This window comes from Festucalex cinctus, chromosome 2, assembly GCF_051991245.1.
Source record: "Festucalex cinctus isolate MCC-2025b chromosome 2, RoL_Fcin_1.0, whole genome shotgun sequence".
In the NCBI taxonomy this organism is placed as follows: domain Eukaryota; kingdom Metazoa; phylum Chordata; class Actinopteri; order Syngnathiformes; family Syngnathidae; genus Festucalex; species Festucalex cinctus.
Window position 1 is genome coordinate 11,002,778 of NC_135412.1, and position 72,089 is coordinate 11,074,866.

Here is a 72,089-nt window from a genome sequence, read left to right on the forward strand (position 1 = left end):
CCTCCATTTGATGAATCCTAATAGTTATGTTTTGCGACCATGCATCCAAAGAGGACATCAATCTCCCGTCACCATCTGCACTGCTGCAAACTCTCTGCATCTCAAAGAAGTTCTTGAGATGTGGGCACCAGCAGTAAATGTTGGGAGTGATAACGTGCGTGTGTATGTGTGTACTGTACGTGTTGGTGTGAGGGCGGCGGTTGCGTAAACACAAGGTGCTCGCAGCTGTCACACAGGTAAAACTCAGACCTGATCTGAGGCGTGATTGATCGTGCAGGTTCAGGCGGAGTTCAGCGGAGGTCTCCGGTATCGGCTGCGGCGTGAGTGAGTGACAGACACACACAAAATAGGCTGATGGAATATTATCAGGAAGCCATTTGTAATGTGGGCTGAGCCTGGATCTCTGAGGGGTGTTGTCTCTCTGGAATGAAGTCATCCATCACCTCGACTTCATGTTGGATGAAGTCATGAGCAGCTTTTGAGGAGAGGCAGAAACGTTCCAAATGTTCCCACACATGAAACTCAAACTGGGAGTAAAATCCTGCCAGTCTGTGCAATTTGTACAGAAGTAAGACTACATTTGATTTGTCTTCTAAATAAGAATAGTTTAAAGCCTTAGCTACAAATAATGGAGTCTTTTACAATGCTAGAATTTAGCTAAGTCATATTCTAGAATGAAGGATTAACTACTTGCTTGTTTTTTTTTTTGGTTACACTGATTAAAAAAAAAAGGAGCACTATTAACACATTCATTGCCAGACCAGCAAAAAATGCATCATTTGACGTCTTTTTCCGTCAATGGCAGTGAATGAGTTAAACATGGTAAAAATCAATGAAGCAATTATAAATTGTTGCTATAATGTACAGCAGGGGTGTCCAAACTTTTTCCTCTGAGGGCCACAGACAGAAAAATAGAAAGCTGCAAGGGCCACTTTGATTTTTTTTTAAAGTTATTTATTAACACATTCATTCCCAGACCAGCAAAAAAAAAAAAAAAAATGCATCATTTGACGTCTTTTTCCGTCAATGGCAGTGAATGAGTTAACAAGGAGTATAAGGAGAAAAAGATAAAGAAAACAAGATAACGAACTTCAGATGAATTTTGCCTCTTCTTTCGCTGCTGAAGAAGAAGAAGAAGAAGAAGAAGAAGAAGAAGAAGAAGACTATAAAGTGATGAAAGTGGTGAAAAAGAAATGTTTTGTGAGGACCGTCAAACATGATAATAAAATGATATGATAGTAGTGTGTAAAAAAAATACAAATAAAAAGAGAGAGCAAAAGTTAGGTTTAAAATCAGTTTTGAACAAACAGTTAAAGACATTTGAATGGCAGCAAGCTGCATGAGCTTCTGTTCCTTTAATAAACTGCCGCTTATCTGTTCTCACAAATGTCTCGCTGCCATCATCGTCGTCGTCGTCAGGTCCGGCCCGGTGGAAGGAGGGAAAGAGGGAGGGAGGGAGGAGTTTTCAATGTTCAGTTTCTCGCGTGGATCTCTGCGCGCTGACATCGCCTCTCTGCTCTGCCTGTCCCCCCCCCGGCACCCAACAGTCCACGCCAGCGGTGCCAAAACCCCTTTTTTTTTTGTTCTTCATTTTATTTTCTTGTGCCCCACCACGCGTTAAGAATCCGCGGAGTGGGAAGTGGACGCGCGCGCACACACGCGGGGACCAGCGACCAGATGGACACGAGGAGGGGGGCGCTCCGTCCCGCGTAGAAAACGGAAGAAGCCCTGATTTGTCTTTTTTTTTTTTATATATATATAAATATTATTGCTTGATTTTTTTTTTTTAATACTCTATTTTGTTTTGGTCTGCTTCGCGACACAAAGCGAACTGGATTCTCCCCGGCAGCCAGATTGCGAGACACGAGCGACGTAAAGAAAACAAAAACGAAAGAAAAGAAAGCACGCACTCCACGCGCGCGTGCACTCTCTATGCGCGCGCACGAGCGTGGCCCCCGCATTGTGGTTGCACCTGGACACGCGCGCGCGAACGGCCACCCCGCGGCACCATGCCACGCAGGAAGCAGCAGGCGCCTCGACGGGCTGCGGGTAAGAAGACGCCTCTTTCACGTTTGTCTTCCTCTTCGTTTTTATTTTTTTTTATTAGGACATTGTTAGACTTGTTTTGCCTTTGTTGCCATGGTCACCGCCTCACCTCCGCGCAATCACTCCTCCCACCAGCCTTGCCTTGCACACTCCCAACAAACTTTTTTTTTTTTTGGCTTGTTTTCATACGGGACCCTCATACATACACATACAATGCATTTAGTGAAGCAGTTTTTTTTAATGTACTGTTATAACTTCTTTTAGAAAGTAAGAAGTTAGAGTAAGGCAGTGAGAAAGGCATTTAATTAGGCACACCTGCCCAACATCCTGTGTAGCACTTTTCCCTCATTAGGCTCACAGATGAGCTGGAGTCTCGTCCAGGGTGCACCCAGACTCATGGCCACCAGCCAGCTTCAAGATGCCCACTCTAATAGCGTACGATCCAAATATTCTACCATTAAATGAAAATAATGCTTAATTTGGAGGGTTTATTTCAACAATGGCAGTGATTGTGCACTGCGTCGTACTCAAAGCAGCCTGTTCCTAATATTATGTCTTGAGATGAACATGTGATTACAATTCCTTGATTGACCAAATAGGTGAATTATGATATCTTAATTCACTTATTTTGGTGGCAGAAAATAATCCACAAACTATGCATGTCCGTATAGAATTATAAGATAACCTATATCTCAAATAATAGTAGGCACCATTTTCTTTTGGTTGCGTCCAACTAGACTTGATGAATGGCGATCGTTTTACGCAGTCGAAATCAAGATGAAATCTATCTATCTATCTATCTATCTATCTATCTATCTATCTATCTATCTATCTAATACCCTTTGAGTGATCAGCACATCCTGCATGCCTCTATGTGAAGTAGTCGTAAAAAAAAGAAAAAAAGAAAAAGAAGAAGTCATGCCTTTCTTGGCTGCGTGTTGTTGTGTGGAGCTGCTGTATCCTGCTTGTGAACTCTCCGTGAACTCGTCATCATCTTACGGCCACAGACACATTTTTTTGGGGGGGCTGTGGTGTATATATGTCTTAATAATCCTTTTAGCCTTTTGGGCCGTGTTCTCCAAAAGGTTACATAATCAGCGGCCTTCGCCCCCTGTCACCTAACCCTTTAGATAGTGTTTTCTGCGGATGCCTTTTTTTTTTTTTCTTTCCCTTTTCTCGCGTGTGAAGCTGTGTGAAGTTATCAGTCTTTATTATGGCTGCGGATGCTGCGAGCAGATGGCGATTGTTTCTCTGCCAATAATAGCGTCGCTTTTCTACGTGAGGAAGATACTGAGATCACACACATGCACACACACAGGCGCTCAATACCATATGAGGATTTACCAGACATTACTTATCCTAGAATATTTTTTTTTGACCCCCAAAAATAGGCCTATTGATGAAAATTAATTTCTCTATTGTTATTTTTCCCATTATATCACATTAAGAGTTCTTCAAAATGCATCTTAGATCAAATCTCTGAACTCGTATTGTCTGTTTTTTTGTTTTTTTACTCCCCGGTTATGGGTTCTGCAGTCATCAGGCAGTCTTACATGTCAAGCATTATAGCAGCAGCAGTGATCGGTGAAATGTCAATCATTTTTGTTGTTGAAGTGCCAGAGCAGATGGGAAAACTACATTGTCACTTCAGCTGTGTATTTAGTGAGATGATTATATTATGTAAGTTATATACGTTTGGGGGAATATGTCTGCGAATGTGTATCAAGAAGAAATTCGTTATTTGATTATCGTGTTTGCAATCTCCAGGAAAAGTTATTGTAGATTTTCTGTGTGAATAAAAGCAATTAGCACTTTTCATTTTTTATTAGGTGGGAAAAAAAACACAAATATTCATTTGATAATAGAGTTGTTGATATTATTATTTGTCCATTTAAACACACACACCTAGATTCATGAGACATCCTAATTTTGGATAGCAAAATATGTTCACCCTGCTCAACACGCAGAATATTTTCCCCACATTTCAACCTCTAAAGTGGCCCTTCCCTAAAAACCCCATGCTTTTATTATTTGGAAGTGGGCTGAGGGAACTTTTTAGACGGTGCCTAAGTGATCCCTTTACACGCTCCCTAAATGTGTCGGGCCTGTGCGAGCGTACAAATAAGCCCTCCAGAAGAGTTTCTTCATTGTTGAGGTAATTGTCTCCTGGCTGACAGGCACATTCATCAGTGGCTTAATGGTCAATCAAAAGTTGGCAGGCAGAGTGTTTTCATTCTTTCCTATCCACTACATTAGGAATACTTCATCAAAATGTCGGCCCGCTAATGGCTGTGAAGAGTTCATGACTGACTGATCCCTTGTCTGCGAGCACCCCCACCTCGCCAACCCCCCTCTGCTTGAAAATTAACAGCTTTGCGCTTGTGAGATGTGGGCCCGCAGATAAACAAATTGTGCATTAATATTTCATCTTCAAGACCTGCGACGGTGCCGTGAAGCGGTGGAATATTCCCGGCCCTCGTTGTCATTTTTCTCGTTTTTCCGCGCCCCTCCTCCTCGTCCTCCTCCAGTGTTCTTGAAGGCTCTTTGCAGCTGTAACTCATTTCACTTGATGACTTTACTGAGGTTACAGAGAGTGACGACAAATTGATTACCTGGCAGCGCAAGAATGGAGCGAGCGGAGACGGCAGCTGACAGTCATGTTATAATAATATGTTTAATGATGTGTGTAGCCGGAACAAGGAGAAAGGAGAATGGAAATAAGCGCACACAAGATGCAAAGGAATATATTTTTAAGTGTGTTCATTGTTGATGTAGGGCCCTTTAAAATGCAATGTCCCTCTTGTTGGAGTTTTTTTTTTTTTTTTTAATCACAAAGCAGTCAGGATGCTCCTCTGGGAATTGTAGCATTTATTAATAGGTGCATATGGAAATGTCACATCAACTACACCCACCGCACACTACATTAGGCACACCTGCACAGTCTAATGAGATCCAGTATATGGGTAGTTATCAAAAATCCAAACACTGGGATAGCGCTCAGTCGAAAGCAAACCTCCCCCAAAGCTAAACAATCTTAAAGTCAAATTTTTTGTATTCATAGATACACAATTTATTTGTCTCGACAGTGTCATAAGGATTAAAATTTTGAGAAAAAGCAACTGTTAGTTATTATTTATTTTATATTTTGGTGGTGACGCCAAGTCCCAAAACAACTGTGACGTGTGTGCCTGGATATCTAGCACCCCATAAACAACAACAACAATTTCTGTGGCAGGATTTTTGAAAAATACCACTCTACACTAGTGTACATTAAAAATATATAGAATTACATCCAAAATAAATAACTAAAAGCGTATGTGTAATTTGGTAATTCCATAGGCATTGTGTTACTCATTCTGGAGTGCGCACCTTGACCAGCAGGCGGTAATATTATACACACAGACTACATACTAAATGTACAAGTAGAGAAGACCGTAGCAACTCAGCTGCAATGTTATTGGTTGTTTCTCATAAATGTTATTAATTCACTGGTTCTTAACCAAGGGGTTCAGTGAGTCGGTCTCAGGTGTTCAGCGGATGTCAAGACAGACCCAACTTGAATGATTCGTGATGGCACGCCCATAGTTTATACAGTAGTCTGCTCGTGAGGTGGGAGGAGCAAGATGGCCGCCTTGTGACTTCAACAGCTTGCACAGGCATGTATGGGCTATCGGCTATCCAGTCATATATACAGGTCAGTGATAGAGATGTGGAATACAAGAACGCCTGCTGAATTCAAGATGGAAGCCAGATTCAATGAAAAGGCAACTCTTTAAAAATATCTATCTATCTATCTATCTATCTATCTAGCTAGCTAGCTAGCTAGCAAGCAAACCATCAAGCTAGCTAGCTATCTTTCACTTGTAGGTTTTCCTGAAGAAATGAGCATGCTATGGGGTACATGCCACGGAAGAGGCAGGATTTCCCACCCCCGGGTTTTTACACATCAGCTTGTTACCGGTTCCGGTTTGCGACATGCGGGCCGCATCCTCATACTTGCGCTTCCGCCTTTGCGCCCCTCGGTTGCGCGTTCCCGTCGACGGGTACGAATGTGTAATGTGTCTGTCTCAGTTGTCCGAAGCATTTCAGGGAGCTGAGACGCCCTGTGCAATCCCGCCTATCAGTGGGAGCGCGCCGGTTGGGGGGCGCAGGGGTGGGGGAGTGATTGTTGGAACGCGGTCACCAGTGCCTGGAAACGGGCTGATGTGCGAATCCCGGAAGTCCTTGGCATCTACCCCATTAGACCTGCTACATATGCAAACTGTGATGACATATGGTCATGTGATTTGGTGAAATCAATTTAGCTCTCGAGATAGCAGGTGACTGATCCATTGTATATAGCTAAGTTTAAAATGGAAAAAGAAAAGTATTTATATAAAAGGAGGGAAATGTGTAAACAAGATGGTTGTAAACTGTTCAGGTCTTCTCTGAATAATAAAAATGGAATAATAGCATTTTGGAAAAGAGCTCTTCAAATGAAACAAACCTTCATCAGTGTGAGACGTTATCAGACACGTTGTGCTTTTATTCAGTTTAAAGGCACCATAATGGCGCAAGGTTCATGTTAGAGTGAAAGGAGCCATATGTTACTGTGCGACCCGTGGGAGGATCCCTCTCGCTGTTGTTGTTTTTAATTTTTACAATAGCGTTGTGCCTGTAACCCAATTTGCTGTTAACAAGATGAATTGGGGAGCAGACAAAGGCATTAAGTGTTGCCGCGCCAGCTCGTGACTGACAGCAGCTTGTGGGAATGGCCTTGCACAAATTCCTCCTAAGTGGTTTGCTCAGAAAACATCCGAGCATCAAGGCAGATGTTGTTGATCTATTTGAGGTGGGAAAAGCTAGTCCAGTTTGAAAGAGGGACTAAAAGGAAGCTTCAAGTTGCGCTTTTTTTATTGGGAAATTCTATGCCTTCACTTGAACTGTTACGCTGTCTTAGTACTTTATTTGTTCTGTGACATGCTCTTGTTTTATATCGTTGAGATAATTATTATATATACCGTATTTTCCGCACTATAAGGCGCACCTAAAAGCCGTCAATTTTTTCAAAAGCTGACCATGCGCCTTATAATCCAGTGCGCCTTATTTATGGATCAATATTGAGCCGCAACAGGTCTCGCTGTCAAGACGCTATTGGTGACCCTGCACGATCGGATCGGTGACGCGCATGCGCAGAAGATCCCGCCATCTTGGTTCGCTAGCTAATACTAATACTTTACCTCAGAGAAAATAATAAAAAAGCTATTTATTCATTTTGGGAGTGAATGCAGTTGTCAGAAAGCTGGTTTGTATTAATAAAGTTTGACTGACCTATCTGACTGTTTTGTTGACATTCCCTTTAGCGCAGCACCATCTAATGGTTTCATAACATAACCCGAGCCTTATATATGGAAAAAGTTTGAAAATATGTCATTCATTGAAGGTGCGCCTTATAATGCGGTGTACCTTATAGTGCGGAAAATACGGTATATATTTTTTAATATTAGGAACTGGGACATCTGTTATGTCTAAAAAGATGACAAAAGCCACTCATAGCACACACCTCCACCTAGGCCAAACAATCCTAATTTAGGGCACAATATTATTGCACTTCCTGATGCTTATCTGAATTTTTTTTAGATTAATTTCTACATTAATCAGTGACAAATGAAGCAGCATGAAGAAAATACCCACAGTGTTATAAAACGTCGAGAGAAAAGTATATGCCCCACAATATTCAGTGCATTCAAATTTGGCCCACTTTCCAATTTTCGAAAAGTTTGGCAGAAAGCAATTAATGTGTAATCCTGCTAATAAACAAATAGCGGTGAATTTATACATGACCTATTTCCACTTATAACTGAACCATACTGCACCACATTTTGGCACCCTCTGTTGGAATATCAAGCATCGTGATATGGTACCTAAAGCTCGTGTGTTTATTATTAAGTAAAGAACGCTCACTCCCAGAATAGTAGGGAAAGGCAGAAAACTAACTTTGAAGTAAAAGTAGAAAAGTTGTGTAACTTTATTTTGATGGTAATATGCTCAAACTTAAGTATTTTTGGAGGGCCAAACTTTGGCTTGAGGTCCAGGAAGTTGCAAAGTGATGCAATCATTAGCGGGCATTAAATCTCTCTGTGTTTCTCTGCGACGAGGTTGACGTCAACAAATGTTTTGATCAAATGCAGTCTCCCGAGCGCGGCGCACTTTGCTGCAGCGTTTGCAGTTTTGGGCTCTCCCCCCGTAGAGGTTTCCCATAATAACTTCCTCTTCATCAGCGACTTTTTACTGTAAAATGAGGAGAAATATCAAGTCAGGTGAGCTGGTGGCAGCTGCCGCTAGCGGTGCACACTCGCCATTCCGTGGATGGAGTTGTGTTTTTCTGCGTGAAGGCGAAGTGAGACTTGTGTGCATGAACACATTTACAATATGTGTGAGTGGACAGACACGTTAACACACAATTTTATTTACTTCCTGTGGTGGACTATAAACTCTACTCACGCTTCTCTGCTAAATTAGAGGAGAGTCACAGGCGCTAAGATGAACAAACATGGATAATAGTAGTTTTGCTTTCATTTATTTACTTTCGTTACTATGTTTTACTTGCTTGAAATCTTAAGTAATTCATGAAGTTTTGAGAATTGTTTCTCTTAGACGAATACGAGAGACACCTGTAAAGCTGAGTCAATTTTGATCGTGTTGTTTAAAAATGTATTCATGGACCAAAGAAAGATATTAGAACATTCTTTGAAATAGTCTTTCTATTTGCTGATTTTAAAATGATCCCAAGATTTTATATAAGTACATTTCTATTAAAAGCTAGAAAATATTAGCAATAGAAAAATGTGACATACATACTGTATAGACATACATTACATTACATTTTATAAAGTGCATTTTGTGTGTGAATGGAAAGACAGATGGTTTTATTATATGTGTATGTGAATGGACATATATTCATATTATGTGTTTATATACTGTATATAAATGGTATGAAAATGGCCAGACAGATATTGAAATTATGCTTATACTGTATATTTTAGAGTCTTACATTAGACAAATGTTAATTTTTGTGCCTATGCAAGTCTAGTGCAGTGTCATTTAACTGCGCATATGGGCGGGGTTTACTTTATTTTGATATTTTCACAGTTGCTTGCAATTAGAAACATGTTTGCGCCGTTGTGGGCTTGATTATATCTGTCTTGCTCCAACCAATGGAAGAGGCTCCTCTCATTTAAATGTGGCATATGAGCAGCGCAGTCCCTGATCTGCCAGAAGTAAAAACTCATTTGATAGTGTCCATGCAGGAGATGGAAGCGTGCAAATTACGCTCATTTGCTCCCAAAAACGTATAAATACTTCTTTTTTTTTTTTTTTTTTTTTTTTTATGTTTTGTGTCCCAAAGACTTATTTATGTTTTTTTGTTTTGGTTTTATGCCATGACATTGAGTGGTTGCCTCTTGTTGAGTATTCGAAATAGACTTTATTACTGTACAGACATTAAAGGGATACTTCACTTATTTACCCCATTATAGCAATAAAAAGATAATATTTTGTCTATTATTAAGTTGATGCTTTCATTATTTTTCACGTACAATTTGTACCTTTAAAAACACATTTTGCAACTTACCGTCAACTGAAATGACATCACAAGCGCTGAGGTAACAAATCACAGCTCACCTGTTACTAGGTTTGTTCATGTGACATTCACAAGCTGAACTGTGATTGGTTACCTCAGCCCCTGTGATGTCATTTTCAGTCGACACCAAGTTGCAAAATGTGTTTTTAAAGGTACTAATTGTACATGAAAAATAATGAAATATCAAATTTATTGGCTAAATTTTAATGATTTACTGCCAAAACTGACTAAATAAGTAAAGTAAGGTTGTGACACCTTTTCTTGAGCCTGTGAGCAACAGCACTACGCTCTCTGAAAGACTTTGAATCTCAAAATATTTACTGCAGGAAAATATTGTATTACATTGCAATACGTTTTTTTTTTTTTTTCTTCCATTGAAGTAACTTTTTCATTGCAAGTCTTACCTGATTGGCCAGAAGAAATCACATGGTTCTTCGACCTCATAAGTAAGCATTTTGTATTCATTTCATCTTTGGTGTAAGTTTCGTGCCCTGGAAAGAATAATGTGTGAATTGATGACCTGAAGCATGAGACAAACACTTAAAAATGTCCAACTTTCTTCTCCCTCCGCTACAGCGTTAGCACTCATTCACCTCGTCGTCCCCCTTGAGACCTGCACCAGTTTTTCAGGCAAACGACATCATTTGATTCATGTAGATGTGATGCAGAAAACAGTCAATTTCTTATTGTGGCGTGGAGTTTCTCACCCACAAGTCTGACAATAACTAGAATAATGAGATATGAGTTTAGTGCCACCCGGCTAAATCTCATTGTGTCCATACGACGTCCCATGTAAAAATAAAAACAAAAAAAGGAGTCTTTGTCCTCATGAGGAGGATACAGTAGTAGTGGTGGTCCTGCTATCGATTACACAGCGCCGGTGGGGTTGTGTGTTTTATGTTCTTTGCGCTGAAATGCACACTTCCTCGTGCGCCGTGTGTTACTTTTACGACGAACATTCCCGCCACAGCTTTCGTCTTTGTAATTTATGCCCGCGGCCCCACGTCATCTCCATCTTCTCAGAGATTTAGGTGTTCGTCTTGTACTTGTTGACCTACATGTGTAGTGTCGAGAGGTGGGGAGCTGGAGGGGGGGGCACATGTCTGCCATATGGAGGCCTTAAAAACAAATCACAAACGGATTAGGTTCACCTGAGTAGCAGTGTAACACTGAATGAGACCAAATGATGTCCTATTAAATAACATTAGTAATAATAAATTTAAAAAAAATATATGTTGTTTGCCCCCCCCCCCCAAAAAAAATTTAAGTGGAAATACGAGCTTTTCATTGCACATGCACTATATACATGGATTGAATTGTGCACATGGTACAAAAATACCTGACATGCATGAAAGCAAAAAGAGAAACCATTCATCTTAAGTTATCTGATTTGCTTCGTATCAAACTCCTAATGAGCCGCAATTAAGATGAATTATGTAAATTAACCCTCTGCTGCTCGTGACTGCAGGAGCGATGACAACATTGCTGCTAATGCTAATGGAGTGATCTGTGATAATTGCAAAGGAAAATAATCACATCTTCAGGGTGGGTCGGTTGTGGGGGCATTTGAATTCAGGCAATGTAGAAAATGCCGGCTTATTGTAGTGACCACAGTTCATTCAAGCCCACCAATGAGTTTGGTGCCTAAACAGCTGCACTTGAAAAAAAAAAGTGGTGTGGTACTACAGTATTTTGGAGGGAAAAAAATGCAATGATCACTATCACAATATAGGAAAAGACTCATGCTGAGACTTACTGGCTTATAAAAACTGTTCAACTCTGAGCCTTTTAATTCTGACCACTTTTTGTCTTTTGTTTAATTTCAGCAGTGACTGCTAACAGGAATTGTTGGCTCCGTTTTCTTCTTGGAATGAAGATTTCATTGCACAAAAAGTCATTGAAATAATTTTTTACTGCCCTCAGCTATTATAAAACTGGACCTAAAATTAAAAAACGGATTGCTAATTGATCCATCAAAAAATGTCTTATGTAAACAACATCACAGCACTTTTATTTACTGTAATGCTAAATAAAAATAGCTAATAACTTTATTAGCGACTGTTTTATGATGTAACAAGGAACCACATTTGGTTACTTGAGTGGTTGTTAAAAATTTATTTTTAAGGCACAGAAACCCCTTCATTTGAAACATATTTAAACATCTAATAATAATAAATATAGATTACAGTATTATTATTATTGTATGTCAAGAAAAAAATATCATGTTTTGATTGTTACTTGACTGCTTGTTCAGAACTGACTATGAAATCATAATTTAACTTATCCAATTAATTAAAAAAAACAAAAAAAACAGAAAAAAACAATATACTAATACAGAAATGTATTTATGAAATTTAAGAACAGATAATGAAATGTAATTGTAAGTGATGGTAAAATCTATATATATATATATATATATATATATATATATATATATATATATATATATTTATTTATTTATTTATTTTTTTATCAAATTTCGGTTTAAATGTTTGCTCAAAAAGTTCGAGTATGATAGCATTGAACCAGCTAAAGCTGCATTTAGATTTAAATTTGTTTATACAATGTAATGGTATTCCATCCATCCGGTTTTTATACTGCTTGCTGAACCATAACATCTGATTATTGTGAACAATATTTATAACAAATCAGAAATGCTAGCATAGTTGAGATGTGAAATTTAGAATTCTCTTGTATTTTAAAATACTTTATGAGGATTAGCAATGTCATCATGCTCCATTATCGAGCATTCTGTTCAAGTACATTTAACGATCGTTGTTGTCATTAATCACCTACAACCAATTAGCCTAAAACATAAAGCTTGCTGTATTCATTTTGTACTTGGGCTTCGGGTTCCAAAGGATGCCCAGCTGACGTCTCCTCGGTAACGATGAGCACGTGAGCGGAAGACGTGTTGCCGGACACGTTCCTGCTTCCTTATGAAGTGCTGAACTTTGCACCTTTGGTAACTTCGTTTAGCGGCGGGCTGATGGCGCACCGACAGCTTTATGTGCCCCGTGTTTTATGAGTCGTCACGCGGCGCAATTACACACGACTTAATTTGATGAATCAAGTCGATGCTCGGCCGCCGTCGTTGACCTTGCTGGACCGCCATCTTCCATCTCCCAGTGTGGGTCAAACCGAGGTCTCGTGCATCTCTGATGAGATTTGGTAACGAGCCATTGTTGGCTTCTTTTAAACGCAGTTGGGGGGGGCAGTACGTCAATCATGAAGCAAAAATAATTAATCTTGCAGTGATGTCTAAAATTATTGTTATGTATCTCTGTTCGTACTCATAAAACATTAGGATATAATATGTGAAAAGTATAATAATAATAATAATAATAATAATAATAATAATAATAATAATTAGGGATGTTCGATACCACTTTTTTTCATACCGATACCGATGCTCAGACCCTCAGTACTCACCGATACCAACTGCCGATACCAGTAATACAAATAAAACAAATAAAAAAAATCACTAAAAGATATTTTTAAACAAATATATTTCCTTTAATTTTGACAAAAAAAAAACAAAAAAAACTGCACAGTCACTCTTCAATAGTCTTAACGCTCAAAATAAAACACAAAAATGTTCTTTTAGTTTAAGATTCACAATTTAGAAGTATTTCCAAACCGGTGAAGTTCTGGTGAAAAACTGCTGCAAGCTAGCGCCAGTTACAGGCAAGGAGGACTCACTTAACGTCTTCCCTCTCTGCCATCGGTCACTTGTACTCGTCTGCGTCACGAGTACTTGAAAAAAGGCTGGTATCGGCCCGATACCGATACCTGGTATCGGTACTCGCCCATCCCTAATAATAATAATAATAATACATGAAGCTACAATGAATGGGCCTCTCATCCCCTTCTTTATGGCAAATCCTGAAAATTTGGATGAAACTGACACCAGGCGAAATGGCGCAGGCAGTAGGCACGTACCCATTGTGTTCAGCATCTGTAAAACACACACATTAGTACCTGGATATATCACACACTTAAAAAATGTGCACGTGGAGGCTACCCAAAATGCCATTTATTTGTTTGAAGAAAAATAAATACGATTCCAAGATGGGTAATGACAATAATAAGTGCACTCTAAATTCATTGCACGCTGCGACTAATAATTACAGTAATTCATACTTAATTCTACATTTTGACAGAACAACATGAACCTGTAACTCGATCCAATGGTAGACAAACGATTGCTACCAAAATACTAATTTTCTTGTGTCGTATTGCATCCGAGTCACGGCACCAATTGAAAAGTTATGAGTGAACTTTCACCGGTCCTTTTATCGTTCATGTTGGCAATATATTACTAACAATAACTATCAGAAAACTGCCTATTCTGAGTTGAATTATTTTTTTATATGCCAGAAAGATCAAGTACACAGCTTTGGAGCCTTTTCTGCTAGATGCGGAAGAAGGTCTAAACTGTCCAAAATGGTTCCTAATCTTACACTGTCATGGGGCAAGTCTGCCTAGCCCATGTGTAACTTGATGGTCTTAACTGGTTTCAACTTGTAAATGTGCAAGGGTGCAGATGGATATGATGATGCAAAGCCAGGAAAAAAATCACAGCTACTTTTATTTGTTCTGGTAACCACATCTTGAAAAGGAAGGAAAAAAATACTTAAGTTATGCCACTTTTAGCAGGTCAAAGTGCATTTTAATCCAATCAGCACATGAGCTAATTTTCCTTTAGTGATTTGAACGTTAAACGTCTTAACAATAAGCGTTCCTTTCCATTACTCAGCCAAAGAAAACGGTAGTGTTAAAAATACTTTTGAACATACATTTGTGTTTATTTTGTCTATTTAGTCAGATGTAGGATATTTTATACCACACACAAATGACCTTAATCAGGAAGAAATGTGTGTCTCAAGGTATAACAAAATTGCATAAGCATGTATTTTAAATTGCAATACAATACACGTTAGAATTGCCTATATAATACTTTTTTTTTTCAGTATATAATGGTTAGTTTATTTTGTCTTAAACTCCATTTGAACTTATTCAATTTAATTTGAACTCCCAATATACCTTTCTGCCACTTTATGAGAACATTATTAATGCGGGCTAATTTCTACTTGGGATGCTGGGCAACGACGCTGGTTGCATGTCCTCTTGCGACACCTCTTCTGTCATGAAATAAACACTGATGAATCATTTTAGTGTATCCTTACAAACCGTAACGTAACCATCTTACGCAAAAGAAGAGGAGTCCAGGCTGGTCCACTGTTAGTAGCTTCACATCTTCTGATTACAAAACAGCATAGCACCCAAATGAAGCCATTATTTGAGGCTAAAATGACGACATATTGTCGCGTTAAGCTGACTGTGCCTGAAGGTCTTTTGTGTTTGGAGGTGGCCCGCCCGCCTGCGTCTTCACAATGTGCTGAGCGAGTCAGTTGAAACGACTTAATTGATACTCATTAAACAGCGGTGACAGCTTCAGTGTCCGTGATGGATGTGGAATAATTGTGTTGTGCTCACAACTTGATTAAGAGAAGCAACAACAGTGGCTGACGAGTGTGTCGGGCCGCCGCACCCGCGGGACGTCCTGCGATATAGTAAAACCTCGGGAGTCGAACTTTTGATTTCACGTGACTGGAATTTCCCCGGAAAGGCCCTGTCCTCATGTTGTTAAAAAATACCATACCATAAAAATACCATATTTTACATTTTACACTTATATGTACAGCTGATAAAGGATTTCTGATGGTAACAGTTTAACCCTGAACAATTACATTTACATTATTTTAGTAAATCTGTGAGGTCAACTGGCATCCTGGAACAAATTGTCCATAGATTTTTGGTTTTTGTGTTTGTTTATATGTGCCCTGCAATTGGCTGGAAACCAGATCCGGCTCTCATAAAACCGTACGAGAACAAGTATTATAAAAATGGATGGATGGAATTCCACCTTTGAACAAATTGTGAAAATACCGATACAATACGATATGCGATACAAGGCTCACGATAATAATGATTATCTCACAATATGACCATACCACGATTATCAATATATTCGTCAGGTAATAAGTCCACGATAATCTATGATAAAACAAATCAAGACATAAACGGATGTTTTTTCAGTGGGAGAATAGTTTCTTTTTGTATCATTCTTCGCCTGAAGACTTCCGTAAATTTCTCGCCACTCTTATGAGGTGCTCCCCCTAGCGGTCCGCCAAGTAATTGCTCAGTAACTAATGAACAATGGAGTAGTGTTGTTCCGATACCGTTTTTTGGCTCCCGATACCGATACCGATACCCAGCTTTGCAGTATTGGCCGATACCGATACCATACCGATACCTAAGTTTTTTTTCTCCTCAACATGAAAAAGCTGTCCTGCCATTGGTTCAGAGCATTCAAGGGCCAATAGGATATCTTAGATCGGCATGCAGTGAACATGTCACATATCAGTGAATGTCGTGCACGAGCACAACACAAAATGCTGCATCCAAAATCCTATATTAGGTTTGGAATTAATGGTATCGGCATGTTACTTGTGAACGGTCACCGATACCAATACCACTGTTTTAATGCAGTATTGGCGCCTCTGCCGATACCAGTATCGGTATCGGAACAACACTACAATGGAGCCATTAAACTACAAACATCGATACTTGGCGTATATCGAGATATCGTCACACTCCCAGTAATCTGTACAAATTCATGTACAAATCCCTTGTCAGCCACTGTACAGTGCTGAGCAATACTCGTTTCATAACTTTTTAAAAACTTTTACCATCTTCGTATATTTGCGCATACAATAAAGTTGTCTGGTGTCAGCCTGATGACGAATGTGCTTCCAGTGTGATTTGAGTTTGATATTGGAAGCGTTTGGAATTGACTGTCTCGCTAATGAGTGCATGACGAATGGTATCATTTCGAGGAGAAAATGAATGCCGGGGAAACTTAAAAAATATTATCGCGCTATCTTCGGAATGATGATAACCCATGAAGCGCTGCTAATTTCATAAAATAGTGCATCAAATATCTCCCTGATGTTTTTCTGTGGGCTAACCCGTGAGCAAAAAAAACAACACGTTTGTCACTTTGACATTCTAAGGCACTTCCAGCTGATTAAAGCCACACCCCTCCAGGACATTAAAGCTTGGAGGATATACAACTTTATCCTCACATGATTTATATTAGACAGGGAGGTCTTTGTACAGGAAGCGGCCTGCTCGTCTGGCGGAGAGCAAAGGCCGGCGGTGGGAACTGTGCGGACACGTCACGCGTACGCTTCCCGTGGGCGGCCGCTGATGTCATCGCTACTATTCACCACGGTTAGAGATTGAGCAATAGCAGAGGCCTTTTCCAGCTGGCAGCAGCCGTCTACAAGCAGCGTGGGCAGATTGGAGTCAGCTTTGACGCAGCTTTTTTTTTTTCCTTTTTAGCTTTTATTTTCAAGGTCACACATCTAGTATTAACATGGCACTCAGTCGAGAGCAGACCTGTGCCAAGGCCAGTCGAGCCTAATTTGGATCAGAACAGTAGATACACACCGTCTGTTGTCTGAATATTTTCATTCGAAAAAAAATCTTGAAATTTTAATGGAGTTCTCATTCTATGAGCAAGAACCTATTGCATTTTGGTGCCATTCGTTATGGAATATAATGTACAATAGATACTATTTATTTTCCTTTTTATTTGCTGCACAACAGTAAATTAAACGCAGCCCTGTTGAAATATTTTAAATAAATAAAATGTTTATACTCGTTATAAAGCATATTGTGTTTATTTTTTTCAAATGAATTGTTTTGGTCTCAGTTTAAAAAACACTGTACAGGGTTATGAACTAGGGGCCCATCAATTAATTGGCCAATAGATTTTTTTTATTCTAATTATTATTTTGTAATTGGCAAAAATCTATGGAGGACCAAAACTGCCAAAATTAAAAATAAATAAATGACTAAAAGTGAAAATAAAAATGGATATAAAAAAATATGCAGAAAATTATAGTCCAAATTTTTTTTATATATATATATATAAATGCATTTGTGTTTAATTTTTTAATTAGTTTTTTTATGTACGTCTTTATTTTCACTTTTAGTCATTTATTCATTTCTTTATTTATTTAGTCATTTATTTATTTTTAATTTTGGCAGTTTTGGTCCTCCGTTTGTTTTTTTTTATACAAATTTTTTAACACAATAACCCATTACAGCATTATTGCCCCCCCCCCCCAAAAAAAGGCAAAAAATAAAAATAAATCATGAGATTTTTGCCCCCCCCCCCCCCACCCCCTCTTTTGTAACAAATACTAAAGGTTGTATTGTAAAACAGTAAAATGTTCTGCCTGCAACTCAAAAGAAGTTACTTTACAGTTGAACCTACATTCTCATGGTTCAACACCACAACACCAGTGGGTTCGCATATTCGCAGATTTTTTTTCAGTTTATTTGAATTTTTAAAATATTATTTTATTAATCAGCCAGATTAATTAGTTATTGGAATTTTACTCTGCCAAATATCGGAATCAGCCTCAAATAATCCATATTGGTTTCACCAGGCACAATTATGAACTACTGAGGGATGCCTAGTGGGGTCTTTACAGTGTATGTACACACGTGATGTTGGCAATGACCCATCTGAGAAGTTGCGGTACTGTCCAGTCATTTCCTTGAGAGACCTCATCAGTCCCTCAAATGTCTCCCTCTCTTGCCCGAGGACATCCATATTCATTTCCTTCTCTGATTTGGCTGAAATGATGAAAAGCCGTCTTGGCTTCCGCCCCCTCCCCTTCTTCTTTCCTGCCAAAGGTCGCCTGCATTTCAATTGGTGGTAAAACCTCAAGAGGGCCTGCGAAAACACGTGCTGTGTCAGCTGCCGCCGTAAGGAAATAGACGGTTACTTTTTAGATCGTCGCTCCGTTGATAAACACTGTTATTGTCGTCAAGTTGGCCCATTGTCTTTCGCCACATGACTGCTTCCGTTGGCTGTCTCCGCACAGACATCTACTACCACCTCCCCTCCATAAAATAAATATGGTATTCAGTGTCAAGTCACAAAGGCGGGGTGATATCACAGAGAGAGATAACTGCACTGTGATTAAACTGGTGGGTGGCTGTTTACTCGTTCGGCCCGGACGGGAAGTGAATGCTCATCAAAATAACATACGGCCGTAACTCAGCTCTCTAATTATCGGTAGTGTTTGATGAGGAACCTCAGGTAGCCTATTTGCGCTGCCCTGCTACGCACCACAGCAGTCAGGCCCGGCCCCGTTGTCACGGCAACACCAAACACGAGTACACAAAGGGGAAGGCCCCACCGCAGGAGTGGATCATCTCCACCTTAGGCTGGATAAAGAGCTGGAATGCAACGTGAGGTGTGTGTGCGGTGGAGTGTTTGCAAGCATCCAGCTGTGATTGACGATTCACTTACTATTCCATTGTTAAAAATTGTGAGCACTAAGCCGAATCAAATAACTGGTCCGCATCACTTTTTAAATGGCAAATAGTCCAAAGTGCCAGCTCACCCTCGACCCGAATGACAACACACAGACCAGGAAGCACTTTTTGGCACCATTCTGCAGTTGCTTTGTACCAAAAGGGCGGAGCTAGAAACACCAAGTGCTCTGATTGGTACTGTTCTGTAAGTGTGCTAAACTGAACACAGCCAACGGGTGGCTTTCGAGGTGTCTGGTGCAGATTTACGTCCCTCGGAACCTTACAATATGTGTCTATTGTTGGCCTGTGAATCTGGGCCACGTGATAACAGCATTATCCTTTTGTGCAGTAAGCCGGTGGAGCCTGGAGCTTTCCATGGTTGGGAGCCTAAAAAAAGTGCAAAAATGTGTGTGAACTAGTTTGTTTTTGTAAGGAGGGGGACACACATACTAATTTTTAACATTTTAACCAACTTATAAAATGTGAGCGACCAAAATGGTGCATTCCTATGATTCTTACAGTTTGTAGTGTACCTGAGATGGCGAAAACAAACATCTTATCATCTTATCTTTAGGAGAGATCCACTATCGTAGACTTTTGTTGGATGAGAGGAAACATGCTTATATATATGACTGATTATCGGTTTGTTTCATAATAGGATTATAATAGTGTTGGATTTTTCATTATAGTTCATTTTAATTCATTTTCTTTTCTCTTTTTTTTTTAGATTCAGTTTTCATTGGTTTTTAGACAGGACTTAATTTTAATTTAATTTTCATTGGTTTTATTTATTTATTTATTTATTTATTTAATATATGGAGTATTTGTGGAGTGCAATGTGAAAAAAGGTTACCAAGTATTGTACTACAATACAAACTACTTTCTTCTTTTGCACAGCTGTACAGTAATAATCAAATAAATACATTTAAAATAATAATAATAATAATAATAATAATAGTTTTATAAACATAAGTTGTGGTTTCAGTTAGGTTTAACTATCATTAAAAGGGCTCTCATTTTTATTTATTTATTTTGCTAACTATAACAACCTTGGTGAGTACCAGCTTAAGCTTTCCCAAGCATGTCGCTGTATCATGACATGTTTCCAGTTAAAACATGACATAGTGCTAATAATGTGTGAGGAAAAAAAAGTACAGTACATGTGTCTTGGTGTTTTAAAGTGGAAAATACATATTTTTAATAGGGTGAGTAAAACTTTGAGCACTGCTCCGGAACACGATTCATATAATTGTAAACAGCTGCAGTTGATATCAAGCATCAGACTGCTGAAGGAACAGGCCAGAAGTGAAAAACAATCTAGGTACGGTCCTACCCCAGAAAACACGCAATTCTGCTCATTAAATTAGCAAATAATTCATTTTAATTTGTAATTGGAGAATGCCTGGTGAGATTCATGATGGTTATCTACTACCATTCATTTCTATTTTACACAAACTGTAGCAGCATTGAGCACAGAGCAAACTGGAGGTGGGGAGGAGGAGTTCTGGGCGGGCCACGATTGGCTCTGGGTCTGGCCGTTATTGACCTACTCTGATTGAAGCTCCGTGGATGACACAGTCACTGGGATGAGTGAAGTGTTACGTATGGGTGAGACGTGGGGTGGCCAGGCAGCCTAATTTAGGCAGGACAGTCCTAATTTTTGTCACAACTGGTGACAATTGGCCAAGAGTGGCTTCAATTAAAAATCTCGTATATCATTAGTTCAGTACATGTAAACAAATCTCCACGTGTGGCCATGTGACGACGTCATATCCTCGCCATCTTCCTTGACAGCAGCAAAAAGGCAGCGCTAGCAAAAATTCCAAAAGGCCGGACATCTTTTAATATTGAATGGACGAAAGAGCACAATTTCCTGGCCAAAAGCAGCCGAGACTCCTGTCATGGTTTCTGCACGCTTTGCCGGTGTGATGTGGACGTGAGCAGTCAGGGCAAAGCAGTCATAGAACGTCAGGCGGGGACGGAAAAGCCTAAAAGCAAGAGGCGAGAAGCAGGTGTGTCATCATTGATGACATTTTTTCCTTGTTTTCAAAATAAGTTGTGCTTTGTGGCACATTGCACTTCTTGCTTTATAAGTTTAAGTTTGAGAGGTCATTCAAAAATGTGAAGTCTTGAGTGTTGAACACTAATTGAATTGATAATAAACTAATGGGGCAATAATATACGTTAACTTTGATAAGAGATGTTCCGAATACAAACACAACAACAGCACCGTGGACCACCATTGATATTTTGGTCAGAAAGACAGAAACGTTGGCATACCTACGTTGAAACTGATATTTAGGCTCCAAAACACTGTTCGGAAGCAGAGTATAAATAAACAGCCCCAACTATAGGGTTTGTGTCCGTTTCCAATTAAAAACGGAGAGTTTGGCTTTGCTAGGCTAGCATGCTAACTTGAAAACTAGCTAATCCTTGAGGTGAGACATTAATGGTGTCTTCTCATACCATTTGAGCATAATTTTAATCCTAGTCTTGTTCTGCTCCTTTAAAATATACACACTCGTGTATGAGTGACGAGCTAAGAGCTATGTTATTGTTTTATGCAAGTTAGATTTTGTTTATGCAGTAGCATATTAGCAAGGGGCTTTTATCTTGGGCAATGTGTGTGTGTGTGTGGGGGGGGCGACAAAAGTGTTGAGCTACAGAGACACATGGTTCTCTTACTGTATGTCTATTGTCTATTTATTAGTGATTAAAGCGGTCTTCAAAAGCATTAACAGACTCAAGTGTATTACAAACAATCTGGATGAAACAGTAGATGCGAGTAAGGACAGCTCACAGCAAACTGCACTGAAAGTGTCTGTGGTAACGGCTAGTGCCAGGAATACCGCCTATATATTTTTGGTCATTTGATGCACATTTTCCAACAAAGCAATCACTGATAGTGAGGTCCAGTCAGTCACTTTTAGATTTCCGGAGTCAGACCCGGGAAGCTGAGAGGGCTACAAACAACAGCGATGTGCTTAGAGGCTGGAAATGAGGAGGAGATGAACTACACTGCTCCAGTCCACAGTATATCATCAAGCGCGTGTGTGTGTGTAAGCCACACATAAATATCCACCGCAGCAGCACACCACCCTCCGCCCCCCTCCAAAAGGGGCCCCTCTGATAGTTGATGGCGAAAGGATGTCGCTGTCCGGATGATTGAGTGCTGCTGATCCGGGCCGTGGGCACATCTCGACGCTATACGAGCTCAAGAGGCAGCCCACCGTTGATCGCTGGCCCGAGGGTGGTGTGCGGGAGGTGGGGGCTTGTGTGAGGGCCTGCAGCAGGAGGTGCCTCCTCTCCTGGACTTGGATTTAGATTCTTAATGCCCGATTCTGACTGTACTGTATATATTTAGGAGTGTTTTTACATGAGACACTGATGTACCCTCAGTAACGGGCTGAATCAGATTGGCTGCTGGGATAGTCTTGAACAGACTACACAGATCTGATCGTCTGGATCGGATCGGCAGATATATTGCATATTTCATTTTTATGCAAAATCAGTCATCATCTGTAACGTTTGTCGGATTTTCTGTGCTGACATGTTAATAATCAAAGGTTTCGCAGCATATACGGATTTTTTTTTCCAACATTTTTTTTTTCTTTTGATCGGGGTTGTTTTGTTTTTTTTGCCATATTTTCCATGTATTGAATGTTTATCAGCAGTTTCAAGAGAATATTTAAGATAATTTATTAATTATAGTATTATTATTATTATATTATGATAATTAATTAATATTTAATGTTTATCTCATTGTAATGATTTTTTTCCAAATTCATTTCAAAATCTGTCAGTATTTGATTTTGTGGGTTGAAAGAGCAAATAATGGAGGTTGACTGTACAGTAAATGAACAAGTTTTTTAAATAGATATAGACAGGATCGGTGATCGGTTATTGTTTTTGTTCAATTCGTTGAACGGTGATCATCTCCAAATTCCTAATCTTGTAAAGGATCTCAAGCAAGTTGCGACCCTGAGCAGGATAAAGTGGTATAAAATGTATGGATTGATGGTCTCTTTGCATTTCCCATATCACAGTACAAGAAAGTTTGGTACCCCTGAGGCTATACATGTATGCGGCTGAGACAATCACACAAATCGATGCACATATCAATAATTCTATGTTGTTTAGTTAGGTTAGGACTGACTTTATCCCCAATAGGTTTCAAAAGTAGATAACCTCCACATAGTTATCACTATTTGATAGAAATGAACCTGTAATGTCTACACATCTGGTTTCACAGAAGCGACTCCACTTAAAATACAAGTCCCAGAATGCATTTCTACAACAGCCCTCTTACCTTTGGCACTCATTACCAGTCATGTAGTCTGTTTGAATTTAAAGGTGAAATGATAATTTTGCAACACATTAGTATTGCAGATTTAGATTATTGTGCTCTAACTTGGGTCAGTGCTAAACTATTTTTAGTTTTATTATAATTAGTGGTAGTACGGTAAACCTATTGGGGATATTTTCCAGACCACCCGCGATCAGTAAAAATCTGCGATATAGAGTAGTTTTACCTTCCTACACAATTTAAATGTATTAAAACTCACTTTTTAAACCTTTACTTTACTTACTATCATTTATATTTTGCAAAAAAATGGGTCATATGAACTTGTTTTGAAGAAACAAAAAAGATAGTAATTGCATCCCTAATACGATTGAGGTTGTCTGAAGCGGATGAGTATCACGTATACTATTATAAAATATACTTTGAAACTAATTTGGCAAAACAATTTAAATAAAGGATGCTTTCCATGCCCTATTTGGCATTCTGATTGGGTAGTGCGAGCACTGCTAAGGGTCACTTCCAGGCCCCCCCACCACCATCACACAGTCTTTGTGGCTATTTGGACATTAAAATACACATAGTTTAAAATTGGCTGGATGTTTTTTGAAAGAAATGCCTGAGCTCACCATCGGAACTGTGCAAGTTCTTTCTCAAATCAACGACGCACTAATTAGCCCTGCTCACTGCGGTGTAATTGGGGGCAAAGGGAGGTTGCACATTCTCGTTCCTTTGCTATTTCGCCTCCGTTTGATAATTGCACATTTTAGCCGAACCGCCGTTAAACAGTGCGACCCTCCCGAGCTCGCTTTTGTTTTATTGCCGCGACTCGTGTGTCTTTCGTCAGTCGTTAGAAGCATTTTGGGCCCGCCGTCATTCCCTTTTTGGGCTTGGGCAGAACCGTTCCCCTCCCTCCCTTACTGCCTCTTCCCTGAGAGCTTGACGCTGTCCAGGTCCGTCCTACTTGGCGAGCGGGAACACTGCACTGAAAGGCCGAGTTTATTTCCTGTTCTTGTGAATCATATATCAGTACAATTCCCCTCTGTGCTGTTTGGCAGCGGTGGAATGACGGGTGTCATTTATCATGCCGACTGAAAGAGGCTGTGGGAAAAGGGATTTGAATCCTCCTGGAAGCGTGTGGACGCTCCTCGGTGGTGAATCATTAAACGGAGGCAGGATATGAGTAACTCCTCACTTTGCTACGCCGACTGGCTGCGTCGCTAATAGTCTCAAAGATGTGATTTTCCGGTTTGAAATGAACAGCTAAACTTTGATTCGTCCCGCTGAGTCCTTCCAAAGTCGTTCTCGATTGTGAGGCTCCTTGGCCTTGTTTGATCATTTGATTAACGCTGCTTTTGTCACATCCTTGTCCGTCTTTTATCAGCTCTTTTCTGCCTCTTGGTTTTTCAAATTGTGCTTTATAAACATTTTGTGTACCTTTTGGGTTTCTCTTTTCACTTGTCAGGAATGGTTACTTCCCCCCAGCCTCCTCCCCCCGCTGTTTTTTTGTAGACGGCTGATCAAAGAAGTCGACTTATGACGGGTTGTCATCGGCTCCTCAGCCGCGATGGCAGCAAATAAATATGTGTGAAGCTTTAACGTGTCCTCCGAAAAACACACTCCTAACCCCCGCTGCTCTAATTGAGTGAAACTTCCAGAAAACTGAATGCATTTGCAAAGGTGCCAAAAAAAAAAAAACGCACTGTGAAAATCTGGCGCAGATAGGCAGACACTGCCCAGTGCAGCCCCCTTCAAAGACTAACTTCATGTTAGCCAACTAGGGATGAGCGTGGCTAATCAATTTTACATCGCTAAGAGTTTTTACAACTGTGCAATATAGGCAGTGGGCATAATTAACAACAATTGGTGTTCCACAGGGGTCAGTCTTTAGACTTGTGATGTTTAAAGCGATACTTGGCTCATGAGCCATTTTCAGTAGTAACAAGTTAATATTTTGTATATAATGTGGTAACTTCATTATTTTTCATGTAAAAGTAATACCTTTAAAAAGTAAATTTTCTACTTACTGTCAACTGATGATGACATCACCTGTGCTGAGGAAGTATGTAATGACCAATCATGGCTCAGTTTACTGACCAAACCCAGAAAACAGGTGAGCCATGATTAGCCGTTACCTACTTCCTAAGCACAGGTGATGTCATTATCAGTCGACAGCAAGTAGAAAAATTGCTTTTTGGTCTCCTACAACTTAGGTAACTTCTTAGCCATAATACATACTTTTGTACGTATACTAGCTAAAATGTTTGTTATTCAGTTCAGACACATGGAGTTTGCTGCCGAGATGGATTTCCAAAGAAAGCAAAACTGAACTAAACAAAGAGAGTGGAAGTCTCGTGCTGGACCATTCTGAAAAGCAAATTGCTAAATCAATTGCTTTTACAATAGGCCAATACCAGGTCCAGAAAGTAAAAACCCTACCACGGTTTGGCTTTAGCCACAGGTGCTTCTATTCAACTGACAGGTAAACAAGCAATAGATAACAGGTTTCAGGGATGGAGTGAGGTTCCCCTTGGCCGGTCCTCGAGGGCCTGAGTCCTGCATGTTTTTGAGGTTTCTCTACTCCAACACACCCGATTCAATTAGGATCATTATCATCAGGCTCCTGCAGAGCTTCCTGATGATCTTAAATATGAATCAGCTCGAAAACATGCAGGACTCAGGCCTTCGAGGAACGAACTTTGACACCACTGCCCTAGGCTGATGACGTTCACAAGTCTCCAATTTTGGTACATTGTGAGCATTTGTTCGTACGCTTGACTGACTGGGCTGCTTTCACATGTTGACATGCTCACATTTCACTCAGTACTTTATTTTCGTGCCCTTGACTTGTCTATTTGAACGTGAAGACGTTTAGCTCTGAGCTTCAGACTCCAAACTCTTTGTTCTACCAATCCATGTTCACAAAACTTTCCTTTACCTGCACCGTTATCCAGAATCTCATTAAATGTAATCACTTCTTTCTTGGCCCAATCACCACCGTTCTACAAAATTTTGTGGAAATATTTTATTGTTTTATTTTTTTGTGCAGAATCCTTCTGTGCTATGTCAACAAGACTATTGTGACAATTATTAAAATTAAATTTATAATAAATAAATAACTTTGCTATATATAATATATAATATTAATTTCATTAAATTAAAATTATTATTTTTGGTAATTTTAAAACGCTAGTGGTGGACAAAATTTTTGGACATTACTGTAAATCAAGAACGAGCGTCGTTGACCAAGATGATAGCCTTAGCATTTAATCTAGAGTCTGTCTTGCACACAGTTCTATATTGTGGTTTACCAAACCAAAGTGTGTGACCCTTCACACTTCCAGTCCTGCCACCGAGTGCAGTTGCCCCCGGGGTAAATGAGAACATTTGCTTGTTGCCAGAGCAGCTCACGTCCAGCTTGGTACGGGACAACACGAGTTGGCAGGTGACGCGTGTACAAAGCAGAAGCGGCGACCGCGGCGGTGGCCTACTTCTTTTCTCTCCGCATGGGCCGCAACCCAGAAACACAGCTCAGTTTGTTCCTGACAAAGACTGACCTGCATTCAGGTGAAACTCCGCCTCCTCTTCCCCTCACACGGTCGCCCTCTTTCTCCTCCTCCTCCTCCTCCTTTTCCTTTTGTAAATTCTGCAGTTCAACTTGACACGGCGGCGCCATCATCTCATATCAACATCTGCAATTACCAGACGAGCCACACTCGGGTCCCAAGGGGGAGTGAGACTGCAATTAAAAGCATCAGGCAAACGTTAATTAAGGAAACTACTTGAAACCCGAAAGAGGGGATGTTTTAAATGTGTGTCACTTTTAACCTTCACCACCTTTTTTAAATTTCAATTTAAAACCGGGGCAAATTACAACCGAGACATGATCAAGATTTTTTTTTTTTTGTCTTTGTGCTGAGTTGTCATTAAGCGCAGACATTATGCTGGCACTATTATTTTGACTGCCAACGTGCCACAGTCCCAAATTTACAATTACATTAGGATTATGGCACCGTTCTAATTGCATAAGCTTGTTTTTTGCTTGACAAAGCAGCTTCACAATTGAGGCAGTTCATCACCACTTAGTTTTTGTCACGTACGCTGCTGATCGGAGAAACTGCCCCATTCATGATATGGTTGAGAAAAAAAAAACTCAAATACAAAAGATGTTTTTCATCATGAAACACCTTTTGGAATTCTGCAAGACAATATTTAATAAGTCAAGCTTTAGCTTAGCTTTAATACAATATACTGCACAATTTTAACATCGTCTATTCTATTATGCAAATTATGGAGCCATGGTAGCTGTATTGTTGTCAGTGTTGAGTTATGTTAGAATTGTTCTTTTATTCGGCCAGGCATGTTTAATTAGTTTGTGGCGGTTTGACACGTCCTAACTTGAGCATACTGTAGGTCAAAGCTTGTTAAGAGTGAGTGTATTTTTCAGTGCTAGTAAGCTACCCAGGGACTGACTGAATAATCAATTGATTGACTGTTAGCAATTCTTTCTGTTGTGTGTAATTGATTGTTGGTTAATTGTGTCTTGAAGCATTTGAGGCCAAAATGGAATGCACTACTAGCCTGCGACCAGCAGAGGTGCTGTTGTTTCGGTTGTTTTGCTGTCTAAAGATGACCAATGAGCTGTTATGAGTTGGAGATCCAGAATGAAGACCTTTGCTGTGGTTCAACTCTCCACAATGACATGGAAACAGGCTTGGAGATCACGGAATTTCAAGAGAGGTCTTCTCCTACTTTAAAAATAAAACCTTGATGAATTGAATCTTAATTTTTCCACACTTTATGAAGGAATTTTAATCAAATGGCCATTGCCTAGTACCTGACCAAAAGCTAGCATAAACCATATCAGCCTCTTTGAGTTATTTACATTCGTAGCTTCTCAGACACACAAACTGCTGGAGGAATGTTCACCAGCTGACACCGCCGCAGTTCATCGGGTTATTAAATCAGAGCCAATACGAGGCCGACTTGCGGCCATTGCGGTGATTGATGAGCCGAGCTTTATTTGCTGAGGCGGTGCGTTTGTTCCGCCGTAATTGTCTACCAGATGGCTAAGCTAACTGCTCTTCAATGCCTTCAGACCAGCAGGGGTCTGAACATCTCCCCTTGTACTAATGACAACTCGGCCCTAAACAACATTGTCTTGCTTTTTTCGGATCTCTCGTTTTCAGGGTTGCTTCCTTTGACTGAGTCCAAATCTGTTGTTAATTTGCCATTTCGAAGCCACGCTGTCTTTAAAATCAAAATAGCACACTCAAACGCGAGAGCGGGTTTGAGGTCTACCTGCGTGGAGTCAGATTGGAAGAGAAAAAGGATGGAGGTGGCAGCGAGAGTCATCCATCACGGCCCCTCAAGGGGCGCTGGAGCTAAAGCTGCTCTGAAGTGTGATCCGTCAGCTGCTCTTGTGCTTGGGGGGGCAGTTGTGGGGGTCGGTTCGGGTTCATGCAACTGCCACGTACACATTCGGAGGTGTTCTCGTCGGACTAACTCGTATCGCTTTTTATGAAAGGCCCGCTCACCCCCTCCTTGTGTTTAATGCAACCATTTTTTGGTTGGCCCCGCCCACTGCAATGAAACTGCCAAGCGCATCCCCACAGATGTTGAGCCACATCTGTCGATACGTCACAAGATGGATCGTTGTTCTGCATGCTTATTGATTCGGCACAGGCCAGAGATATAAGTATCATTTGTCATTTCTGGAATTATTTGGAGTCCTAGTTAAAGCTCAGAGTGGGAGGCGCACCGGGCCTGGAGGGGAGTGGGCGGGTTGTCGGCTGTTGGGGGTATTTCTGGACTTTGATGAATGACTGCTCGGCTTTTGTTTTTTACTGCGAGCACTGCGGCCCTTTAACTGCGATTTGCTTTCAGCGCGCTCCAAGAAAAACAATGCGACGGGTCTGAGCTCTGAGCAGCAGCATCCTGTCATGCGGCGCAGCCCGGCCGGCAGGGTGGTCCCGGCAGAAGCGGTGGCGGTGGGGAAGAGAAGGGAGGGGTTAGCCTTTCGGACATTACGTGCTGCAGGCCATTGGAGGACGTCCTGCTGCACAGTTGACGGCCAGAGACATGCTCTGAATTTGAATATTTAATGTCGAAATACTTTTACAGTTGAATCTCAAATACACACAGTTTCTGAGATGCTGGTGTACACCTGATTTCTTCAGATTAATTTTCCACATAAATATAGAAATAAAAATGAATTGTATGCACCATACCACTAACCTGGCAATAGCCAGATTGATATGATCTGGTACCGTAATTTCGTCGGGAAAAGGCGGGACATTCTGAACAATAATTCGAGCTGATTGGAAGATGCGACATTCTACACGTTTGTTTTAACCAATCACGGCAACGGGTGAAAATGTCATCTTCGTTCATGTCGAAGGGGGGGGAAAGCATAAACATCTTACCAGCTTGAAATGCACGAAGCGCCTCTCGCTGTTCAACATTCAACAAGGAAACGGTGAGTAATTCTGAACAGAATTAATTGCAGCGTCCATGTTAGGTTTATTTGTCGGCGCTGGCTTCCTGGTTCCGTCACAGTTGTATATCCCTCCCCCAAACACAATGTTGCTCTGTGATTGGTCCAAACCACCAGTGGTTCGGGAAACGGCGGTTATCTGTGGGAGCGGTACAAGATGTATTCTCCGGAGTTTGTGAACTCACAAATACTGTTAGAATTCATCTTGCGAGAGAAACGTTAGGATATCACTAACCAACACAGTTGTAAAGTAATAAATATAGTAAATACCGTATGTGTACGAGAAACACTTCTAGGCCAGTAAAACAAAACAAAAAACAAAAAAAAAGTGGTAGTAATTGAGTGTACCTTGACAAATATTCTTTCAGCACAAGCTGTTTCAAACTTTTTTGTTTATAACTTTACTTTAAAATGATCAAAAATGAGCAAAATGCCATGGTAGCCTCCCTGTATCCCTTTAGGATTTGATCCTGTCCCATTTCGGGCTCCGAGCCAGCAGCAGACTAGCTTCATTAGTGTATGGATCATCTTTTAAGACCGTTAAGGATCAGCAAGCGCTACGGTCTGCTAATGACTCGGAGGAGTTCGTTACGTTGCAGCCCTTTGACTTGTCGCGCTCAACTGTCGATGGAGCACTTGGGTGTGAGTTTGGTGAGCAGACGAAAGTAACGAGAAAAAAATAAATAAGAGCAGGACGGCGAAGAGAAGGAAGTCAGACGTTTGAATGACACCTAATTATTTGCCTTGTCTATCAAAGTGTGTTTTGATGCAGGGATGCGATCAAACAGGATCCGAACAACTTCAAGCCTTCAAATGGAAATGATTTTTTTATTTTTTATTTTTTTGCACGCACGCACACACACTCGCCACAGCTTCTCAACGCTCGATGGCCATTGTCTATTCATTTTCATTCCAGCCTGCCAACATGTCTGCTCACAGCGGGATGGCGGGAGAGCGAGTTCCCCTCATAGCCCCCCCCCTTGATCCCCACTCATAGCACATATAGGCCCACTGTATTTGACGGTGCCAAGCGAGGATGGAATCAAAGACAAAATATCAATTTTTTACCAGCAATTAAATACAATTAATAAATTATATTAGAAATATTTCTATTTTATACTGTATTTTATTATACAGGACTGTCTCAGAAAATTAGAATATTGTGATAAAGTACATTATTTTCTGTTATGCAATTATATAAGCAAAAATGCCATACATTCTGGATTCGTTACAAATCAACTGAAATACTGCAAGCCTTTTATTGTTTTAATATTGCTGATTATGGCATTTTTTTCTTACTTGGTCTGAGGAAATATGCTAATATTTTGAGATATGATACTTGAGTTTTCTTAAGCTGTAAGCTATAATCAGCAATATTAAAATAATAAAAGGCTTGCAATATTTCAGTTGATTTGTAATGAATCCACAATGTATGGCATTTTTGCTTATATAATTGCATTACAGAAAATAAAGGACTTTATCACAATATTCTAATTTTCTGAAACAGTCCTATATATTTTCCAATGCATACAGTACTGCAACATTTTTTTCAAATTTGTCAGAATTGTCTTTGTACGTTGTACATTGTATAATAATCATTCAATTATTGACTTGCACAAGTGCATACCTAGTGACATTATGGCAAAAATAATGAAAAATCATAAAAAGCACGAATCCTAAAAATTACGAATGAACAATGTTTACTTAATTTTTGAACATGTATCATGTAGGCCAACTGCTAAAAAAAAAAAAAATAGTTTTATTTATTTATTTATTTTTTACTTGCAATACCCCGTGGCATTATGGGGAAAATGTTAGGTTTTTAGCATTAAACCTACCAGTATGTTTGAATGTATTTGCAAATACTTTGAACGTATTTGCAAGTATGTTCGAACGTATTTGCCTATCAAAAATGTTCACTCCACGTTGGCAGTTTCACGCTTCAGTAGAATGGGAAGGGAAACGCAAAAACGTTATGGAACCTGAGGCTCAGAGCTACAGTAAACGTCTCACATTCAATTAGACAAGTCAAGTGTAAGAAAATAATGATTGCGAAGAGAAAGATGAAAATGTGAACATGTCAAAGCCATCAAATGACAGGCTAGCAAATGAAATATTAGTTATTTACAGCTAACTTTGTTATACAGGGTTATATAAAGAATTTGACATCATTTCGTAGTTTCATAACTCGCTCAACATTTTTACAGGATGTGTAAACTGGCAGTTCAGTGTTAAAATTATGTTGAAATTGAAATTCATTGAAAATACCCCAACTTGAAAGAAGAGTTGAATATTTGTCAAGCTTCATGACATCAGTTTATAAAATCTATATCCATTTCAGTATGTTGGAATTTTGATGAATGAACATTTTATCTTTCAACATGAATCTCAGTCAATTTTATTTGCGTTGGACATGCTGTCACTCAAATAATCATATTTCTAAATTGTGTTGAATGCAGTCGTTTTGATTGCACCATCAATCCAAAGTCTCATAATTGACAAAATTATGGATGAGCAGAAATCTATTGAATTGTATTTCTGACACCCGGTATTACTGCCACATGCTTCAATGGATGCTCGGTTTTGTTTGTCAGAACACTGCGAGGAAGGACAACAGAAGCCTAATCCCTCTGGAGGCGAGAGCATGAACTGATATCTCCTCTAACGGCCCCTCCATCAAGCCCACCCCCACTCTTTAATGTCTTTCCTCGAACTTGAACAAACAGCGTGTGCGTGTAGGGCTCAGCAGACAGATGTTTAGGATTACTTTCACCTCATTGCTCTATTGTGTGCACGTAAAGCGAGCTCAGCTGATGTGGAATGCCACTCATCCCGGCTCCTGCAGGGCTCCTCCTGTTTATCAAAGTGCCATCTGCACTCAAGACACACTGACGCCATCTTCAAGAGGCGCACGGTGGGAAGATGGAGGCACCACTCACTTTGTGTACGTGTGTGTGTTTTGTTTTTTTAAGACAATAAATCAGACGTGTTAACTTTCCAGAGCTGTTGTACGATTTGTAAACCCTTGAAGGAACAAGATTGTGGCCAGTACAATGTGCAGAGTACAAGAAGTGGATGCTTAAAAACAATGAAAGAAAAAGTGGCACTCGTTTAACCGTTGACAGATGGCATGCTCAGAAATAGATTTGCATGCAACTCGGACTGCGATAACGCATACGTTTGCTTGGTTTGAGGTGAGGCAAGACTGGCATTCTGCATCCATCCATCCACTGCGCAGTGCTTGTGCAGACAAATAAGAAATCACTGGACATGCTCTCAAACCGTGATGTTATACTTTTCCTTTGTTGTGAACTGATTTGTTGCATTGTCCACTTGAAGCAAGAAACCCTGTTATCGCTAACTGTTGCTAACCATCAGCACCTACAGAAGCACATACTCAGATGATTTACAGTGTGGAGACGTGTGTCTATATATATTATTAGTATTGTAAATGAGTTCTTGGTGCAGCATTAAAGTTGATCTCTGCAGTGTTGTGTCCCTGTTTATGTTTAGTGGTCCTATCAGGGGTGTTATCGTGTTCAGATTATGGTTTCCTAATCTGGATCTGCTGCCTTTCTAGGTTCTTGACTTTTTGCTGCATTTTCTCTTTCAAAGTACAGTCAAACCTCGGTTTTCGAGCATAATCCGTTCCAGAAGGCTGTTCCAAAACCGAATTGTTCGAAATCCGAAACAATTTTTCCCATTATAATTAATGTAAATAATTTTAATCCGTTCCAAGTCTAAAAAAACTTTTTCTAATTTTTTATTTTTTAACTATTTTACACCATAAACTGCACTGTATACTGTTTACCATAAATAGAAAAGGGTAGAAATAGACACTGTTTTATTTTAATAGAAGATATCCTATCTAAAATGATGGGGGGAAAAATGCACTTACAGTATTTCTTAAATCTTCATACATATGTTTATTGGTTGCAGCTTTTGGTTTAAGTTGTTTGTGTCTGTAGGCGTGTGTGTGTGTGTGAGTGTGTGGTTTCCTAAAGAAAGACAGAAAATAGGCCAATAAGTAAATGTATAAACGTAAGTTAAGGCACTCACATTAATAAAGAAAGTAAATTAAATTAGCGCAGTTAAGTTAGCGTCATTTAGAACATCACTTCCGGTACGCGCTCTTATTGTGAAACTAAATGGTGACACTTCCGGTTCCGGGCTTAGCAGCGCAACATCAACTTACGTGACCCGTTTTGGGCTTTTTGATGGTTCTGATCAAGTCATTTCAAAATAAGATATGGCCTACATATTAATTAGTAGTCTGCATGTCTGTCTCACAGTTCAAAGGTGGAATCTCAGCTCCGGCTATCTGACTATTCTGGCTTCCTCCCAATAAATTGTCCATAGGTGTGTGAATGCATGATTCCTACTAATTAAGACAAGTTTGTCATTTAAACTTAAATTTAAGACCAATCTTACAATGTTTGCAATGTCCAAAGCTTCTACAGTACATACATGATGTGCTCCTGCCCTTAAAAGTCCCAATTAACATCACTGTTTTATTGGTTCCTCTGTCACGTGAGCTTGAGAGTCATTGTATACATTATTCATTAAGTTAGTTGGCGATTTGAGGCTACTTATTATGTATTAACATTTTAAATGATTGATTTAAGACATAAATGAGCCACCAATTGTAGTCCTGTTCTTTTATCTTTAATGCGCTATACTACCAGTTCAGTGGCCTTGTGGTAGAGTGTCCAGCCTGAGAGTGGGAGGTCGTGGGTTCAGTCCACGGCCGGGTCATACCAAAGACTATAAAAAAGTGGGACCCATTTGAGCAGGGAGGCTGGAATTGGGGGGGGGGGGTTAGATCACCAAATGATTCCCGAGCGCGGCTCCTGCTGCTGCTGGTCAAATGCGGAGAAAGAATTTCACCCCACAGGTGGATGTGACAATCGGTGGTACTTTTAACTTTAATAATAACAAACAGGGGGCTGCATCTTCTCATTTGAACTATTTACTGGATGCCAGAAAGATCGAGTACAGAGCTGTGGATGCTTTTTTTTTTCTCTTAATATGCGGAAGGTCTAATCTGTCCAAAACGGTTTACTCTCCTTTTAATCATTAAGAGGCCTAATCTAACACATTTTAATGCCAATCAAGGCCTCATCTTTAGATTCATGCATCCGGTGTCTTTTAAGACTCTTTAAGGATCTGCGGGAACCCTGGAATGTGAGTGTAAGTATTTGCTATATGTGCCTTTGCCATGTGATTGACTGGTGACCAGTCCAGATGTACCTTGACTCTTACCCAAAGTTACCTGGGAGTGACGCCAGCGCTCCTGTGACCCATGAAGACATGCACAAGAATAAAATAGTTTGTACAAATAAAGTATTCCTCCTAACACCACCCAGTACTGCCTGTAGTAGGATGTAGTCTGCATGTGATGTTTCCCTATGAAACAATGAAGCTTTACCTAAAAAACAAAACAAAATACAAAACACGTAGTCGCAAATGGGTCAAATATTGTTTTGTGAGGAAGGGCCATGGACGTTATCTTTTGGCACAGCACTTATCTCATATGGCGGAAGTGTCTTTGGGCCGAGAACGCCACATCTTTAATTACCATTGATAAGGCAATACAGAGGGATGGGGGAGGACAACCAGAGGGGGAGTGCGGAGGGACGGTTGGGCGGCGGTGATGGAGAGGGGAGAAGAACCCATGTTCACTTTTTAATTAAGGCTCCGTAGTGTAACTCGTCAATGTACATTATTGGAAGAATGAACGTCAATGCCGTTGCTTTTTCTCGCCCTCCTTTATCTCTGTCAATGATTCCCAGACATGATTTATGGTTCGTCTCCGTCTTTCAGGATCATCCATCAAGCCCCGCCTCTGCTGCAGCGCCACCCGTTGTAAATCATTCTGAAAGCCTGTCACTCATTTCCATTAACCGTTCCTCTGTCGCACTGGTCGACGCACCCCCTCCCTTCCCCCCGGCCCCCACCGTTACCGCCCCCTCCTTCGGTGCACAACCTACAGCCGTGCAGGGTATCAGTTCCGTGCCGCTGCTTCGTCCGCCTACCTTCTTTTCAATAAATTAACCACTCTCCTCTCTCTCTCTCTCTCTCTCTCTCTCTCTCTCTCTCTCTCTCTCTCTCTCGTGCCATGAATAAAGAAGAAAAGTCAGCGACCTACTCCTCCTCTCTTACCTCACAAATGTCACGCAGGGAAAATATTGTTGTGGCACTGACTTTTCTGGTGGCAATATTTGAAGAGCTGCGATGCGTTTGTAGAGTCGCATCATGTAGCACATGCTACATGCTTTTCTTATTCTTCCTCAACTGATCTATGACAAACCCTGTAAAGTGAATTCACAGATTTGTTTCGAAACACAATGTATGTTCTTGAAGATACGTAATTGTTGAAAGCATGTACAGAAACTATGTAGTACTCAATTGTGGAGATACAGCATTGCTGGTTTACACCATTTCAGTTTTCCTAAATTCTGGGGTGGAGCTAAAACAGTGGTGCACTTTGTCATCCGGCATGGGTCGCGTCAGTTATCTGGTGCAATTGTGAATTATTTTCTTATTACTATATACAACAAGGCCAAAGCCTGTTAGCTAGTAGCTAGCACCTCTCATCCTGGTGTACAAAGCCCCGCGATGACCCGGTCAGATATGCAACCCATAGCAAAAAAGTATGGAATCAGCAGTCTTGGACGAGCACTCACTCAGACGTTTTATTCTGTAGATCAAACCCGGATAAAAAGCATGAAACAGTCGGAAAGGTCATTCCAAAGTGCAACATCTTGGCTTTCAGAAACACTAAAAGAAATGAAGAAAAAACATTGTGCTGGTCAGTAAATGTTATTTTTATAGAACAAGTGCGGGGAAATAAATATGGAATCACTCCATTTTGAGCAGAAAATAAGGACACACCCAGTCAATTTCCTTAATTGGGCACCTGCCTCAAATTACATCTGCTCATTAGTCAGCAGTTAAAAACAGTGCCGTTATCACACCTTGGAGGGCTGCTGGACCAGGTAGATTGGCAAGAATCATGGCTCCAACAAGGGCGATGTCTCTTGAGACCAAAAACAGGATTATCAAACTTCTTGAAGAAGGTAACTTTACACGTATGGTTGCCAAAGATGTGGGCTGTTCACAGTCAGCTGTATCGAAGATCTGGACCAAGTACAAACAGCATGGGAAGGTTGTTAAAGTCAAGCGTACTGGTAGACTGGTGATTCCATACTTTTTGCTAGGGATAGTATCAAACCTGTAGGGATGTCTAGGACTAAGATGCTCAGTGTCAACTATTTTCCAGGTGTCAACTATTTTCCAGTGGGGCACAATTTCATGTATTTAGCGGACATATAGCTTTTGAGAGTGACTTGATTTTTCAGGATTTTTGTAGATTGTAACGGGCGGTGGCTGATCAGCCATGGACGGCGCAGCTGGAGAGCAAAAACTGGAGAGCAACAAAGAAACTGGAAGTGCACAAGCTCATTTTATTATTCAGAAAACAAAAACAGCAGGCTTCTCGGCGCTACCGCAATACGCGTACGCGTCCACGACATGATAGCCAAAACGAAAAAGTGCAGCATAGGCACTACAAAAACAAAGAGGCGCCACCCTGTGGCGCAGTACCACACTGCGGATTGTTAATAAGGTTCATTTGATATGTTTGGCAATTTGTATTTTTTTTTTTTAATAATTCAGAACAACACTTCCAAATGTGTCAAATTTACAAACCATATTCCCTTTCACTTTACAGACTTGAAATGGCAATAATAACCTTAATTCATCCACTAATAAAGCATAACCTCTTTCAGTTTATTGTGTTTGATGCACTTTAGTCTAATTTGTACTAATGTGTGTATTGCAACAGCACTTTTATCCAGATTCTAACCAAAATGTTATATATGGCTTCTAATTTTGCACCTCTCTACCAAGTTTACATTTAGCAACATAAATATATCTTTTAAAAGCCACCCCTGTATGTTTTACATACATACCCATGACGATGCACACTTACTTCCTCTCAGCTTGTCGTGTGTGTCAAAGTTAAACCAGCTCACAATGAGATCAAAGCATTGATATTTTATATCAGCATAATTCATGCTTTAATTGCTAATTTAGCCTACAGATTCTGACCTGCATTAATCCATCAGACTCTGTTCAATGAACGCATGTTCATGATTCAAGGTTGTCAACAAACACTCGGTTGATCATAATAAAGAAACATGGGCCAGTTCTCGTCTTAATTGTGTTGCTGATGTCCTGTCGTGGACGTAAATGTCTTGACTTTGCTGGCCAATGGCAATACCCGTTTAAAACACATTGAAATAAAGCATATTGGTCATTTAGCTATCCATTGTAGAAAGTAGGTGCAGGAAAATATGGACATTTACGTTATGTTAAATTCTACACTGACTATATTGATTATTGCCTGCTAAATTCAAGAATTTAGTTTTTCTCACTTCTAACTGGTTCACAAATGCTGTAACGCTGCAAAGGTTTCAGCTTTAACCAGACAAAGGAATCATTTCCAAGTAGTAAAAGCAATACTTAGTGGGATGTATGTTATATCACTCATGTTGGTTTTTTTTCTTTTCTTATTACTCCAACAATGACAGCAGTCTTTTATGCACCGTTTGTCAAAGAGAAATAATTGGCTCAATGGAGTGACTGTCATTGTGACACAATGGCTGATGTGCTGCTCCGGGGAGCCCTGATTCAACACACTTCTTTTTTCATTCTAATCAACACGCAGATATCAGCGCTGTAAAAAAAAACCACAAACAGCGGAGGGTCTGTTTTGGAAAAGGGGAACTTTCAAGTGAGGGCTGCCAGCACTGTCTCTGTTTGGGCAGCCTTGTTGTCACAATGGGCTGTCGAGAGTGACAAAGCGCCATTGAAGTTTTGCACTTAAAAATGATCATTTTTGTGGAGGGGGAGCTTTTATTGGGGCTGTTTTCAATACACTGCCGCCTGTCTTGCCGCGTTTCGGTCCCGCCAGAAACAACGGGCCGAGGCACTCTCGCAGCCGCACCTTCCATCCGCAGCCTCCTCATTGTATTTAATGAAGGGAAAAAGTGGCAATCTACTATTAATGAAGTGGGAATGTTAAAAAAAGTGCCTCCCTTTGCTGAAAACTTAAAAGTGCTTGTACGAGGAAAGCTGCGGCTGGAACACATCCAGCAGCCTCGTAAAAAAAAAAAAAAAAAAAAAGCAGGAGGAGTTAGTGACATGCAGATTGTTTTTAATAGGATACACACAGCTGCACTATCACATTCATCAGAGGCCGACCTTGATGGAGGGTGTTTTTTTGGGGGGGAGGACAGGTCTTTGTTTTGGGTTCATATAAAGGTGACGTTGCTGGGAGAGAGTGATCTCAGGGGGAGTCTCGGTAGGTCCCACCGGGAATGAGAGAGATATTGTTAATAAAATAACACCTGACGTCACAAGGGCATACAAGGTCTCATTATTACTGGACATAGGTAAAGAACGTGGTGTTTTTTTGTTTTTGTTTTTTTACATCACTCGAACGATTTCTGGTTTTAGAGAGCCTTTATTGTTGTTTGTGAGCAGGTTTGGCATTGTTAAAGAAAACTACTGTTTCGAAAAATTCAATTGTATGCTTCATCTATTTAGCAGAATATTGCTAATGGCATTGCTAACAATAGCACTTAAGACTAGCACTGCAGCTATCGAATATTTTGGATATCCTACTGAAAATTCTATCAAATATTGAGGAAGTCAGATTAAAAAAAAAATAAAAATAGATTTGTGCTTGGTTAAATAGACAGTGTGTATTTTTTTTAATATTTGTTAAAAAGGTTTAATCATTTTAAAACCTACTGTTAATTTCAATAGCGTGCAAAAAAATATGGAATTGTATTAAATTAGTTGCGCTGCACCTTACAAAGGATTTTCCTTTAAAGAGCAATTATAAATAGCCAAAAAAAAGCAAAAAAAAAAACGCCCACTTAATAATGAACAACCAACTTCTTTTTATTTTCAAACTCTCCCCATAGATTTAGACATAGATGATAAGACCAAGATACGTCAGTACCACAGTAGCGATTTTGCCCCTGGCTAAAACGGCACATTTGAGTAAGCCTGGTTTGTTGAAAGTGGTCAGTAGGAACGGCAACTACGTCAGGCTGCCAGCATCAAAGTGCCACTTCCGTCTATTAAACTACCTTAGAAAAGTAATCCAATGGCTCTTGCCAACCTATAATGGGGCACTTGCTTAGCGGCTAGCCGCTAACGCTAGAGCCGCTGCTAAACGCTGGCAACAGGCACTGTACAATATAATGTCAGAGTAATGAAGTAGTTTTTTTAAGCGTCCTTAATTAGCAATAAAATTTGTTTTCAGGACAACATAGTGTAGTTGACGTCAGTGGCAACAGTTTGTGACAGAAATATAAACGCCCCAACTACAGTCGGTAATATGTGTCAAGTCAGACGTTGCGCCGCAACATGATACCCAGAACTTCAAAACAAAAGTGTCCCAAGGCATTGATGTCCATATATTATTTGGTGATGTAAAGGATTATTTTGAAGTTGGCTTTCTCAGCGAGTTACCGGCGTGTTACTGTCATGTACTGCATGAACAATTGTTGCTTCTTCCTGACTAAACTAAATAATCGGGTACCTGACAGAAAAAAAATGCCTTGAGGATTTATTTTAACCAAGGTACTGAACTTGAGTTACTCGTTTCACCCTAAAACGGGTTAAAATCTTCAATGAACCAAACATGCATGTTTTTGTAATGGGAGGAAGCTGGAGTACCCGCAGAAATACCTGCGTGAGCACAAGGTGAATATTATGCAAACGTCAGGATTTGAACCCAGAACCTCAAAAATGAGAGACAGACGTGCTAACCACAATTTGCGCCAAGAAAAAAAAATAATGAATTCACTAATTACGAACAAATGCTGCGATTCCCAAAATGCTTTTTTTGGAGTTGAAGTCGCATTAGTTCCGGTGCTGCTATTCATGACAATAAAGACAAGCAGATGAAGGATTTGGAAAAAGAAGAAAATTTTGGGATGTGCCATAGAGTCAGTGTGAATGCTCATCTCTCAGCATTCACACAGTGAGTGAAATGAGGCGCTCAGTGTCTCCTAAGCAGAACAAAGGCCTCATGTGTTGCGAGGCCCTTTAAACGGCTGCCCACTTCCCTGGCGGCCGCCACGCAAACATTCCTGACTGACACTCCATCAGGGAAATCTGAAGGCGAGCAGGATGCTCTTTTATTAGCGCCGCCCTGTTTGCTGGAGCGGTCAGCTCCAATATGCGCCGCGCTTTTTGAGTGGCGTACGGCGAGATGATGGCTCCCCCACTCTGATAAGGGTGAACGAGGGGTAAACTGCTGTTCTGCAGAAAGGAAGCATCGGACCTCATCACATTGCTGCGGGAGAGCCGTGTCATGAGCACGGCCGGCCCGGTTAAGCCGACAGACTGGAACTGTGAGTCTGTGTGAGTGGATCAGCCGTGGCGGGCGGCGGGGGAAAAAAAAAAAAAAAGCTTTCGTAATCTGACAAATACAAACTGGAGCGTTTGCTCTTGCTCACTTGTAAAGACTTCCTACACGCTCACCAAAATGGCTTCTTTTGTTTACCTTTGCCTGTTAGCAGAGGAGGATGCTGTGGGGGCGTGTTGGTCACATTCCTCCATCGGCCCAGCAATCCTGAGTTGGATTAGCACCAAATTATAAACCATCATAGATGCACACCTCCTGTGTATCAGTTCTTGACTTGAAGCTGCAGATCCAATTTTTTAAACTATTTTATGGCTGGGAATAAAAGTCGACCAAGTCTGTTTGGTCGACCAAAAAAAGTGGTCAACGCAAAAATGCATGCATCGAAGCTATTTTAATAATATTTAAAAAAACATATTTGCGGCACCTGGACGTTGCCGGGACGCCCGGAACGAATATTTTGTTTCCGCACGGACATTTATTGCTGACGGACTCCGATTCACCACTACTAACTAAGATGCTTCAAAGAGTTGCACAGATAGACAGTGGTAATAATCCGACAAAGACACACACTTCTCAGAACATTACTGCAGACAGTGAATCGATCTGATTGGTTGTGACTAAGTAAAGGATTAAATATTGACATCACAAAGCTCATGACATCACATAGCATAAAACCAGTTGAAACATCAGATAGCGTTTTTCCAGTTGAAAACAGAGGGTTACATCAGTTCAAAACAGACACTTGACCTCACGGTCATGAACCCAAACTTAATAGGTCATGAGGCGTGACCCCAGACACACGTAAGATGGCGGGTGGCCCGATGTGTCAGTAGCAGAAACGGGTATCGAGTTCCTGTTAAACAGAGCAAGACTTATTTTTTTTCCACCTTTTGTTAGTTTTCTTTTTTTTTCAACTGCTTCACTTCATTTTAGTTTTGTTTTTGTTAGTTTTAGTATTAGTTGTTTTTTTTTTTATATATGTATGGAGTATTAAAACGTCACAATAAGTGTTGTGTAATAAAGTAACCTTCTTGCTTCTGTGCGGCCCAACATTATTAACAAAATACCTCAATTTGGATGAAAAAAAGATTTGAAATCAATGATGCCAGAAGCTGATGTATTTGTAATTGACAAAGATGAAAACAAATGACCTTTTTTTTTTTTTTTTTTCTGCTGGAATTGTAGTTAATTTTATAAACATTAAATGTAGTTTCAGTTAGCATGTTTTTTAAAAGCACTTTCGTTTATATTTTATTTCATTACAATGTTTTGCCATTTTTCATTAAATTTTTCAATTAGTTTTTGTTAACTATGATAATCTTGGTTGTTGGGAAGACCAATTGTATTTTGCTGATGTGAAGCTCGGATTGGCAGTAGGTATCAGATTCTTATCCACATTTGGAATTTTATTTTTATTTTTATTTTTTTTATTTTATTTTTTTTTGCCATGATGTCTATCCTATTTGTGCCACTTGAGGGTAATACATCAGCGTTATCTCGCTTCAACTGTGCAGAATAAATCTAACCAAAGCATCATGTTTGCGGAAAAAATCTCCCAAATCAAGCAAGACGTAAGACAGGTAGCATACTGTAACCTTCGTCGCTCAGGTAAATAATTGTGTTCTCGGCTTCGGGGCTCCTCATGTTGGTATTAAATGTAATTTTCTCACATTTGTTTCATTGATCAATGTTTTATTATTCATTAATTTCTTCAATTTGGATGAAGTTGGACATTTTTTCTCATAGATTCATGCCATTCAAAAAACATAATTGTCCCTTTCATTGAACTTTTGCTGAGTGAACGTTCAAGGTACATGCTGTATGTTATACAAACTATATCATAAACAATTGAAGGATGCCCAGGAGGATCCATCCACAATATATTGTGAATGTGCAGCATATTCTGTCATGTGCTTGAGGTAAACATTTGCGTATTTTTCTTTGTGTTAACACCAGCACTGTACACACAACTCTGAACGGCAATGTTAGCATCCAAGCTAGTACTTATACTAACGCAACTTGAGAGGCATCTAGACTGGTTCACTCTTATTACGGCCTGCTAAAGTAGTTGATCGGGGTGGGTTTCACTGTTATCATAAGCCAATGTAGGATATGTGTGATTTTGAAGTTGTTTTTTTTTTTTTTCTTGAAAGCAATTAAATGTAATAATTTAATTAATTGGTTTATAGTTTACAGTGTGACCTCAATTAATAGGAGTAAAAATGTTCAGAATGTGTCAGAGCCTGAAAAGATTAATGCAGCAAATGTCAATTGAGGGCACAGAGTGCAGTCAATAGAATGGATGCGCTACACATGATAATGACATTATAAAGAATTTGTTTTGCTGTATAAATTGTAGAGAACATACGCGATAACAAACATTGATCCAGTCACAAACACGTCACGAAGGCAACGCAACCGACGACGGGATGAGCCGGAAAGCGTGTGCGTACGTGTGTGTTGTGTGTGTGCGCTGGTGCATGATCTCGATTGGGATCTGTAGGTGCGCCAGCGGCCTCATGTGATGCGTCATCCGTAGCCCGTTCAGAGTGATGACTTTGGATTCCGGAGAGCAGATTGTGTCGCACTCGGACAGCTCGCTTCCAATTAGGCTTTGGGCCGACTGACGCGGAATATTCTGTCATCAAAAGGGGTGTTCACCTCACTCGATGACATCACAAGCCATGTGGAGGCCGGGTGCATATGGTCATTAGAGTTGGATGTGTGCTCAGTGTTTTGTTTTGTTTTGTTTTTTTAGCTTACCGAATGCGGCTTGTGAAAACATTTCTTTGATTAATTGCCTTAATTATTGTGATCCTTTTTGGCCAAATGAAGAGCCAGATGGCAGGAGATGGTGTCGCATCCGCCATCCCGTCGTATTAATCTGGCGCTGGGTCCATTTGAGCGTCGTTTGCTACGCGCACAATCTGTTGTCCTCTTTTGAGCCGCAAGTTTTCATGCGATTATATTAGGGCATCAAATATTCAGGTTGAGGGTGTACGAGAACGAGGCATTTATCTGCATGGATAACTTGTGTTTAGTGGAGGACGTAATGTGCTTAAAGTAGCATCTCTGTCATGCATACACAAGTCAAGATGGGCTTTTTCCCCACTTGTGCTCAATTCAGCGCCCATCTTTGAAAGACACTTTGCAGTGTATCCATTTTTGTGCAGGAGGTATTTGGCGGATCATGTGGAGTTTAAAATTCACGTTAAATTCATATTTCTTTCATATGTCGAGATTAGGGATGCACGATAATATCGGTGTCCGATAATTATCGGCAATTATTGACCTATTTGACGTCAAACAAATAAACCAGATAATAGAGAAATCCACCGATAATTATCGGCAATTATCAACCAATTTGACGTCAAACAAACCATATCATAGACAAATTCGCCAATAATTATTGCCAACTGTCAAACAATTTGGTGTCATAAAGATAAACCAGATAATAGAGAAATTGGCCGAAAATTATCGGCAATTAGCGACCAATTTGATTTCATACAGATAAACCAAATAATAAAGAAATTTGCCAAAAATTATCGACAATTATCAACCAATTTCATTCCATACAGATAAACCAGATAATAAAGAAATCGGGCAATATTAATCGACATCCCACGTTGGTCCATTTGTTGTGGTTGTGGCTCATATCAATAAAATTCAGCTTCATGGTGCTTTAAATACTTTGAAACATTGCGGAAAGTTTACACAATGTTTCAATGTATTTGTATATGTTAGACTTATAGTAGGAATTGAGAGTATATTTGTATTCAGGTTAATTTTGCAAACAATTATCGGCTTACTTATCGGTTATCGACATCGGCACTTTCTAAATCATTGGGATATCTCTATCGGTTGAAAATAGCATTATCGTGCATCCCTAGTCGAGATCAAAAATCTTTATGCAATTGTTGTGTCCCTTTACAAGATATCAGCAAGCCTTGGAAAATTGTTCAGTTACACTTTTACTGGTCCAGTGAAAATGAGTATTTGGGTTTTAAGCCCAACCGTTACAACAGCTTTAAACATTGAGAGAGCATTCACAGAAGAGTTCTAATTTCAAAATTCCTGCTAAGATATCGGGTCTCTTTTAATCCAGCAGGTGTAGCTTTTTTTCCAACAAGATACGTTTCCCAAGAGAGATTTGCATTCAACTCCATTCAAATGAATTCAAACCTAGAAGGAATTGTTCTGTAAATAACAACAAATTTGATCTGGTTTTGAAAATACCTTCTGCATGATTATAGTAACCCGCTTTTTCTAAACGCTATCGCGAGAGAGAGTCACTTGAGCGTCCCCGGAGGCACATGTGAAAGAGGTGAGCGTCTGACCGGCCTTGCCAGCGGCAAACTCCCCACATGACGGCTCCTTCTCAACACTTGAATTCGTTCCCCTGTCTTCACTCTTCCGCCATTTTCGCCCAAACGTAAGCCCAATCACGGCCGAGAGCGAGCTGCTTTAAGCGGCCAAGCCCAGGTCAAAACACAATTTCTTTTTTTCTGAAGAGGAATCGATAAGCGGAATCATCGGGCAGGCAAACAAATTACTCTTAGGAATCAAATAACTGGGAACTGATTCTTGAAAATAACTGTTTTTTCCATCTCTTTTCAAAAGGCCTGTCAGCATGTCAATAACTGTAATTTTAGAGGTTATGTTGTTTTCATATTTATTTTTGAGTCCTGCCAAACACGGAGCGACACAGTCTAAACAGACTGAACTGTCGTGTGGTGTGCGGGGTTTTTGTGAGTGCGGCTGCCTGTCGGTGTCGTAGCGTAATAGCAAATCAAAAATGCACATGAGCCCCCACCGTAAAAACAAAAATAATAAATAAATACATTTCCGGGTACCAATCCACTTCTAGATTGTGTTTACTATAATACTAAAGTATATTTATAACAGTGCTGCCAAAGTACCAACTTATTAACTCATTTGCTCCCAATAATGTGTAAATACGTTTTTTTTTTTTTATGTTTTATGTGTCCCAAAGACGTATTTATATGTTTTTTTTTAGTTTTTTTGCTTTTTATGCTGGAGCATACAGAAGGCTTTGATGCAGCCTCTCAACCGCAAAGACCGGTTGCAGAAATGGTAGTTATTACACAAACGGCCAGCAGGTGGCAGCAGAGCAAAGGAGATAAACCAGGGCCATGTAGAAAAAAAGCTAAATTACTTACAATTTTGAATAGATTTGTGAAAACTGATGAAACTTAGCTCTCTTCTAATGCTAATTGCTGCAAAACGAAAACAGATGGTAGCACAGTTTTGTTTTTTTGTTTTTTTGTTTTAGCATTAAACATAACTACATGCTTTAAAGTAAAGCATTTAATAAATGTTTGCGTATGACATTAATATTTGTTAAACTATCGGGGTCATTTTTTTTTCCATTTTAAATTATGCAAGTAATTAACTGAATTGAAAAAGTGAGTGAGTGCGCAATTCATCAAAAAAAGTTGAAGACGTCCTCATAACATCAAATGTCGAAAGAATTAACACATAACAGGTGCTTAAAAAGTCTTTTTAATGAAGAGATTAATTGTGATTAACTCATTCACTCCCAGCCATTTTCACAGAAGCAATCTCGTTCGCTCCCTGCTGTTTTATTGGATTTTGACTGATGTAAGGCCCACAGAATATTGTGTTCTTTTGCTATAAAATCATGGAGAACCTACCAAAAGAAAGACTAAAGTCTCTTCTTTAATCAGGAAAAAAAAGTATATTTCTATCTGTTTCCGTTTTGCAACCAATATATTTAAAATTGTGAGTAATTGAGCTCCTTTTCAACATGGTGGTTGATCTCCTTTGCTCTGCCGGCACCTGCTGGCCATTTGTGTAATAACTACCGTTTATTCAACCGTTCTTTGCAGAGACGCTGCATCAAAGCCTTCTGTATGCTCTAGCATAAAAAAAATAAAAAATAAAAATAAAACGTATAAATACGTCTTTGGTACACTTAAAACATTTAAAATAAAACGTGTTTATATGTTTTTGAGACCAACTGAGTTAATGAAAACTCTATGATGGTGATTAATCTGATTAAAAAATGTAATCGTTTGACAGCTCTAATTTATTAAGTATTTGTGGATAAAAAGCACAGCATGACGAGTCTGTTGTCGAAATGCATAGGCGCAGTCAATGAATGGCGCGATTGATCAGTGCCGATCCTCTCAAAATATCCACACTCTCTCCTTATTCTTTCTTGACAATCATTTTTTGTGGTTCAATTAAAAAACAAACAAAAAAACTATATAATATAGTACCGTATATTGTTTGTAAAGCCTCTAAACCCGATAAAGGTTCACTGTTTTGTCTTGTTTTTTTTGCACTGCTTCGCTTGATGTGTAGCGACACCTCGGCATCTGTCTTTTTTTTGTGATGGTCCAGATAGTTTCAGCGATTTTGCTCAGCTGGCCTAAGAATCCTTGTTACTCTTGATTGTGTTTGAATGTGAAGACATTAAGCTCTGAGGCTCAGTTTCGTCTGGCATTGTGATCGTAGTTCTTTTGTTTAAACAAGCCATTTATTTATTTTTTTATTTTATTTTTATTTATTTTTTTTTATTTTATTTTATTTATTTATTTATTTTTTTTAAGAGCTCAGAATTGTTCATTCGGTAGTCTTACCGATTCAACGTCTTGTCATCATTGCTCTTTTCATTTTTTTTTTTTTTTTTTTTTTTTTTTTTTTTTTTTTGTGTGTGTGTATGTGTGCGTGCGTTTGCGTGCGTGCGTTTGCGTGTATGCGTTTGCGTGCGTTTGCGTGCGTGCGTGTGCGTGCGTGCAAATACTTATAAATTTATACTCATTCATTCACCTAAAACCTTATAAATATCCCATTACCCTTCGCCTTAAACAAGCCATTTTATGGTTGATGTGTAAGTGGATTGTTGAATATTCTATTGAATGTTTTCCTTTTATTAGTGTCACTGACTTTGATTGCTTTTTAAAAAACACAAAAAAAACAAGGATTTTCATGTCGCTTTTTTATTTCTTTTTAAACAAAATTATGAAAATGTTGAAAAGGAACTTTATTATAAAATTGGTGTATCCATCCATCCAGAATTGGAATGAGTCTGAATTCCCATCCCCAATCTGCTCATTGCACAGCAGCGCGCCACACACTACTGCTAGCTAAATCCCTGAAATGATCAGTTGTAGCGTGTCAGAGTAGTTGAAGTCCCTCGAGGGCGTCATCAGAGCCGCTTGACTCAAGACTTGCAAGGAAATAATGGGTCAGAAGGGAGGTAATGACACGCTCCTGTTTAAAGGCAAATCAAATACTATTTCATCCCATGATGTCAATTAACCTCCAGACATATTTTGTCAAAAGGAGGCAGCCCAGACTTGATTGTTCTGTCTGCGTCCTCGCGTGCACCGGGGTTGTTTCCTGACAGGAAGCGGTGACGAGGAAAAGCATTCGCAGATATTTACAGATGGCTGCGGGGCTCGGAATTAACACATTGCCATTTTTTTTCCCTTTATTTTTGCGACTGTGTTCAGAATTAACTTCAGACGTCAAGCGTGTCATCAAGTCTGTCGTCGGGATGTCTGACAGCATCGGCGTTTGATCGCGACTCACACACGTCGTCAGATATCAAGATGTCAAATATTACACCTTGTGGTGGCTGTGCGCCGCCTTCTAATCATAGCTCACCGAGGACACGACTTTTATTTCGCTTGTTCTCGACACAAAAGAGCACCTCAACTTTGTTTAGAAACCAACTTTTTTTCTTTTGACTGACACCTCAACACTTATTTTAAGTGTTTTGAAATTGACACGCACCATTAATTGGTACTTTCATGTGAGGGAGAGGGTGATAGTTACCGCGGCAACCCGCAGAATGTTCACTGATGCCATTTTTCTTGCGCTTTACGTGGCATAAATCTCCAAGATGAAAATGTCACGGGGCAGGTTCATTTTGCAAAGAGGTTTTGATTGCCATGCACATGTAATTGATTGTTGCAAGGACAGCGGGAAATCTGGAAATGTCATAACAGTCCTGCTTAGGTCGCTCCCGCCGCTAAGCAATCAATGAGAAGTAAAAAGAGATATCGATCGGCGGGCAGCAAAAGTGAAGCCTGACACAGCCTGAGAGCATTCGTGGGTGGAGGTGTGTGCGTGTGTTGTATGTTGGGGGAAGTAGCTGAATGTTAGGGAGTGCGAGCATAGTCATGCAGATACGTCATGGATGCCTTTGAGTTAGCAAGAAGACGTTCTTAGTTCTGATACTGCAGCAATTTCTCTGATTTATCAAATTAAAGCAACAATATGTGATAATTGTACCCTGCAACCTACAGATTGAGAATCACGTGGATCATCCAATGACTGTTTTGTTTCATATCTGCTTTAACGATTTATATTATTGACGGGCCAGCCAGGATACCTTTCATATTGAGTCCACGCTAGTTAGCGCAGTCTCACCACATGAAATCTTGCCTTGTATAAAAGGTTTCAAATTTCAGAGCCAATTGTTTGGATCAACTAAGTAGTAAGATAAACTGTCTCAATCACTGTTCTTTGAGGTTGTTTAAATCCAAAATGAGATCAATACGAGTGGGTTAAAGTTAAGAAGAAGTTTGGATTTGCTTGGAAACATTTATGCTGTTGCTGCCCAAGCAAAACGCGTGTTTTCAAATTGTGACCTTTTTTTTTTTTTTTGCTTGCAACCCTAAAAGCAACGTGTGGGTGGGGATTCTTTTGTGCTATGGAGAAAAAGAGGAAACCTGTTTTTCATGTTAAAATGTTTATTCCGGCATCTTACAGAGCAGCAATATTTCATTTGAATGCCGGTGGAAGGCAAAGTAGGGTGACCCAAAAAGATGCGTAACCATATTTTATTGGATAAAAAAATCGACAATGGAAACGCTTTCCAAACTGAATCTGTACACTCTGGTATGATTTTGTCGCAAAATAGGTCTCCAGGGAGAATATCTTCTGCTGATTTGTCCAAGACATTTTCAGGGCAACTATAGCTGCAAATGATCATCCATAGGTTCACCTTTCACGTCCTACAACAGAAAAGACATTCGTTAAAAAATGGATTTTTTATCCAATAAAATCTGGGTACGCATCTTTTTGGGTCACCCTGTATAAACCACTTCCATTCTTTAAAAGTGTACTTTCAAGAATCCTGTAATAAATATTATCTAAAACTTCAGAAAATAAATGAATGAATGTAGTTCAAAAGTCTGTATGGAATTTTGTATTTGTCTTTGAATATTTATCATTAATGTATTAGTTTATTTACTAACTTGATGATTATAAATTTAGTCATATAAAATTGTATTCATTTTTAAATGTGTGTTGTTTTTTTTGCATATTGTGTTAACTAATTGGAAAAAAATCGTTCTAAATAACAATATTTTGTTAGAACATTGTTCAAATATTTTTCTGGCTTTCTCTGTCTGTTTTAAAAGTCAAATTCACAAATGGAGCACAAATGTTTGACCACCTCTGATCTGTACTGTCGTGTATTTTTTTTTTATTTTTTATTTTTGGTACTATCGTGCATTGGCTTGTATCATTGCGTTAGCACTAGCGCCAATGCTAACTTTACAGCTCAGAGTTGAATGCAAAGTTGTTAACAAATACATATTGGACACTGCTGATCTCAAGTCATGATGTTATGACCAAGATGATACATTGCTGTTTGTGTTTAACACTTGTTAGCTTCACTAACGACAAAGGCAGAAATGTAGCAGGGAACGGCCAAGAATGCGCCATTTGTATAAACTCGATCTGCTGTGCATATAAAAGCTTGTCAAAAAATGTAGAGTTTGGTTGTAAATTGTAAATGTGAATTTCAAAGTCTCGAGTTGCGGTCCCACTCCAGTCCTGGAGGTGGCAGTAGTTTCTCATGTACTTCCACGATCAATTCAGTTTTATACATACTCTGCTAACACACAAAATTTAGGAGACACACATAACATCCTGCCTCACACTTGATGGATGTAACAAGCATTTTGCAATGAATTTAATGAAGTGTTGACCTTTTTGTGGGTTAAACATTCTTACATGCTAGCCTGTTGAAACAGGAAATTCCTCAAATGACTCTCAAACAGGCAAGCGAGCACCGTGCACACTGACGGTCCAAACGTCGCACTAAATATTTGGTCATGGACGCTCTCCGCACCAGTCGTCTCGGACAACTTGCTGCCAGTGGGCGGATGTAGCCGTAAAAGTAATCTAGTATGGCCGAAGCACTTAGCTGCTTTCTGTAGACGTGAGGAAAAGAGCGTGTTGGCTGACAAACAGGCGGCTGCCTCCGTAAATCTCGACCTCACTATGCCAAGAGCCTGCTTTCACGGATAAAGGTTCTAAACACTTCAGCCGCTTGATTTATGACGGACACCTCGGCTTTTTTGACCTTTGCATATCTCCGTCTGAAGATATAAATTTGCGCTGACACAGATTGGAGGCTTTAACAGCGGTTTATGACATGCTAAATCTCCTGTAAGCCATGCCAACCTCTTGTTTTGCAAGCTCGGGAGTCAGGTTGCCTTCTTCTTACCCCATGGCAGTATTTTTGGAGAAAGCGTTGAGCAAGGTTCGGCATGGTCTCTTCTTCTGTGGTGGTTTTTAGTCTCTTGCTATGGCAAATAGAGGAGGCAGGTTTCTACCTCATCTATGACATGTGCAGAGGAGATGGTTCTTTGTTTCCAGTATATGCATTTCAAGAAGCCCCAAATTTGGTCAGATTCATATTAAGAAAAGGATCGAGTCTGCCTTTTGCGAGCATAAAATGCGTCAATAGCATATAAGTAATGTTTGAAGCCAGTGATTCCCAACCACTGTGTCATGAGAGATTATCAGTGTGCCGTGAAAATTTTCACTTGAATGATGTTTATTTACTACAGATTGTTTCTTTGTCCATTTATCTATGCAAGCCACATTTTAATATAGTGAAATGTGCTGTTATCGTAATAAGATAAAGAAAAAGTATATGTAAATGTAGTGAAAATTATGACCCAATGAGACAAAAAAATCACCTCTTGTCAATGTGCCTAGTCAACTTTTTATTTATTTATTTACTTATTTATCTAGAAGTTGTAGTTTTGCTTTGTTTGACTGCCACTCAGTCCTTGTCCTTTCTCTGCCGTATAATCCTGAAATCATATAATGGTGGACTAATGATTGTACCCTGGAGATTCTGCCTAAAAAAAACTTAAGGAGAGGTGTGGCATGGCCAGAAAAAAATTGAACAAATTGATTGTCATCCCTCAAATCTTGGCCACTGCTGTAATAGAAACCGTGTCTCAATTATCACTGAGTGCATTGTCTGTCCACTTTAGTGTTACTAACATACATTATGGTCGTCCACAGTATATGGATCATATTGATAGATTATCGCACTATGCTGGTAAAAGGTATTTGCTGTATGCAAAATTAATTTGTATATAGCATAAACATGGTATAGGGAAAAAAATATATGACAATGTGCTCCACCCACCTCAAAAAAGGCTTACTTCTAAAATACGTTGGGTATCTTTTACTGAGCAAATGTGACTCTGGGGTTTATGACATTGCTGCTACTGTAGTTATCCACCATTTTATTTCATGTGCAAACACCTTTGGTGTCTTGCCCTTGAAGCCCAATTTGTATTAAAGGCCGTTAGGAAAAACTTGCGTTACAAACGGCGAGTGAAAGGCAAGAGTCGGACATTCCGGCAGTGCCTGCCAGAAGGTTAATTGGTGCCTCTGGAAGTTTGCTACTCGGGGCATCTGATAGAACCGTGCAGAAGAGCGGGAAGGGCAGCTGTTAATCTCCCACGATTCTTCCCAGGCTGATAAGACGAACCTTCATATTAAAACTGATATTACAGGAAGCGGCGAGACTCCCTTGTGGAATACACAATTATTTCTCTAAAAAGGGGTGAAGTTAAAGTGAATTTTGGAATTTACAACAAGCAGCGTGGCGTTCGGTTTCCCTCCAGCCTAAAAACCACTAATAGCTCCACTTTGACGTTTGTTCTTGCCAGTCGGGCTTGTCAGAGCCGCCGGTGTTCTCCTTCTATATATAAGACTCTAAATAAAATATACCTCCACGCTCCCTCAGCATCCAGGGTGTTTTAGAGGCCATCACGGATGTCGGTGGGCCAATCAAAACGTCGCTCTCACGGCGGATCAAGGTCACGGCACATTGGGGGCTCTTGTGTGTTCACGATGCCACGTTCTCTATATTTGTTTTAAAAGTCCAAAGCCTATCTCCATCTTGTGTCCATTAGCTGGCAAGCAACTCACCTCCAGGCTTTCTCTGGAGGCGCTTGTGAAATATTGATTGAAAAAGGAAAAAATAAAAGTTTTATTTTCAGAAAGCAAAGAGGGAAGACATTCCTCGAGCCGGCCGGTGCGGGACCGGCGAATGCGGAGAGAGGAAATATTAACCACGTGAAAGGCATAAGTGCACCCGGACACGGCTGTTATGTCCCATTCATTTTTTAAGCGGGAGCACATCTGCCAAGTCTTTCTCCCAAAATGCACGTTTTCCCTGCATGGCTGCGAGGTGGAAAACATCTCAGATTTGTGCTGACAAACTTCATTTATGGCAAAGAGAACGCCGGGCGTGATATCGTTGACGGCCATTTAAGGAGGACATTTTCCTGCGCTCCCGCAGCCACCTGAAAATGCTCCGTGCTGAGTCAGACTTCTTCTAATTGCGTGACGGGAAGCGTGCCAATTAGTAATAGTGTTGTTTAATTATCTGTTAATGAAAGCAATAATGTTTGTGCAGTATGAGTTGGGAGAAGGAACAGGTGAATAATGAAAGATGTAATTACTGTTTATGAGGCTGTCGGGGGGGATATAAAGACCTGACAGATTGCCCGTAATCTCTCGAAAGTTGTTATTTATGTACAGTTTCATTGCTCTTCATCATCGCTCACATTTGCAACATAATTCTGTTTTGCCGTCAGCAAAATCAGTTTCCCGATGTCGAATCGCTCGCAAACCATCTGCTGAAGTCATGTTTCCCCATCGCCTTCTAATTTGTTGCTCGCGCGTTTCGCGACGTTAGTACGTCAAATTTTGGCGTCGGCTTCCGGGGAGGCAGCGAGAAGCACAAGGCTCGCATTTTCACTGCACTTCACGGCCTCCTTAATCACTGTGGAATAGGTCATTTGCAATAACAGTTAACAAGGCCTCAGAAGAATCAATTTGCTTTTGTCACTCAGTCGCCAATGACTGTTGTAAACACATCAAGTTGAGGCCAGAAAAAGCTTGGACACAGCACTAAGTCGATGGCCCGTCGTGAATCACAGACTGCAGCAGTCTGTTAGTGAAGACGCCGTGTCCAGCGCGGGTCTCATAAGGCACAAATGTTGGCTAAAACGGCTTGAATGTGTACTTTATATTCTGAATTAGGGATGAGCATTTGGAATCGTATTCACTACTTTATGACAGTAATTGCCCACGAGTCATGAGTCTCGGTCTGTATTTAGGCAACAACATCCCTTGCATATTATGCGCACAGTCCTCAACATTTTAGTTGTAGTTTGTTAAATGTATGATATTACTCAAAATAAGATTTGATTTTCTCGTAGAAATATGTGAAGCCTAACTTAAGATTTATGTAATTTTTTTACATAACAAATTCCCTTTTTTTCTTTTCTTTTTTTTTTGTAGATAATTTTAACACAAACGTACCAAATAAACCTTATATAATGTATATTCATTAGTCTAAAAAAGTCTATTTGAAATTCAGAATCCTCGGGTTTATGTATTTAGTATTAATAAAGTATTACTCTAAATTGATAATGAGAGTATTTATTGAAAATAAAGTATATTGTTTGAATTGCAATATACACAATAAATATACTGCTATGTTAAAAACACTTATGTCCATTTTTTCCCCCCCTTCATTTTTTACATTTTTGTGTTTTTGGATGAAATTGAATGCACACATCTCAAAAACTTAACAATAGAAAAAAAGTAATTGCACTTTATTAATAATAAATACATAAACCTGAGGATTGTGCATTTCAAATAAATAGGCTTTATTAGACTAATGGATATGTATCATATAAGGTTTATTTGGTAGTTTGTGTTAAAATTATCTTAAAAACAAAAAAAAGTACATGGGAATTTGTCATGCAAAAAAATTACATAAATCTTAAATTAGGCTTGAAATATTTCTGTGAGTGCATGCTCCTTTTCACTCTTAGCACTCTGTTGATACTAAAATAAATAAAAAAGTTATTAACTTTTGTTATAATTAAGTATTGTACTGAACATATGTAGCCAGTAGACAGCATTGAGACCACCCACTGCATGGTGCTACAAAACCAAATCGCTACCAAAACAAATTGACTGTCATTAATTGTTCAATGTCTTTCATTTGTCATTCTAGTATACATGCCTGATGACGAAGACGCTGCTCTTCAAGATTCCATCATCGAGGACGATGGAGAGAATGACGCCCTTACGGAAGAGGAATTCTCAGAGAAGACCAGCCCAAAAGTGTCTGAGGACCGCGAGCTGGACAACAAGAGCAGCAACAGTTACAGCAACCAGAACTCTCCGTCCAGTCTCCTGTCGAACCAAGAGGCGGAGCTAGATTCGCACCTCAGCGACACCTGTGACAGACTGTCCGACTTCAAGAACTCGTCTCCGTGCGCGGGCCAGCCGGATGATGAGAGCTCTAAACGCAAAGAGGAGACGGGCAACAGCTTGCAGAAAATGAAGGCCGCCTATGCAAACTTTCTTTCAGATTCCTACTGGACAGGAGTGGGGACGGAATTGAAATTGGGCAAAAACACCAGCAAAGCCAACTGTGATAGCACCAACGGAAGCTCCAAGAGTGAGTTCGACTGGCACCAAGATGCTCTGTCGAAGACCCTGCAGCAGACGGTCTCCCCGAAGCCGACGTCCAAACCCAACCTCTTCAGTTCGGTCCACTTGTACCGGCAAAGCAGCAAACCCTGCGGTTCAGTATTCACAGGTGCTAGCCGCTTTCGCTGTAAAGACTGCAGTGCTGCTTACGACACCCTAGTGGAGCTGACGGTCCACATGAGCAAGAGTGGCCACTACCAGGACAACAACCTCAGCAAACAGAGTAATTCCTCTGCCTCGTCCTCTAAATCGAAGAAGCGCAGTTTGCAGGACCTGGAGGGGAAGGAGGATGCGCAGAAAGTTCTGAAGTGCATGTTCTGTGGCCATTCCTTTGACTCGCTCCAGGATCTCAGCGTCCATATGATCAAAACTAAGCATTACCAAAAAGTGCCTTTAAAGGAGCCAATACCAGTAATCACGCCCAAACTACTGCCACCAGCAAAGAAGCGCGCCTTTGAAAGCGCCAGGCCGTGCTCCCCTGACTCGACAACCGGTGCACCCGGGTACGGCGACACCCAACGCGCCGGTGCCGTTTCGAATGCAAATAATAACCGCTATGGCTACCAGAATGGTGCGAGTTACACTTGGCAGTTTGAGACGTGCAAGTCTCAGATTTTGAAGTGCATGGAGTGTGGAAGCTCCCATGACACTTTGCAGCAACTCACCACACACATGATGGTGACCGGGCATTTCATTAAGGTTACCAACTCCGCATCCAAGAAGGGTAAACAGCTAGCGCTTGACCAACTGGCTGTGGAGAAAATCCAGGGGTTAGCTGAGCCCAATGCCAGTGAACCAGATGGTGAAAAGTTGTCTCCCAAGAATGTTTCCCCTGCAAGCAGCGAGAGGGATGACCAAGGGGAGGGTGCATCAGACAAAATAGAAGAAACCGAAGCAAAGGATGACAAGGAAGAGAGTGAAGATCAAAAGGCAGGAAATGGGGAATTTAAGTACCCTTATCTTCGGGAGGAAGATCTGGAGCAGGACTCTGGTGGAGGGGGGGACATTCTTAAATCTTTAGCCAACACAGTGGCCTCAGCCATCAATAAAGCTCAAACAGGGACGCCAAGCTGGAGTGCCTACCCGAGCATTCACGCCGCCTATCAGATCTCTGGCATTATCAAAAACACCCCTCTCACAGCTGCGTCGCCCCCTGCTCAGCTGAAGCAGACGTTCAACCAAAAGCTGAGGGTGCTCGCCCCAAAGGGGAAGTATCAAGGTGCCACGGGAGTTGAAAGTCCCCCGGGGACGCACAAAAACGTGGTCATCAAACAAGAAACACTTGTGATTAGTGACGGGAAAGAAAGTCAAAGTGTGAAGCTTGATCTGATGGAGACAGACGACAGCGATTGTCAGGATGATTCCTCCTTCTCTTCAAAGCCCGACGCCGACTGTGGGAATGACGGCCGTGAGCCGATCAAAGGGAAGCTGAGCCCCGATTTCTTTGACAGGGGCAAGACTCCGAGTCCCTCTGCCAGGGCCACAGAGCCTCTCAAAGACACTCTGGATATCCTTGCTGTAAACCCTCTTAGTGCTCTGCAGTCTGTTCTGAACAATCATTTGGGCAAAGCAAATAAGCCCAAGAACTCGCGAGCAGATGAACTATCTTCTCATATCCAATCTATTTTTGCTAACTCTAACAATTGTAGTGACAAGCCCACGCTGATGCTCAGTAACGCTACAAGGAATAAGCCGAAAAAAACGTTTCTTTTTGCGAGTGATGACCAACCGATAGACCTGACTAAATCCAAACACAGCAAGCCAAGGTCTTCGCTAATGCAGCGCGCCGCCCCGATGCCACAGAAGTACGCTCTGTCCGACATCGCCGACATGGTTAAAGTTCTTCCCAAAGCCACCACGCCTAAACCACCTGTAACGTCCAGACTCCCAGCCATGAAACTGGAATCCGACGTCCGACGCTTCGAGGACGTGTCCGCCGAGATCTACTCCGTCCACAAGCGCAAAGGCCGCCAGTCCAACTGGAATCCTCGCCATCTTCTCATCTTGCAAGCTCAGTTCGCCTCCAGCCTCTTCCTCACCTCGGAGGGCAAATATCTCCTCTCTGACCTCGGCCCTCAGGAGCGGATGCACATCTCTAAGTTCACGGGACTCTCCATGACCACCATAAGCCATTGGTTAGCAAACGTGAAGTACCAGTTGCGGAAAACGGGAGGCACCAAATTCCTGAAGAACATGGACACGGGCCATCCGGTCTTCTACTGCAACGACTGCGCTTCCCAATTCAGGTCGCCAACCACCTTCATTTCCCACTTGGAATCCCATCTGGGCTTCCAAATCAAAGACATGTGCAAGATGCCCGTGGAGCATCAGATCAAGGTGGACGAGGCGGAGCTCTCCAAGGTCCTCGGCGTCCGAGCGTCAGAGACTCTGGTACCGGAGGAGGACATTGACTCTAAGTTTAAATGTAAACTGTGTTGTCGGACATTCGCCAGCAATCATGCCGTCAAACTCCATTTGAGTAAAACTCACAGCAAATCGCCTGACAACCATTCGCAGTATGTGGAAATGGACAAAGAATAGTTTTTCATATTCTTGACACAGTTCTTGTTTGAACACACGGGTCGGACATTTCAACTGTTTTCCCCAGTTAGCGTTGTGTAGGACTTGACAACATTTGATGGAGTGGCGGCAAAGACACACTGGTTAGAAACGTTAGCAGACACTAAGACAAACGTTTGCACCCTGCGCCAATGCATCACCAGTAATGAATTCTATTACTGCTTGAAGAAACATAAATGCTGATGTTTGCATGCGTAGCCACGGCTATGACTACTATTTATTATTTGTATGATATGGCAAGTTTCAATTGTATTTGAAAGTCAACATAATGAAAAGATAACAATTGTACTTTGCAACTTTTGGGATACAGAACACCTGAATACATGTGCAGCAAGAAGCCCTGTGCAGAGATGTACAGTCTATTTCTATGTAAAGCTGTTTCGTGTCCCATAATAGAAGCGAGCTAGAAGAGAGAAAGAAAAGCACTTTAATCTTTAATCACCAATTTGGATTCTGTACAAGTCTCAAAAGTGGCTCGAGCATTTCAAAAGCAAAACTATTTCGCGTGTAAATGATGTTTTCAATGAAAAAGAAACATGCAATGAGGACAAGCTGCAAGACAAGTGATACCTGTGATCCCTGCACCTTTTTTTTACATATTCAAATAAAGAGTTAAAATTTGATAGCAGTTTGTATCATTATTTTATTCATTTCAAAATCAATGACTATGTACAATCAATAGTCATGCGTGCAACTTGCTACCAATTACGGACTTAACAAACGTATTTCTCAGTGGTGAAATTTGCATCTTTGATACCTTCAGCGGTTATCACAGGCGACAGTGGCAGCACGTTAAAAACCTAACATCTTTTTTTTTCTTTTTCTTTTTTTTTTTTAAAGATAAATATAACGTGCTACAACATGACAGCAAGAAAAGAAATCTTCTATTTTGGATATATTTGTTTTTTTTTTCTCCCTACTTTAAAAATAACTCCATTAACTGTCAAATCTCTATCTGATGTGGATAAATCATTCAATAACATAGAAAAAATGTTTTGTTTTGTTAGATCCTGTAAAAATTCAACATGTGAATGATTAAGTTACTAACTTGAAGGGGCATATAGTGAATATGCACAACACCAAAAATAAAAGGTTCTGCTGATTACAAAAAAAATTGTGTGTGAGTGGGGGGGGGGGGGGTGTCCATGTTAGTCTTTATTATGTTATAAACATTTATTAAGAACTTCCTGCCTTATTCAATAATTAATAAATCCTTAATGTAATTATTTGTGTCAACCATGTACCTCCCCAATGTTCTATATCGCCTCATATATATTTTTGTAATTATCCTAGGCGAAAATCCATTAATAGCATTAAATAAAATGTTTCATAATAGTTTCATATAATTTAATAATTTTAGGAAAGTAAATCTCAATAAATTACAACATCGTGGAAAATATAATTATTTCAATGGTTCAGTTTAAAAAGTGAAACTCATAAATTGCAATTTTAACACGCACATAGTAAAATAATTCACAATTCCATTTTGGATGATGATGATAGCTTACAACTAATGCAGATCTCAAATTCACCACCTGAAGAAATTACAGTATTATGGTAGACAAGTTTTAATATAAATATAGAAATTAGTTGGAATCATGTTTAATGAATCTGTGTACGTTTCACTTTTTGAATCGAACAACAGAAATATTCGAACTTTTCTATAATATTCTAATTTGAGACGCTGTATATTTTCAGATTTTTTTTTTTTTTTTTTGTAAGGCAGTTGCCTTGACAGTAATCAGGATGGAGATGACAAGGATCTCTCTAGTTCTTATGAATGAGCTACTGCTATTCCTAGAAGAAATATGTTTTAATTATTTTGCCAAAAAAAAAATCTAATTTGCTGCCTTGTTTTTTACATTTGAAAGCCGTCGTACAGCATTTAATGGTGGCGAAGGATTTTTTTATTTATTTTTTTTTTCTTTCCAGGTCCTGTTAAATGGAACCAGCCCAGATTTAAACTCAGCTCAGGCTTCGCTCCTCCACAAATGTCGTAAAAAGGGCCCTGATGGCAACCAGAGAGGGTGTAAACAACAGCTAATAGTGATGAATATTGGCATGGACTTAAAGTACCCCGTTTGCTCTGAGGACATTATTAGAAAATGATGGAGCTGCAGGATGCATCTTATTCAATTGTAGAAACGGGAACACATTTTAATCCCACAGTAAGAAGCGACGTGAGATAAAGGACAACAAGGCCGTACTGTACAATACTTCCTCATCTCCGCGTAATGGCGTTTAGATGCCCCCAAGATATTTCCTCATGTCGGCCTTTATTGCTTTTTTGCAAGATGGTATCATAACAATTAAACATATTTCCTCCAACTCTATTATTTCAAGGCTATTAAAAAATAATTGTCTCCTAAATTCATAAACATTTTATGCAATTCATCTCTTTTTTTTTTCTCGCAGCAATCCCGTCCTCAATTACCTCGACCCATCAAATCCTTATTTTATAACAGGCGAGTGACATTTGATGGTAAATGGGGGGAAAGCGGCGGCCATTCCAATGCGTGTGACACCGACGTGGCCCCCATTGTTGGAAATGAGCCGGCAATCACCTCCTTCATCAGATGACTCCTAATGCAGTTAAAGTATTCCGCTATAATTTCTGCACGCATTTATAATTACTGTCAAAGAGCCCACACCTCAGTGAGCAGATTAAAGCCATCAATTATTTAAAGCCTTTTTTCTGATTCGTCTACGGGGCCATTATGTTGGAGCGCAAGCAGAGCTCCTCGGATGCTCTTTGGGAGGGAAACCGCCACAAAAATATAGACACTTCTTTATGTGGTGACAGGGTTCAGATGCCTTTTTAATGATTACGTTCTGGCAGACATACAGCTGTAATTGAAAAACAAATGTATTTTTTATGTGGCTATATCACACAGTGTACACACTAAATGTTATACAAAATAAATGCTTCATAATAGGAGAGGGAAATTAAAAATCTCTCAAAATGTGTCACCAGTTTCTAAAATAGACTCAATTTTTATTCACATTCACACAAATTTGATCTCAAGTGGGCCAGTATGCCAGTGGCTTAATGAAGTTTAAATAATGACAGGTAAAATATTTTATTTATTTATTTATTTTTTGCAAATAATTACCAGTACATTCTGAACAAGTGAACATATTCCCAGCTATTATCTTGTTGCGGACTAATCTGAAATTTCTTAACAAACACGAGGGCAAAATTATGGTATCAAATCCTGAGTAACAGCCAAACTTTAGTCGGTCTTCTACTCTAAGTGGTCATTAATGCAACCTTGAGTGGATAAAATTACCAACAACAGTTAATTTTAGTGAAAAACTGCAGTTTGTGTTCTGTCCTCATGGGCCAGATTGTACCCCCTGCCGGGCCAGTTCTGGCCCGCGGGCCATATGTTTGACTTTGACACCTCTGCTCTAAATAATCCCGTTTCACTTTCAAGTACTTTTTAAGATGGCAAAATGCTTCAATTAAAACAAATTTTAAAAAAAAGATGACTTTTATCATCAACAACAAACAATGTTGCAATGCAAACTACTTTGTAGTATAGAGTATCATTCCTTCACGGATTGATTTTTTTTTTCTGCATTAAAACAACTTGGAAGTCTACTGATATCATAGAATGGATTTTTAAAATTATATTGTATCTGTATTGTATTATTATTGTGTGTTCTTTTAGCATTTTGATGATTCCGCATATTTCACTGCCGACTACTGAAAGGGATCACAGAAAGGGTTAAAAACACATTCCTGTACTCGATTTTGCCCTAATAGAGAAGCATAAGACAAACATTTTAATGTAAAGGCAAGGGAAGTTTATTTGTATCGCACATTTCATACACAAGGCAACTCAATGTGCTTTACACAAGAAAAGACAACACATAAGAATCAACAAACACAGTACTTAACAGCATTCAGGGACAACTATAGGCGGCGGTACATTAAACTAACACAAAATGCATGTCTACACTAAAAATGTATTTGTTTTTGCATACGAAGTCGCATTCTTCTGACTGTGGGGCAGACCATTCATTCCCTTTAGTATTATCGGTTCATTATATTGAGTTTACATTTGTCGGAACACTTGCTACTTCCCAGTGGTGGCGCAGCATTTAACCATAATTACCTTTTAAATGAGACATATTGTGCATGTTTACAATTTAAAACATTTTCAAAATAAGTGTTTTATTAAAAGTTATTTGACATTCCTTGGTCAAAAATACACAATCGATATAAAATTACAGAACACTTAACACCCACTTGTACCACAGTGGTTGAACTTACTCGTTAACGCTGTATTGTTCTCCAACACACTGCCATTCGTTACCATAACGACCGTGGGCGGAGCTAGGGCATTGGGACAAAGAGATTCATCCCCAAGATACCAAATTATACTTGGCTATTATGCTAGAGTAATAGCCAAGTACAAATACAGTGGTGTCTAAACTACGGCCCGGGGGCCATTTACGGCCCGCCGTCCATTTTTCAGTGGCCCGCGACATATGCTAAAAATGGCATTTGACTCAGTTCACATCAAATAAGCAAAACAAAAATGTTTGGAGATGCTCAAAGTAAGAAGGGGGGGGGGGGGGGGGGGGTCGAAAAACTGGTGCCATTAAAGGTTATTTTAGTTAACTAAAACTAATGAAAAAACTAAAACTAAAATTCACAAAACAATATTGTTACTGAAATAAAATAAAAACGAAAATGCTTTTTAAAAAACGAAAACTAACTGAAACTACATTTTATGTTTACAAAACTAACTAAAACTAACTATAATTATAGCAAACACGTCCTTCATTTTAGTCTTTGGTAATTAATTTTAATGCATGAGCCTTTGGGGATAATTTTAAATGTGATTTTTAGTAGATTTATTTTGATATCAACCGGAATAATCACGTTTGAAAGTATGTCACACAATAGTGACGTCATCTCGCAGCAACCAATAGAAAAGCACCTTCACATAATGTCGCTCCCATGGTGTTTTTTAAATATTGTGCACAAGTAATACACTTTTTTTTTTTAAACTAATACTAATACTGAAACTAACAAACTAAACTAAAACTAAGCATTTTTTTAAAGAACTGAGCTAAGAAAAAACTATAATAACCCTACTGCCATATTACAAATAAATTGTTTATATACTGTAGCATTTTTCTAAATATGCAAAAGCACAAATAAATTATTTGTAAATTTTTTAGTACGAAACAATTTCTCTTCATAACATTATGTGGCCCTTGCGTCCTTCTGATTTTCTATATGTGGCCCTCAAATGAAAAAGTTTGGACACCCCTGCTCTAGCAGATTCATGTAAGGTAACAGGCAAAATTATTAATTACTCGTCTGCAGATATATTTTTAGAAGTAGCTAGCTAATAAAACATTTACTTGATTGTCTATTCGAATACAAGTAATTTACATTTTTTTCATATTTTTTAGTACAATTTTGTTGCTTATTAAAAAAAATAAAAATAAAAAAAAGTCAAATTCCTGATCTCCTACCTTTTGATGTACAGTAGTTTATGTAATTTATCTTGTTGCTAAACAATGCTAAGATGTGTGGTTAACAAAGCAATCTAAAACGTGATCGCTCGGCTAGACAACAAACATTTAATGTGTGTGCATGTGTGACTTTGCTTCCCCCTGCGCCACACAAGCACGGACGCTCTGCATCACTGCATCATCGGGCCTGTGCAGCCGTGGATGGGGGGGGGGGGGGGGGGGGGGGGGGAAGACGCTGTGAGGAGTGCGGTGAATGTTCATCAAGTCTGCAGCCGGGTAATGACTAGCTCATGTGTTTAATGAAGGCCTTTAGAACTTGGAGCCATAATGACCCACATCCTGACTCCCCTTCCTCCAATTTATCCTCCCTGTGCAGGTTATTACATCCCTTTTGGAGAAATATCCTGCCGAGAGCCTCGCGTTGTTCCTTTTCTTTGAGATGATTTCATTTTCCCCTCACCACATTGGCAAAAACACTACAACAGACGAATGAACGGAGGACTAATAAAGGTTGAACAACATCCACTCTGAGATGCTTGTGACCTCCAATTTGTTCTGATTTCAAAACAAATTCTCCCACAGGATATAATGGGAATAGAAATTAGAGATAGACCGATATGGTTTTTTCAGGGCCGATACCGATGCCGATTATTAGTAGTCAATGACGCCGATAACCGATATTTGGAGCCGATATTAATTTTCACTATAAAGGGAAAATATTGGCATCAAAATTTGGAAAAAATACAAACTCCAGTTCTTTTTTTTATTTTAAAGTATATACTTATTGAGCAACTTTTAGGGTTAGTAAAATATTGGATTATTTTTATTTATTTATTTTTTTAAATCTTAGTCAATAGACATCTTTGTTTTTAAAATCTAACAAGTCCCAGGATCTCCCTGGTGCAGTGGCATGTTTTCAAAAGTTAAATAAAAACAAACAATTTTTTTTTACACTAAACAAAGTATTTCAATTAGGGGTGTTAAAAAAAATCGATTCGGCGATATATCGCGATACTACATCGCGCGATTCTCGAATCGATTCAATAATCGGCAGAATCGATTTTTTTTTTTTTTTTTTTTTTTTTTTTTTTTTTTTTTTTCTTTAGGATTCACACCTTGAGCATGGAAGAATGTTATATGAACGGCACATTAAGCCTTAATATTTTTATTTTAATGCTGTTCAAATGTGAAACAGATTGCAAACTGTTTGTGTACAGTGGCTCACGGTTATAAGCCTCAAGTTTTAGATAAATATATTCATACAAATCTTACAGTGTACATGTACAAATTTACTGATAGTATTTTCTAAATTTGAATGGAAAAAAATCGCAACAATCGACTTATAAATTCGTATCGGGATTAATCGGTATCGAATCGTGACCATTCGTATCGGGATTAATCGGTATCGAATCGAATCGTGACCTGTGAATCGTGATACGAATCGAATCGTCAGGTACTAGGCAATTCACACCCCTAATTTCAATACATTTGAAGTATTTTATTTATTTTTTAAATTATCTTAGTTTTAATTTCAAACAAAAACAGATGGTGCAGAGAGTTCCCAGGGTCAGCAGTGTGTCTGAAAATTTAAATTGAAAAAAAAAAAAAAAAAAAAAAAACATTTAAATTAGTTCCTTGAAGTTTTTTGTTTTTGTTTTTGTTTTTTGTTTTTAAATGGATCTATTATCGGCCATATGATTCTTCAAAATGGCCGATGCCGATATTCGTCGAAATGCTTAATATCGGTGCCGATAATCGTCCCAGCCGATTATCGGTCTATCCCTAATAGAAATCATCGGTTCCAGACTGCCTCCCTCATAAAACCTTTAGAAATATTTACATACTTTCATAGTTGTCGAACAAGTGCAAAATAACATGATTAAAATGTGAAAATATTTAAACCCTGGCGCAATTTTCCCTGTAGCATGAAATGACAAGCGCTTAATGGTGAAGGTGAGTCGCATCACATTTATTATCGCAAGTAGAACACTGAAACCGATATTCTTTTATGATTACCTTCAAATGAAAACAGCGTCTGATAACAGACACATAATGTAATGTTTAGCGAAGTTGTCGTGAATTGTGTTTGGCTGGCGTCAGATCAAATCCGCAGAGTAATTCTGTAAATTGTATGAAATTAGGAAGCCTGATGATGAAGTTCTGCCTCCACAAGTGAAAATGCAAATGATGCTTTGACTTCAACTTCATGGCTCGGCACACCATTTTCTCTCCAGACTCTGAGCTGTTTGAGAACAAGCAGATACATGTCTAGATGTGGCACTTCTACTCGGCAGTGGCGACTTCAGGTTTACAAATGGTGAGATGCTGATTTTTTTCATTTTTTTAACCTTGACTTATTTTGAGCAAAAACCTTTTTAGCTTTCATAATTATAATCCCTAATTACAGGTAGATACTGGGAAAACAGAATACAATGATTTGCTTAACTTATATTCAATTGAACACGCTACAGACAATATATTTAATGTTCAAACTGATTTTTTTTTTTTTTTTTTTGCTTTTCATTTATCAAACAAATAACTTTTTTTTTTCTATTTCTACGTTTCTCCTCAGCCTGGCAGAATTGATTTCTAACGACGGAGAGCCGTACTAGACAAAGAGGGATGTGCGCTCATCTGCATACATACATCATATCTCCCAAATAGCCCATAGTGCTGCACTCTTAATGGTGTTGCCTCAAATATGCTAATTAAGCACAAAATGTGTGATGAATGGAATACATTTGATCAATCAAGTATAGGCCCAAGCCGCCGGTGCTGCATATTCATTGGGCATCATGAATATGAAAGCCCAGTCATTTATCAAGTATCCGTTGCACATTTGTATCTTATTAATCATACACGCTGAAACTACTGTCTCGTCTGGGGGGGGAAAAAAATTACTGAAGGTTGATGGAGCGCTCGGAAGACGGATTAAATCCATGGAAGTCCGGGTCATGTTTCATGCAGCATTTGCACACTTAACAGTCGGATTACATTTGATGATGTCATTATTGGTATCATAGTTGGATTGGGTTTCATCTGTTTAGGATTCATGTGACAGCTTTTACAGTTGCCAGTTCAACGTTGCTGTCCAATGAAAAGCATGCATATCCAAATTTAGTGAGCTTGGTGGGCAAGCATGCCTGATACACAACTACCCTATTTTCCGCACTTTAAGGCGCACCTAAAAGCCTTCAATTTTTTCAAAAGCTGACCATGCGCCTTATAATCCAGTGCGCCTTATATATGGATCAATATTGAGCCGCAACAGGTCTCGCGGTCAAGACGCTATCGGTGACCCTGCACGATCGGTGACGCGCATGCGCAGAAGATCCCGCCATCTTGGTTCGCTAGCTAATACTAATACTTTACCTCAGAGAAAATAATAAAACAGCTGTTTATTCATTTTGGAGTTGTCAGAAAGCTGGTTTGTAATCTATTAATAAAGTTTGACTGACCTATCTGACTGTTTTGTTGACATTCCCTTTAGCACAGCACCATCTAATGGATGCATAATGTAACCCCAGCCTCTACTGTAGCGCCTTATATGTGGAAATATTTGTAAAATATGTCATTCATTGAAGGTGCGCCTTACAATTCGGTGCGCCTTATCGTGTGGAAAATACGGTAAATGTATCAAAGCAATAGAAATAAACTGTCTCTCACAAAGAAATGTAAAGACGCATGAAGCAGACTCCAATGTTTCCCTTTTATTTTTAGCATTCTAATTGGACTGATAGCATGAGCTCGGTGTAAAAACATAGAGAGAGCTAACACTTCATTGCCAGCACTTCATGAGTTCATCCTTCATGTTTGTCCCTCAAGGCAGCACGCGAGCTCAAATCGGAGCTGACATCCCCCAAATATGAAAGCAACAAATCACACTTTTTTTCATTATTATTATTGGGCTTCACACACGCAGCCGTGCCCTCCCCCTTTGCACACGTCAGCACAATCACAGACGACACGCTGATCTTCCCTTCTTTTTTTTTTCTTTTTTTTTTACCAAGTGGATGCTCTGCAACAACCGCCAAAATAGATAAGTGCCTATTAGCAGACTTTAACGCCATGATGTGCAGCCTGGCAGAACGACATTGTACCAATCCAAGGATGAGCTGAAGATTGAGAATATATGTGAAAACATGTTAACTCCTATCATGTCTTGCGGCAATGGTACGCTTTGACTAGATTTTCTATTTTGTTAGTAGTAAGGGCATGAAGAAGTGTAGGCAAACGCTAACCACAGAGTAATGAAGAATCTTAAGACTTAAACTTTGCTTTTTTCTTATACCTTTGATTAGGGACTTTTAAACAGCTTTAATTAAGGTTTTTATTATTATTATTATTATTATTATTATTTATTTTTTATTTATTTATTTATTTTTATTATTATTTTAAACTTCCTTATGTTAAATGTTTTAAAGTTTGTTGAATAATGTTTTAAGATTGTTATTGTATGTTCTTTTTAGTAAATTTTGTAACCTATTTTCATTTATTTTTCTTCCTCTAAATGTTAACTACTGTTTCCTGATGCTTATGTGTTGTCTTTCCTTGTGTAAAGCACATTGAGTTGCCTTGTGTATGAAATGTGCTATACAAATAAACTTGCCTTGCCTTGCCTTAAGAAACCATGTTCAACCATTTGACCTGTAAACCCAGAAACCGCAAGTATCTTGCCTCAAACGTCAAAATCAATAGGGTCATTAACTCATTGACTGCCATTGACGGAAAAAGACGTCAAATAATGCATTTTTGCTGGGCTGGCAGTGAATGTGTTAAACACAATGTGCCAATATATTTTGTGATTATATTGCAGCATCCTTTTTTCCTTTTTTCTTTTTTTAAGGCAAATTTTGCTTAAAAATCCGTCAATTTTGGATACATCTCATCTAACTCATTGACTGCCAATGACGGAAAAATACGTCAAATAATGCATTTTTGCTGGGCTGGCAGTGAATGTGTTAAAGAAGACATTAGTCAATATGGATTTGGCACAGATACATAACACAGTGCCCTATGAAATTTTAAAGAAGAGTCATTTCAAAAAGGGACTAGTCGAGCTTTAAAAAAAAAAAAAAAAAAAAGCACTGATAAGACATTTAACACGGTCTCGGATCAGGCATCACAATCATTAGCATTCTTTCTCAGACATAGAACAACATTCCATGTTAGATGTAACGTCCAGAATATTTGCTGAAGAATCAAAACCAATACGGGTTCTGGCTGGCAAAGCACACCATCAGATGAAAAAAAAAATATTGGCAAGGTGGTGAGGAAAAAGGTTTGGCTAGACCTTGGACCTCAGTTCAACCAGTAGTCATTTTGCTAGGACATTAATGAGTTGTGGAAAGTGTGACTGGGAGACAAGTGACCACAATGTCTAAATATGACCCAAGATAACCTCCACAATCTTTTATTCGGAATCAAAACCATTCGGGTTCTGACTCCGACATACTGTACATACCAATGGCTATGATGGAACACAAAAAACAACCAGAGCTAGTACATTCACAAATCGCACTTGAGTAACTCAACAAAGGTCACTATTCGGCAGTAACGACATAGAACTAAACAATAATACATGAAATACAAATATTAAATGTTACATTGAATCTTGATAGACTGGGCTGACTATTTCTCCCATTGGGTTAAAGCACCACATTACTCCATTGGCTGCCATATGCAATTATTTAATGATGGACGCACCTCTCATTGATTATGTCAGCAATTAGATTAAAACTGATTTGGGATTATTAAACAACAATACCATAACAAAATAAGCATGTGAGGTGCAGGCATTACCATAAGCATCTGTGGTCCAGAACTGAATACAATGGGGCCCTTGCTCTGGTAAATATGTCCAGAAAGATTAATAAAAAAATAAAAAAAGGGGTGACAGGGAGTAAAAACTGAGTTGAAGATTTGGCTCAGGTGTGAACATCATTAGGAGTTATAGCAAAACAATTCGGTACTTAGAAAAGGTGGCTATAGAGAGAGAAGGCAGGAAATAAAAAAATGATTCGAGGCTCCCTGAAGAAACTCAATTAAAAAAAAAATAAAAAATCACCTTACACTAACGGGTCTAAAGAGCATAGCAAGATCAAGATCAGTCAGCTGATCACGAAAGAATGCACTCGCTTGAACAGAACTTGGAAGGAGATGCAAGTCATGGCTGCTCTCTGACATTCCAAATTACATGTATTGCTCCACAGGGAAATTTGATTTCAAAATAAAGTGAGACATCTGATGTAAAACGGCCAAGAAGGGGGACATTTTGTGTGTGTGCAGGGAGGTTGTTTTAGCAATAAACATTTTAAGTAGGCCATTTTTCTTAAACGTTGTATTCTGGAAACATTTTAAAAGCTGCGTGTGGTCTAACAATTATGAAAGTTTTCAGCAAAGACTGCCAGAGCTGCTCAAGGTCGTCCTTGCTGTGAACTAACTAGCGGAATTGGAGGCGATTGGATTTGGACCCCTTAGATTGTGTCAAGAGATTTGTTGGTTTGTTGGCTCGGTCACGGCCGACAAGGACACGTGAATATGTTCGTTTTGTACTGGTAAGGTTGAATCGTTGCCCTTCTCTGTACTTTTTTTGTTCACCGCTGGCTACTTCATTAAGTACACAATGTAAATATAAATATTAAAACAGGTCACGTGAGTTCCAATCTCTTTTGCCAATTCACAAGTGCAGTCATCTCGAGGCACTTTATATACTGTATATATATTTTTAGAAACCGGTCTAGAACCACTCTTCACACACTCAGGAGTCTTTTTTTTTTTTTTTTTTTTTTTCGTGCCTAGAGCAAGTCTAGCAAAAGGAGGAGTCTAACTGTGCACTTGGGTAGTTTTCTTTCTTTTGGTATTTTCATAGACGTGCACAGATAGAAATGTGCGTTGTCGCAGTCAACACCTTGTATTCAAATAATTGATTTCTATAATGATGTAGACGGTTCGATGCTAAATATGACACTGTTGTCATATTTATGAATAGAATAGAATGACATCAACCTTCACATGTTCTCGGAGATCAGATGTCTGCCTACGATCAAATCCAGCAAAATCACATTACACCAACTGTGCCACAACTTAGACCTGCTTTCAGCTGGTCTAATGTCGAGTGTACTTACGGCCATCAACCTTTCAGGTGCACCAGATGTGTGTAAACGAAAACGACTCGGTCTGCCGGAACAGCCAGCCAAATTCCGTGACACAGTAAACTAGACTTGCCCCGGCATGAAAATCAAGATGCCTCCATTTTTATGCCGAGCACACCTGCACCTCTATACAAATATACCTCCCTTGGAGGCCTTCAGTGTTACAATCTTAGTGACTTTTGTCATTAAATTAAGCAATTTTGAAACTGAATTAAGTGCAATTCAGAGAAACCCGTTCTCATCACACATCAATGTGCTCCAGACATACTGTAGAAAATGTTTGGGCAGCCATGTTGAAGAATTAAATAAAGCAAGTTATGCAGGTATTTAAAAAAAAAAAGAAAAAAGAAAAACCTTGTTGTTCTTAATGTCTAAATGGGTTGCGACATTGCAACAATAGGAAGATGCGGGTCCCAGAGAAACAACATTTGACAATTACCGTTTTAAACATTGTGGTCCTCCGATGTTTTGGTTGTAACAATCCCGTGCATGTCAACACTGCACATTTACTATAATTGCAGGCAACCGTTTTCAGTTTTAATGAGAAAACACTGCTGGAGTTTTCAAATACTTCTTTGGGACGCATTTTCATGCTGTGACATGCTTAGGTCGTGTGAACAAAATGACAGCTTTTATTCACTTTAACAATTAAAAATGACTCTAACCAATGGTTAGCTCAAGTTTTCTTCTTCTACCAGCCAGCCAACGTGGATGGT

At 39.6% G+C, this 72,089-nt stretch overlaps 1 protein-coding gene across 3 annotated transcripts; it reads left to right on the forward strand.

Moving 5' to 3' along the window:
- Window positions 1–1,465: 1,465 nt before the first annotated feature.
- On the forward strand, window positions 1,466–59,346 carry tshz2 (teashirt zinc finger homeobox 2). 3 transcript variants are annotated; one of them, XM_077512812.1, is made up of 2 exons: window positions 1,466–2,049; window positions 55,662–59,346. In XM_077512812.1, exons 1-2 carry the CDS (start codon window positions 2,010–2,012, stop codon window positions 58,682–58,684), a joined length of 3,063 nt encoding a protein of 1,020 aa, XP_077368938.1. In that variant the 5' UTR covers window positions 1,466–2,009; the 3' UTR covers window positions 58,685–59,346. The 3 variants fall into 3 exon arrangements, with proteins under 3 accessions (XP_077368938.1, XP_077368936.1, XP_077368939.1); XM_077512810.1 differs by lacking the exon at window positions 1,466–2,049 and adding an exon at window positions 26,814–26,936; XM_077512813.1 differs by lacking the exon at window positions 1,466–2,049 and adding an exon at window positions 41,175–41,300.
- Window positions 59,347–72,089: the final 12,743 nt, after the last annotated feature.

Excerpts from the sequence above, each read along its gene's own strand:
- tshz2 (XM_077512810.1), top strand. The coding sequence starts at position 26,876 with ATGGGCCGCAACCCAGAAACACAGCTCAGTTTGTTCCTGACAAAGACT. Across the intron at positions 26,937-55,661 it reads AAAGACTGACCTGCATTCAG|TATACATGCCTGATGACGAA; the intron begins GTGAAACTCCGC and ends TTGTCATTCTAG.